The sequence below is a fragment of the Pollicipes pollicipes genome, unplaced genomic scaffold, assembly GCF_011947565.3.
Source record: "Pollicipes pollicipes isolate AB1234 unplaced genomic scaffold, Ppol_2.1 Scaffold_1600;HRSCAF=1878_pilon_pilon_pilon, whole genome shotgun sequence".
In the NCBI taxonomy this organism is placed as follows: Eukaryota; Metazoa; Arthropoda; class Thecostraca; order Pollicipedomorpha; family Pollicipedidae; genus Pollicipes; species Pollicipes pollicipes.
Genome location: NW_023595962.1, coordinates 15,275,115 through 15,328,422, shown reverse-complemented (window position 1 = coordinate 15,328,422; position 53,308 = coordinate 15,275,115). Strand labels below are relative to the sequence as shown.

The 53,308-nt window shown below is 54.1% G+C and overlaps 1 protein-coding gene across 1 annotated transcript; it reads left to right on the top strand.

Moving 5' to 3' along the window:
- The first annotated feature begins 1,690 nt into the window (after window positions 1–1,690).
- Window positions 1,691–18,566, top strand: LOC119108285 (tachykinin-like peptides receptor 99D). The gene is made up of 7 exons (XM_037231898.1): window positions 1,691–1,696; window positions 2,072–2,143; window positions 3,296–3,463; window positions 15,291–15,391; window positions 15,683–15,773; window positions 17,152–17,294; window positions 17,965–18,566. Exons 1-7 carry the CDS (start codon window positions 1,691–1,693, stop codon window positions 18,077–18,079), a joined length of 696 nt encoding a protein of 231 aa, XP_037087793.1. The 3' UTR covers window positions 18,080–18,566.
- Window positions 18,567–53,308: the final 34,742 nt, after the last annotated feature.

The following is a 53,308-nucleotide window of genomic DNA, read 5'->3' as shown; positions in this document are numbered from 1 at the left end:
CCATGCATTGCCGTATTAGCATGTGGTACCACTGGAGAAGAATACCTTGCTGCAATACGCTTTCGGTTGCCCAGTTACATGAAACCTTGTATAGAAACCTTTTCAATGGAATATTCAGGCCCATCACAGGCAGATAAGGAATACCTGTAAGAAGAGTAACACAATGGTGCACTGACGCTGGTGATAGTATTGAACTAATCTTATGCTTGCGCATCTGGTGATTATTGTCATCTTACCAGTAAATACCAATCCGAATCAAGTTACCAGTAAATACCAATCAGGTGTTTCTGGAGCGGTAAAAGGAACACTGTGGGCGGATTCTGGGGCAATGCGCAGGTGACGTCGGCTTGCAATTCGATGTATATATATATATATATATATAGAATATATATATATATATATGTAGAGAGAGAGGAGAGAGAGAGGAGAGAGAGAGAGAGAGAGAGAGAGAGAGAGAGAGAGATAGAGAGAGAGAGAGAGAGAGAGGACGAGAGAGAGAGAGTAGAGAGAGAGAGAGAGATAGAGAGAGAGAGAGAGAGAGAGAGAGAGAGAGAGAGAGAGAGAGAGAGGAGAGAGAGAGAGAGAGAGAGAGAGAGAGAGAGAGAGAGAGAGAAGAGAGAGAGAGAGAGAGAGAGAGAGAGAGAGGAGAGAGAGAGAGAGAGGAGAGAGAGAGAGAGGAGAGAGAGAAAGAGAGAGAGAGAGAGAGAGAGAGAGAGAGAGAGGAGAGAGAGAGAGAGCGAGGAGAGAGAGAGAGAGAGAGAGAGAGAGAGAGAAGAGAGAGAGAGGAGAGAGAGAGAGAGAGAGAGATGAAGATAGGAGATGAAGAGAGAGAAGACGAGATGAAGCGCCATTATCACGGAGGGACACCTGGTGAATAGAACTAATTTGAACGCCCCCTTCGGCTTTTGACCATTAAGTGACCATTAACCATTAACCATAAGTCGTTAAGCTTACTGTTGACTAACCGATGACTAACTAAGGTCACGACTGTGGGCGTCAATGCATGGCCTGTTTCCGGAAAAGAGTACCTTTCAATTCATTCCGATCTCAAAGTTGTGAGAATTATTACTAAAACTGCAAAACTCAAAATACGTTGAAATATTTTGAACATGTCAAAAAGTAGCCGTGACCCGTCACGTCATTAGCCTTACGACCTGACCCGTCACGTCATCAGCCTTGCGACCGGACCCGTCACGTCGTCAGCCTTGCGACCTGACCCGTCACGTCATCAGCCTTGCGACCTGACCCGTCACGTCGTCAGCCTTGCGACCTGACCCGTCACGTCGTCAGCCTTGCGACCTGACCCGTCACGTCGTCAGCCTTGCGACCTGACCCGTCACGTCGTCAGCCTTGCGACCTGACCCGTCACGTCGTCAGCTATGCCGATTTAGTAGCAATGGGCGGGGATGGCATGGGTTACCGTTCTCTATTTTGCTTTTTCCAAGCCGAAAATTAGATCATGGGATCACAGGCGCGGTGGAAGGAACGCTGAAACTAACCCCATCAGCGGCCGCGATGAGCCAACCGGCCCAAGCACTCAAGACGATGCCTGAGTCATGTTTAGGCATCTCGACACTTCTCCAGAGCACTGACGGCGGCGAAGAGCGTGCGAAATCAGGTAAACAACACTATTATCTCCAATCTAACGCATCAACCAGAACGACATGCTTGATGCTTCGAAATCAGCACGATGCAAGTGCGAGATGCTCATCGGACCGAATCAGCTTCCAGCAAAGATTTTAAACAAAGTTTTCTGGGCGTAAATAGGACAGATAATGGTCTTATCTATTGCGCATTGCGTATCGTGTGCTACGATGACTCATTAATCGACAAGCAGCTACCAGCGGATGGCATCGTCATCAAATACTGACGGTATCTCATAAATCACAACATACACAATTAATCTAACGGCAGCAGCTTTCCACTACAGCTTCACAGGGCGCCTCCAGGCATTGAGAACCAACCAGCCGCACGAAAAATAACGCCTCTCCGTTGTGAAATATCTCAGCTCGCCTATGCTGCAGTCATTGACGTTTCTCCTCCCAAGACTAACCGGTTATGATTGTTCCAGCGATACTGCGACTACCAGGGCGTGGACAAGACATCGCGGGACGTGTACTTCCACGCGCGGGTTGCCTGCCAGGTAAGGCAGATGGCCGCCACGGAAAACCTGTGCGGCTTCATGAAGATCACGGGATCACTGCTGATAGTGTTTGGAAGCCTGCTGGGCACGCGAACGCAGCTTTTGGAACAGGGGTTTCTATGTGGAATTGCATTACAGTGTTTCTAACGCAGTTAGAACAAACGCAGTACCAGAAAAAGAACATAACAAAACGCTTGCTGTTGTTACGCATACTTGTGGTGAGGACGTTGAAGTCACAAGGTCACTACGTTGCAGTTGCCGCTGCGCTGTATGGCGTAGCACGTGTGTCCAATGTATGAGTTAAGTAGCACATAGTTGATAACATCTTGGGTACATTTTCCTGGGTTACACATATTAGATGTGGGAGGGAAGAACAGAGCCTGACGCAGCACTGCGCTCACAGTAATCCCATGTTCATCAGCGCACCAAACTCATCGTACCGCTCCGACCAGATGCCGCTGATCATGTGCTGCTCCTGCCCGGGACAATTTCCGTCACTGTCGATCATGTGCTGCTCCTGTCCGGGACAATTTCCGTCACTGTCGATCATGTGCTGCTCCTGTCCGCATCACTTCCTGTCATTTCCGGCCATGTGGTATTCTTGGCCACGACACTTTTGTCACTGCCGGTCATATGGTACTCCTGTCTGTGAAACTGTTTGGTGCTGCTGGTCATGTCCTGTCCTGCCCGCTGTACTTTCGCCCTTCGTTGATTAATTCCTCGTCTGCCGTACCCGTTTTCAGTGACAGGTCTCATTTCAGTTCTCGGCGACGTTTCTGGCGCACTTCCTGCCGCTGCGGGTCATCTGCTGCTCCTGTCCGCAGTACTTCCTGCCGAACCTGTCGCTCCCGTCTGCAGTACCTCCTGCCTTTGCTGGTCATCTGTCGCTCCCGTCCACAGTACCTCCTGCCGTTGCTGGTCATATGTCGCTCTAGTCCGCAGTACCTCCTGCCTTTGCCGGTCATCTGTCGCGACAGTCAGCAATACCTCCTGCCCTTGCCGGTCATCTGTCGCTCCCGCCCGCAATACTTCCTGCCGCTGTTGGTCATCTGTCGCTCCCGCCCGCAATACATCCTGCCGCTGCTGGTCATCTGTCGCTGCCGCCCGCAATACTTCCTGCCGCTGCTGGTCATCTGTCGCTCCCGCCCGCAGTACTTCCTGCCGCTGCTGGTCATCTGTCGCTCCCGCCCGCAGTACTTCCTGCCGCTGCTGGTCATCTCCTGGTGCTACTGCCGGGTGGGCTGCGAGCTGTGGGGGTCACACGTGCCCGGCAACGCCGACAACCAGAGGGACGCTGTGCTGCTCCACAACAAGCGCAAGGTCAGTGACGTCCGGCGCAGGGTCGGCCCCGTCGAATGCAAACCCAGTAACGTCACCCGAAGCTCTGTGTTACGCTCGGTATAAAACGCTTAAAGGTAGTCTTAGAGTATCAATGAGATACCTGCATTGGTTTTAACTGGTGTCTCGCAGAATTCTTTCAGCTGCGTACCACGCATGTTGTCTCGGCTGTCCGCTAGTCCTGTTACTATACTACGGCTGTTGGGCCTTACATGTCGCTGTCCACGGCAATGCCTATGGGATTTGAAACCAACATAGTTTTCCTGATCACCAGATTCCGGAATTACGTTAAGCTGTGTCATAATGAAAACATGTGTTCGGGCCCGACGTGGCGAGAGGGGTGTAAAGCTCCATGACTTTTCCTTAGTTTCGCCACAGGTGCGTCGTGTCTAGACAAACATAGCTGCGCGGCCGATGAGACCTGTTCTGTTAAGTCTGCCCTTTAATAGCCCGGATTCCAAAGGGTCGTTATACAAAGTTATGGACTGAATCTTGGAGCCCAGCAGATCTTTCGACAGCTTCTTCAGATGGTTTCCAAATCCTGAAGCTGTCAGGAACTAGAATTTAAATATCAACAACGCAAAAATATACCCATGCGAAATTCCAGATGTAACGTAGTAGAATATGGACTGCAAATCTGGTTTACAGGCGATTTTTCAGCAATGTTTTTAACTAGATCCTTGATTCGGCAGGATCTGAGACATTAAAATTGATGATTCAATATATGGATCAAAGTCTGGGATCTTGGCGCACGCATAATTCTACTTACAGCTTAAACAATGCAGCCAAAAATCCCACAAAAAGCATACAAGGGCTGAACAATATCACGTTCCTAGTTACTGCTCAACTGAATTTAAAACTCTCCTCCCGAAAAAACAATAATATCGTGCTCAGGAGGCGCGCAGGACATATCGCTCACACGAGCATTCGTCCAATATGCACGAAACACCGGCCATGTAATAAGTGAGGCGTGGCCAGGATTGAACCCCTCTGCTGACGTGTGCACTCAAAGGCCTCTTGCGTGCTCAGTCACCCACAGGAAGCGAGAACATGTTGGTTTCGAGTTGCATGAGAACTCGGCGTTCACACAGAAGTGTAAAAGCGATTAAGTGTTGGATGGCGTGCTTTCCAACTCCACTGTTTGGTCATTAACCACGCAAGAGGCTAGAGATGTTGGAAGTTCGTTTTTTCAAGTAAGCTCGTGGAGAATGCAAAGGGAAAAAACAGCGCGTGCATCTGTAATTTCGCTTGAGCATGCTGCAGCATGTTACAACCACTGCTGTGTTTACTTTTTATCCTGGAAAGTATCAGATGTTTGATGACTGCTTGGGCAAGAGGCTTGTTCAAACCTTTTCTGCGGCGTATCAGCATATTCTACAGGTAGCGGAGACTCAGCGCGTGACTGAAACATTTACATTTAGTGCTTAATGGGGAATAAGGTTATCAGCCACCGCAAATTGTATTCCATCCTCACGCAGCGATTTGGTGCAGTAGCATGGAGCGTTATGTTTTAGAGAACAAATAGGCACAAAATATGGAACCAAAGGCCGAAGATTTAACGAAGTTCAACCAGACGCCCGATCATTTTCGTGCAACACTAGTTACACATCAAAAGAGACGTTGAATGGGTTTTGAGTGCTGTTTGAATCGTAGGGTGGCGGCGACAGACTTCGAAGCTGTTCGGTCGGTAAAATGTGTAAAAATTGAATAGCCCGTGGGTGAAATACATGCACACCTCTCACCCCCAGGAGTCCCCCACGGGTGCAAGTCGGCATTTAATTATCTTCCCAATGGTACCTTTCTTCACCACTGACAAGCCAGGATCCACGTACCCGTTTTTTATCGATGGATGGCGGGTTCGCTAGTGCTGCACATGTGTCTCATGCTGGGTGCCTTTTTCACAGTTCGCCGTAGTGGCCGAGCCGGCCGATTTCTGAGATTCGGCGGTCTACTCATAATGGACAACTCCCCAGACGTTCCGCTCGTATGCCGGCGCGGCACACGTCATATGCTGTTCAATCTGAAAGTTTGGGGCACTTTGACACGTCATGTCCCTCAAGGCGCATCGGCGCCGTGGCCGCCCCTGACAATCAAGGCATTCCGAGAACCATTTCGCTTAACGATGTCACCGGGCTTCCTGGTGCGAGTGCACCCGACCAATATGGCAGCCCTCTCAGCCGATATGACAGCCCTTCCCCCAACCAATATGGCAGCCCTCTTCCTCTAACCAATATAGCAGCCCTCTCCAACATGGCAGTCCTCTTTCGTGTTCGACTGCTTCTGTCCAATATGGCAGCTCTCTCGCGCAATGTTACAGCCCTCTTCTCCAGGCAATATGGCAGCCCTCTCTAGCTTTCCTGACATTCCGTTTGGCACTCGTGTAAGTCAACCACATGACTTGTCCTGTGGCAACTATTGCTGGAATGAACTGAAATCGTTTTGCCATGTAGAAATATCGCTTGGGTGGTGCCCGACGTTCAGTTTTCTTCCACTTCCTGATAAAAGTCGCTTAAACATTGTGTTTCCATTAGGCTGGTATGCTTATCGATCCATAAGGCTGCTACATACATCGCAATCACCCTTGTGATGAAGTTTAAGGCATCATGATCGGGATATATCAAGTTGAGAACTGGGCTCGGCAAGCTAGCAACGAAACCCTAACGCTGAATTACCTCAAGTATGCTGCCGAATCATTGCATTTGCACCTTTAGTTTGAGCGCCCACGGCTTTATTCGGTCCACGGAGGCCTCGGGCGAAAGTCGTCCGTCTAGGGGTCACGGCTTTATTCGGTCCACGGAGGCCTCGGGCGGAAGTCGTCCGTCCAGGGGTCACGGCTTTATTCGGTCCACGGAGGCCTCGGGCGAAAGTCGTCCGTCTAGGGGTCACGGCTTTATTCGGTCCACGGAGGCCTCGGGCGGAAGTCGTCCGTCTAGGGGTCACGGCTTTATTCGGTCCACGGAGGCCTCGGACGGAAGTCGTCCGTCTAGGGGTCACGGCTTTATTCGGTCCACGGAGGCCTCGGGCGGAAGTCGTCCGTCTAGGGGTGAGCTGGCGACCACGTGTCCGATGGTGCCATTCGCTCCGTTTCCTGACCTGCCTGTGAGCTTGTGATTAGCGTGGAGATCATAACTTGGACAAAAGAGAGCATAATTAATTGACCTAGGAATACGAAATCTCACTCCAGTCGTCAGATTTCGTCGAGACCATTCCACTGGTATCTTCAGGAAGGCTCCATCTCTCTTAGTTAAAAAGCGACAGAGAGCTGCATGCTCTTCTCCCAAAAAGAAATCGATCCACGTTAGAAAAAATGAGAATTAAATCGATGGATAAAGCGTATCATGAATTGCATTTATCATTTGTTTTCTTTACGTAAGCTTTGCGAATATCACGTTTTCTGCTCTATTTCACGAAAACAAAATTCGACGGTGTTAGCGATTTCATCTTCATTTCCGCGAGCACAGTGTGTGATCAGCTTCTGGTCGGTTTCTTTCTCCCTGTTTGGTTTAGCTAATGAGGCTATCGACTGCTGATAGGTGGCTTCCAGCTGATGAGCGCATGTCGCTGCTTCCCTCAGCTGCGATACGAGTTAAAAACATTCTTCAGTTGGACCGGTGCACTGGTCATCGGCGGATTCTTATGCTCCCTCGAAGGGCAATTAAAAGTTTTGGGACCATTTTCAACTAATTTAACAGCCAAATGGACCACCGTCACAGATTCTCACGGCGGCTGTGGCCGGCGGTACTGAAGCCGAACCGTCATTGAGCCAAGCACGCATGCTCACGATAAGGATTCCAGCGTTGCACACCGAGAACGGCGTCCTGCGTGTGACGGTTGCAAGCGACCGCCCGCGTCCCGAACCAACCAGACGCTTCCAGATGGCTCCAGATGTGCATAACCTTCCCGTGGAACTGGCTAGCAAATCACAAGTCGGTCGTCCCTGACGTGCGTTTTCCCAAAAGCCGTTCGCGATCTAGCGGCTATTTGACCGATCTAACATTTTGTAAGCGATCTAACTATTTTCGAAACATGATCTGATGATTTTGGGAACGATGCAACGATTTTCGAAACGATCCAGCGATTATGTAAGTTATACAACGATTTTTTACATGATCTGACCAGAACAGCCGAGTGGGCCATCATGCCGGGGGCGCCCTGCGCGACGTGATTTACGCGACCATCTGGCGACGCGTCACGGAGAGCGCCGGCACTCGCTCTCGAGCCGCGCCACTGTCACAAGTCACGCGCGCCAGAAGTTTGGTCTGCTCTCGAGGCGGGTCACGCGCCGGATCGGAACCGTCACCGGCACGTGCGCCTGACATTCGCGGTAAATTTACTCCGTCAGCAGATATGGCCCATTGTTCAGGCCGTCGCCGCTCACATTCCCTTGTGATCTGTATTGGCTGCGATGATGAACATTGATTGCTCATGTGCCACACCCTATTTATTGGCCTGATAATGGCCAGCGCTGTAGGAGACCAATCGGACACCGTGAGAAATAGCGTGGTGATTACATTGAATGGCGTACAATACAGTGGCCGTGCGTCATTCGGAAGTGTGGGAGAATATTTTGCAGTTGGAAGGCTTCACATGGGTTCCGACGGTCTTCGCTGACACTAATATCTATGTGTCGAACTCACGGGATCGAAAACCTGGCAGGACAAGACATTGGATTGAGCTGAAGGCAGGGGGTCGTTTTTAAAACATGTGTGCGGGGTATGTGTCTTCAAGTATGTGTGTGTGGGGGGCGGGGGGGGTGACTGAATGAAGAAAAGCGACTCGGCTTACACCGGAAGTACGCCAGCAAACTCGTTTCCTCCCGGATGTGGCCCATGACCCCCCCCCCCCCCCCCCCCGCCACCCCTATATAGAAAACTACACCCCTGGCTGAAAGATGCTGAGAGCATTTTCAAAGTAGTTGGAAAATCTGGCATTCGGGCAAGGTGACTGAAACTCAAAAGTAGGTTTTGGGAATCGCAACTACGCGTGGCTGTAGAAAAGATACCATAAATTCCGAAAGCAAATGAAAGCTAGTGATAGATGGGGACGAGACAGGGTTTGAGCATTTAAAGTGCATGAAGGCATATAAAGGGCATATGACTAAAAGCAAATATCGCCCACGGGTGTGTAAGTATGAAGTAGGAGTGAGCAACGACCAGGCTAGCAAGAACCGGTACTTTGTACTAACGCGTACAAGCCACAGCCGCCGGCTTACGACATCGGTCCGAAATAGCAGTCAGCTGAGATAGCTGACGCCCTTGTGTTATCATGCCGACAGATGTAGCTTGTCTCTCCTGACAGATGTTTTGTCTTGCCCCTGATCGAGTACGGCTGGCCGACCACACCCTGCAGAGGTGTGCAGGAAGGGGGGGGGGGCAACCGCTCCTCCCTCGACCAGGAAGCTGGCAGTGCCCCATAGTTCCCTGGCCTCACACAGTGTGAGTCATCGCCTCGCCAGCGCCTCTTCCTGGACCCCTGCCATGACCTCGCCAGCACCTCTTCCTGGACCCCTGCCGTGACCTCGCCAGCACCTCTTCCTGGACCCCTGCCGTGACCTCGCCAGCACCTCTTCCTGGACCCCTGTCATGACCTATTTTAGCCGTTTCTAGAGTATGTGCGCATTTAGGCCCGGTGCTCGGATGAATAAATAAATGAAATGCGAAATGCATTATGCATGAACTGATGGAACAAGGTAAGAGCTCTCACATAGACAACAGACACCGCCTGCGTCAACGAGACCAGCGTGCATTAGCGAGGTATTGCCCTCTTTGTGTAATGGACATTGGACATTGCTCTCCTTGTGTGATGATATTGGTAGGTAATGTATGATAAAACGCTTCCCTCGACAACTTGGCAGTTCCTAAGTAACGATGACATAATCGCGTAGGTTATGTCCATCTGGGTAAGTTTTTATCCGTGTTCTGTGCAATGTTTGCCAGACGTGCATTACCCACTGCTACCACGGTTGTCATTTTGTGAGACAGCCTTGATGCACTCTTGGCCCATGTACGCCAGGTGGACAGTGTTGCGAGCAGGAACAACAAACCCAGATAGACAGTGTCCTCTGTTGTGAGCGGGAGCGGTGAGCAGATCACCTTTGTTGATGAGCGTAAATCCACGGCGGGGTAGAGTGAGAACGTGTATATGCACACGCTAAAGCCGCTTTGCCAGATAAAGCGGCTTGGAGGGCACTCCACTTGTTATTATTCCGTATTCCAGTTGTTCCGCTGCGTCAGATTCTGGTCTTTGAGGGTATGGTGGTTGGTGCCTTAAGGGAATAATATAGAAAAAAGACAGATCACGATCTTTTGTTGTTAAAAACAGCGCGTTTGCAACAATACCTCACAGTTTCTACTGTCGCCCACAACTACCGCGGGGTGGATCACGTACTTCACCTCTTTTATGTGGTTCTTTTTAACGGTGCCTGCCACGCGAGCCGGTGGCGCGAAGCAATACACCCTCATTAAGTGCATCAGAACCTGAAGACAGGAGTGATAAGATCACTATCGGCCAAAACCCAGCGCCCAACCACATCCCACCCACGAGCTTTTGCTGATGCGATGTGCAGCGACGGTGGCAGAGCGCGCAGGGTCGTCGGCGCCTCGCCGGCGCACCAATTCTATTCGTATTTCCATTCAGTCTATTCGAATACATGATGGCAACCGCGGCACGCGGAGAGATGGAAGGCGATCTCGGCCGTGCAGCGCATTGAAGGACGTAACATCAGTAAACGTAGCAGGCGATGACACCGACAGGCAGCTCCCAGTATGCATCTGCTCCAAACAATAGCTGCTTCCAGGCTCTGACGTTCAGGGTCGATGGGGGCTGGCAGGGACTGGTTCGCTGCTTACTGAGAGTGCTCCTCATTTGTTTGGGGTTTTGACCTGAAATAGCCGTGTTTAAGATCATTCGGTACAGTTCCAGCCTAGCCTTTCGTAGAACCCAAAACCCACTAGTCTCTGAGCTACATTCCGGCAAAGATACGCAGACTGTTCCGTGCAGACTATTTTAACGTTACCCAGGCATCCACGGTGTCATGGTAGCGTCATCTGAATCCTGCCATTTCACTGGCCATGCGGCGTTCAAGGTTAAGGAAAATATGATTGTCAGCTGTCAGTTGTTGGCGGCGTTCAAGGTTAAGGAAAATATGATTGTCGAGTTGTTGACGATTGGCGATCGGGAGCGCGCTTTTCAGATAGGATAGCCGTCAGTCGGCTTTCATCCAGCGCTGGGCAAGCTGTTTAAGATTCTGATACGAACTATGTTTTGTCCTACATAATACAATAGGCTATGCGTTCTCTAAAGTGATAAGTGAACTAAGATTTGTAATCGGATGACTTAAGAATAGCACTATAACAAAGCATTGGACACAAGCTGACAACTTAAGTGCATGCATAAACGTGCAAGAACACCACGGGCAATGGCCAAAACATGAGCTCATAGCACGAGCACATAACACGAGTACATAGCGATATTTGGCTCAGCAAACACTTCCAGCCTATGCCGCCACCTCACGGGAGACTGAAGAACTGCAAGTGATTGCTGTCATACAAATGTTTTATGACGCAATTTAACGATGAGATATTGCGGAGCATATTTACAATACACAAATTGCGTTGTCTAGAGCAGTGCTTCCCACGTAAGTGCCGCAATAGCTATAGGTGAGCTACTTTCACATATGATGCTTGCTCCAATATCTTAAAATGTGGACCGTTTCTTTAACGGCCAGAGCACCGTCTCCCCCAGGAGCCAATCTGTTCTCAATATCTCCGTCTGCTGGCCTGCGATGGCATGCAGTCTGTTACCGTCATTCATTCGCAGAAATCTCCGCATCGAACACGTGTATTTTAAAATTCCGCCCCGTTGCTTCATTTCCTGAACACTTGCAGAATGGGCATCTCAACGCCCGCGCACTTAGAGCCCGGCGGCCACGCGCTCCCGATCCCTGTGCCTCATTGGCGGCTTTTCCGCGAACGCCGGCGGCGGCGGCTCGACAGGCGACACGCGCCAGACGCCGTCTGTCGCCATGGCAACCACCCGAACAGAGCGAAGCATCTTTGCCTGGCGTAGTTGCCGGGCGACGGCCAGATCCCATTAAAGCCAAGGCCCCATGGCCCCACTGAAGCAGTCGACACTTGGTGTGACACTCGTGTGACACTCAGTGTGACGGCCGCTCCTGTTCAAGTTGGCGGCAGACTGGAAGCCCCTGCGGCTTGATGTCCACTGGTCGGCGCAAAATGAGTTTTAAAATGACATGACGGTTGTGGGTATATTGCCATCATACTTCCGACACGTCCCTTTATCTGATTACCATCACTTAACGTCATGCTCATGCTCGGGTGTAGTTCCGCCAAATTAATATGTGTGGGGGTAAAGGGAGCTAAGCAGGAAAAAGTGGCCATGCATGCCTCAAAACGGGGGACAGGAGGGAGTGTGAGAGGTGGCTGCCACCATCACCAAACGTAATATTGGCCCCTTGGCGTTTCCCCGAGAGCACACTCCCCTCCCGCGCAACTTTTGGTGGGTCCAACGCCGCTCCCGGTGCCACGAGAAGCCGTGTTCCATGAGGGTCCGGCGTGCTGTGGCGGCCCAGCTCGTGAGACGCTGTGCTCGGAGGCGTCCGAGCGAGCGGGGCAGGCGTCAGGTTCGGTGCGTGATGGGCTGTCACTTGACCCGCGCTGCGGTGGCGTACACAGCTGAAACGGCGGTCTCCGCCGGCCTCCCCGACACCGGCACCGCTTCATTCTGATGCAGCCGCAGGAAATGTCGGCCCGCTTACCGTCCTGGCCTTGGAAATTTCGAACGAATCGCACGGCGTTTTGGAGCGAGAATGGTGCGCAATCTTTCAAGACATGCGATGCATCTCTAAGTTGTTCACAGGTTATCGGTTACGCTCGTGGAACGCGAAAAATCTTAATTTTGAATTTATTTAACTCATTTAAGTTATGTTTGCTTCCTTCATTCCTTATTTATTTTAATTCATTAATTGATTAGCTTAGCTGCTTGGTCCCGTATTGGAAAACGAATTCACCAGCATCATCATTTACATATGTAGGTAAGACATGTTCACGCTCGCCGCTGATGAGAAGTGGCCGACCGCACCTTGCTGAGTGCAGCATCAGCAGCCCAGACCCCGCTCCGATCTCTCCGCGGCGCTGACGCTGCTTCACGCTGTGGTGCCCGCCGTCCGGGTGCGCAGACAGCGTTTCCTCCAGGGGATCGGATATAGGGGCCTTTGCAGCCAAGGGCCCAAGGGCTCTTCGTCGTTTCGAGACCCTGTCTTAGGTTCGAGGATGAGGCCCTGCCAGGCCCAGGAGGACATGCCCCCCCCCCCCCCCAACCCTCCCTCGTGGCAAAGTCACTGTCGCCACCAGACGTGCGAACAAAGCTGTGCTGGCATCGCTGGTCACTGCCGATATCCAAAAAGCATTTGACACAGTCCGGCACTGCCTACCAGTGGAGAAGCTGGAAGGCACAATATGGGCGTCACGCGATGCCATGCTCGGCCCCCGGATCGCATGCGGACCATCCGTGGAAGATCTGGTAGCCCTGACGTCACACACGGCGTGACTCAAGGGTCTATTTGGGATCCAGCGTTGTTTTGGTCTTTATGGAGGAGTTCACTCAGCGCCTGCCACTTGGATCGGCTATATCATGGGTGTTTCTGGCGTCCATTTGTTTAGCTCTATTATCCCCTGCATTATTCCTGAGCGAAGTAGGAGCGTCCCGACAAAGTTAGCCACGGCTGAAAAGCATCTTACCCAAAAAGGCTGAACACAAATCCTGGAAACCGGGCTGTCCGCCAGTGGCGCAACTGGAGGAGGGAAGGTGAAAGGTGGTTCGCATTAAACATGCGGGCCTTATACTCACCGTTTTAGCATCATCGATGGCTTCTGACAGAAAATGAAAAAAAATCGGCGTGCTGCGCTATCACCGAACTACCCCGGGATGAAAAATCCTGGCTACGCCACTGTTGTCCGCCGTTAAATGAAGCTTACCAAACACGGATTGCATTTTGCCGTCTGTTCGAAACCACTGTCTCTTTCAAACGAAACCCCCAAAACGTGGAGATCCCGGGTGTCGCCATTTGCTGTAGCCTCATATTTGAAAGCCTCCGTTATCGAGCGACGTGATCATAGGACACGACTGTCGATTTTGCGCCATACTCCTCCAAGCGCAATCTCTCGATGTCACCTCTCCTGACCGCTCATCGAGTCACCGATTTCCCTCCGCAGTACAGTGCCGACTTTCCCTCTGGTCACGCAAAGACTCAGGCTGCAGCTCGCACATCACTTGGGGTGGGAGGAGGGGGGGTGGGTGGGGGGAGGACATCATCGATGCCCTGAGGCCGCGCGGTCGGGTGACGCCGGCCCGGTCAGATCCAACATGGCCGACCGCTGGTGATGTAGCGCCAACCGTGGCGATGCAACCGTGAGGAGGACAATCTCGTGAGTCATCGCACCCGAAGCACCCCGCGGCCGCCTCGCCAGCCGCGCTCCGCGCAGGCGAGGCGGTGTGCTCCGGCTGAGCAGCAGCCGGCGGCAGCTGCAGCTGCCGCCGAGGTAGCGATGGGCGGTCAGTTACAGCTGCCGCGTGAGAGGCTGAGCCAGCGAGGCGTCCAATTCGACTTGGTTTTGTTCGAATTAGTTGATTGGATGGATTTTTGGGATCAGAGCCCGGGGCAAGCAGTGCCTACAGTCTCACGGAATGGTTGAGACAAGGCAATAGCATCGTGGATGGCCAAGCCGTAGGAAAGACACGCCCACCGTTACCTAGTTACACCCTCCGCTACCTCGGCAGCGGCTGCAGCAGCGAAATATTGTGACGAAAGTTTAACGTGCCGTTATACTCGACACGCTCGGTCACCTTGACCTCTGACGTCACCTGACCTTTCGCGCGGCCGCTGTCATCGGCCGCAGGTCATTCCGGTCAGGGGCAGATGCGAGCGCTTCATGCGACTCGAACCCCCCTGGCCACGGTTAGGGGTGGGTAATCCGAAGAAAGGCGCTCTAACAGACTAAACCACCGGACGGAATCGATGCGATTTGCGCGGCCGAGTCAACTCGACTGGCCGATCTTGCTCCGCCGCTGGATGTGCAGTTACCGGCGGCTCATCGGTCTGAAGCAGCGTGATGGTTGTACAGATTATTTGTTTTGGGGGGCCGGGAGCCTTTTGTTCTTGTCAATATTGTTTCTCTGCTGCGCTGTTTCAAATCATCATCGCCTGCATGTGTGACGGGATAACCATAAAAGGTACAGAATGGAAGTTATGAAAAACGTGTCTTCCGACCGATCGATCCACAGCCAACGGTCGGCAAGCCCACCACGGTAGTTAACTCAGTATGTTTTGGGTCGATGGGCGCTGGCTCGCACCCCGCGCTGCGGAAATGCCCGCTGACTCCACCGTGACAGCGGACGTTTGTCGTATGTGCAGGCCATTTACATGCGTCGCTGCCCCACCGGCACTGTTGTTGAGTCGTCACACAGCAATGTCACAATCGCTTTAGCGAGAAGTCAGATCCACTATCGAATGGCAGTATGAGGAGAGCAGGATGGTCGGTAGGTAGGAGGATAGGTCCGAAATGCGATGCCATTTGCTCGAACCACATCCTGAACAAAGAAACGTCATGCTGTTTCGCTGGCCGGAAGAGGAGGGATGGGGGGGGGGGGGGATGCAATGAGTGCGTCGTTCATTCCATTAAGTTACATTGCATCACATTATCACATTCCATGTTTCCCTTTCGTCCATGCCGGTGCTGCAGCCCGGTCGGAAGGAGACCGTGGAGACGATGAGAACCAACTGTGCTGGCAGGTGCTGAAGATGCTGGTGATTGTGGTGGTCTTGTTCATCATCTGCTGGCTGCCGTATCAGCTCTACTACGTGTTGCAGTCCATCTTCCCCGTCATCAGCCAGTGAGTGGCGTGCCAAGCGAAGAATGTCGTCATGGACGGCGATGACGTCATCGAACGGCAACATGGCCTACCGGCTTACCAGCGCCCGCGCCTTTTCTGCGCCTTTCATCCGTCGTGTTGTGTTGTGGGAGCCGAGGGCGGAAACCGTCATGAAATATCTGGCGCTACGGCTTAGTCTCGTCACTCCGGCAGCGAAATATTTGAGCAGTGTGCGGTATTCGAACTCAATCCTCGTGGTCCGAAGGCTGACACATCGACTATCCCGTCATTTACGTCTCTTGCGTGTCGCAGGTTCCGCTACATCAATGTCATCTTCTTCTGCTTCCACTGGCTCGCCATGGCGAACAGCTGCTGCAACCCGTTCATCTACGGCATCTACAATGTAAGGCCCTGGCGTGCGCTGACGACGACCAGCCACGGATGCTGTTTTCCTGATGCCAACACGTGTTGCTATAGCGGCCCCTAGCCGTGCTGTTACCGTGGCACGGGTTCACACTGTTACTAACGCCCAACGTTACGACAGTGATCTGTCCAAGCCGTTATACCAGTTTACTGCGATTATGCATATGGGATACATTGCCATCACTTTTATACCAGCCTACTGTTTTGCACAGGTACTGCGATAGTGTTATAGGAGCATGCTGTGTCGACCATCATTCCTTCCCAATGCTATAAACGGCCCATTACGAAGGCGATTTGTGATACGATGTGCCCCAGTGCATAATAATGATAACAATGTGCCACATTGTTATCATTATCATGCCTTCACAATGCAAGTGGTAAGCGGTCAGCTGTTACGTGTGCTGTGGCGACAGATAACCATGTAGATAGTTAAAAGGGGACTTAGATGACTACAATACTTATATGCGTGATATTCGTTAAGTAAGTTGTATATTTAGGGAATTTTTGCGCACGGACCTTGCTCACAGAATCAAGAAGTTAAGATTTTTGGACTTACGATTTATTCGAACTGACAATTTTAAATTTTTGATCTTTCGATTCAGAGTTTTCAAAGATACAAAAAGTTTAAATATTAGAACTTCTCGATTACGTGAACAAGGTGCGTGACCAAAGTTCATTAAAAATGAAACTTACTTAAGGGATATCACGTATTTGTTATTGTAAGAAGGTCACCTTGATTCCCTTTGATACTCACCCTGGCTCACATGGCACACACACTGCACCACCTTAAATAACCATGGGGTTATACTGGCCAGCTGCGTGGTACGTTATGCAGGAATGCTGGTCGCCTGCACACCGCCACACCGTCACACCGTCACGCCGTTACTCTTTCACACCTTAACACCATCGCACCGTCACACCGCCGCTCCTTTACTCCTTCACACCGTGACACCGTCACACCGTCACGCTGTTACTCCTACACACCATGACACCATCGCATCGTCACACCGTCACACCGTTACTCTTTCACACCGTGTCACCGTCACACCGTCACACCGTTATGCTGTTGCTCCCACACACGACACCGTCACACCGTCGCACCATTTCTCCTTCGCACCATTACACCGTCACACTGACACACCACCACACCATCAGTATTACACCACCACGTTACATCATCACATCATCACACCGTTGTGCCATCACACGCATACACCATCACATCGTCACACCATCACGTTATCACACCATCGCATCGTCACAGCGTCACGCCATCGCATAGTGAAACTGTCACACGGGCACACCATCACACCTTCACACGATGGCTGTCACACCTTCACACGACGGTCGTGTTACAGGAGAAGTTCAAGCGTGAGTTCCGAATCCGGTTCACGAGGAGCCTGTGCTCTGGCCCGCACGAATCGTACGACATGGACAACGCCTCCGAGGAGTCAAGGTCCCGCTTCTCACTGCAAAGATCGCTGCGCGGCCGGCTCTTCGGGTCAGTCGCGCCTGTGACGTCACTGATACACAGCGGCAGACGCTGCCACGTTCTGTACCATCAGCTGTCATCTCGCTTTTCCAGAATGCCTCATATTTTCCGATCAAGAGCATTAAGTCGATCCGTAGCTCCTCTTTAAAACTGATTGCTTGCCAGATGTGCCTCGCTATCTTCTTAATTAGCTCTGCCGAAGTCTTTTCCGTGAAATACGCCTTTGTGGAATTCAAACAATCAACGTTGGCCACGCCGCCGAGAGCGGGCCCCTATGTAAAGCATGCAACTGGCCGCGATTGATCAGAGGAGGTGTGGCTTATTCATGTGGCTGAAGCATGCTGGTCATCTGGGATCATTTTAAACTCTGTCTGGGATCTGTGAACCATACGGGTTTTCACCCTCCATCTTTGACTTTCCTGAAGTGTTAACCGAACGATATTTGAGATTTGATCTCTCGTTTTATACGTCAGATTGATACGATTCTAAAGCAAGACATTGCTTCAGTAACTAAGTCATGGAGTCTAAACAATAAACGTGTGCTTCGAATGGCTTATCCCCCACCCTCGCTAGGTCTGAGACTAAGCATGTAAAGCTTCGTACTGGGCAGGGGCTAGATGCTGTGGTATGACATCATTGATCACTCGTTGACTGAGTGATATGCATCCGTTTTCCACAGAGGATCCACGCAAACAACCGCGGATCGGATAAACTCCATTCGACTGAAGCAGATGGAGCCACTCCAACAGAGGAGCGGCGCGCTCGCGACAGATGGCGCTCCTCACCCGGTCTGAGAACATTCCTCACACGGCCTGAGAATATTCCCCGACCTGTCTGAGACCATTAATCAGTCGGTCTGAAAACGTTCGTCAGACAACCTGAGGACATTTCTCACCCGGTCTGAGAGCATTCCTCACGCGGTCTGAGAGCGTCTTTTTAAGACTGTCTGAAGACATTCCTTTCCCGATGTGAGGACAGTATTCGGGCGGCCTTGAGACGATGTCCGTTCATCACGAAGACTGCGAGCCTCATCTAGTCTGAGAAGATACTCCTCACCGGGACTGAGAGGACAATTTTCCCCGGGGGCTGGGAAGATAATACTTACGGAGTACCAGGTCATTCTCATCAGGTCCAGAGACGCCCGGTCGTTACCTGGTCTTGGAGGACGTTTGGAACAAACTCTGAGAACAATTCTGTCCAGGCCTGCAAGCGAGTCAAAAGAGATCAGTTCAGAATTTGAACGATGATCTTTCGTTACGTGGAAAACTAATCCCGAAACGCCACGAGAAGTAGCTTCTGAGGAATCCGACAGACTACGTCCAAGACACTGCCAAAGTAGTGGGTATCTGAAAAGATCTTAGGCTGCCTGTCAGCCAACACTACGCCATGAGGCGAGGTCACGTGACAAAATGACGTCATTGTGATAGGGCAACATCGTTCACACGCGTCATTCACTTGAAAAGGCAATACCACGCCATCAGGCAATGTTACATGGTCAGTGATGCGATCACGTTTCGTGACGTGACCTGACAATGCACGTGATCGAGGCAGTCTGCCATGCCCAGGTGGGGTCAGGTGACCAGGGGAGGGTCATCTGACCTCGCAGCGTGCTCAAGCACCGGCGACGCACAGCATTGCGGGCTCTTTCGGTGGCGCCGCTTAGTGGCGGTTCCGATTTCTGGCGCCAACTTGGACTGTGACCATTCCCGTGCGTGGCGGACACGGGGTGGACTGCTAGCCGGTGCGGCTGCTGCTCGGCGGCGTTTCACATTGTTTGCGACGTCGGAAATGTGTAACCTCCAGAGCCGGGGGGGGGGGGGGGGGGGGCGGCCGTTCCCCCCCATGCACAGAGCGCTGAGTGACGGGGAGTGGTGTGGTAAGTGGTTGTGTTGCACAGTAGCTTGATAGCATTGGAGAAATCGTAAGACAGAGAGAGAAGAAACACAGTTCTTTGCGTCTGGAAGATGGACATCGTCACCACATGAAGGAACTGAATAAAATGATGGCGTTCATTTTAGTACAAGTAGCAGTGAAAAGGCACCTTCTCCTCAAAGATGGAGTTTGAGTTAATATAAGAAAGGAAAAATTTCGAATGAGCCGGAAATGAACAGAAGCACCCAATTTGCTGGTAGGATGGATGGTAATACCAAAGCAGGTACCACAGTTCCACATTTCATGGCATATATAGTGTGTCAGGCTGAAGTTCAGTTAAAAGGTAAAATAGAAAATAAAGGTGAAGTTGAAAGCTTTCCCATGAGCCCTCTTATCGAACGCTCCGTCAGCACGCATGACGTCATGAATTCCAGCTGACAATCGTGCTGAGGGTAGATCGAGCAGGTCATATGTACGCTCACTCGGCAGGTCCGCCAGTCCGATGCCGTGGCGGGTTTCAGTGTCAATAATCTGCCTTATAACGCTGCTGAACGTGAAGATATAGGCTGTTTGAGATCAGAACTGTGCTAGCGCAGCGTAATTAATGATGATAAATCGATGGTGACGTGAGTTGCTTGGTACAGCTGCGAGGAACATTACACGCACGTAAGAGAGTATTAATGGCCTTATTCCTCGCTGAACAACTAGAAGAAAAGGGAGAGATGTATGGCATTTTTCGGCTACAAGCCTTTGTCAACACAGCTAGGAGCAGTAAACTCAAAACAGTTTTGCATTGTCTGCTCAGAATTGTTTTAACAAAGACTTGTAGGTAAAATATCAATGTAACTCTCCATTCTGTTTCCTAGATATTAAACAAGGATTAAAGTCATTAATTCTGTCTCACATATCGGTAAAGGATAATGGTCTTTCCGTGCCGATTCAATGAAGAAAAAGACAGCATAATATCGACATCTTCCTGCGAGTGGTGCTGTCTCCGCCAGCAATGTCACTTCATTCAAACTGCGTGGAAATAAAAACTACAGGCCGGCCAACTCATAACCAGCGGCACGGGCCGGCGAACTGACAACCGGTGGCATAGACCGGCGAACTCATAACCGGTGGCACAAGCCGGCGAACTCATAACCAGGGGCACAGACCAGCGGACCCATAACAGAGCCATCACCCCTTGTTCCCGCTGTGGTCTGTGGACGGGTCTTGTTCTCGCTGTAGACGGATCTTGTTCCCGCCGTGGCCTGTGGGCGGGTCTCGTGCCCGCTGTGGTCTAAAGATGGCTCCCTGTTCCTGCTGTGACCTGTGGACAGTTCTTGTGCCCGATATGTCCTGTGGAGGGGTCCTTGTGTCCAACGTGGCCTGGGGACGAGTCTTGTGCCTGCTGTGGCCTGTGGACGGGTCTTGTGCTCGCTGTGGACGGGCCTTTGTGCCCGCTGTGGACAGGTCCTGTGCCCGCTGTGGTATGTGGACGGTTCCTCGTTCCCGCTGTGGCGTGTGAACGGCTCCCGATGTGGTCTGTGGACGGGTCTTGTGCTCGCTGTGGCCTATGGACGGATTTTGTTCCAGTCTTAGCCTGTGGACGGGTCTTGTGTCCGCTGCAGACAGGTCATTGTGCCCGCTGTGGCCTGTGGACGGGTCTTGTGTCCGCTACAGACAGGTCATTGTGCCCGCTGTGGCCTGTGGACGGCTCCATGTTCCCGCTGTGGCCTAAGGACAGGTCTTGTGTCCGCTGTGGGGGGTGTTGTGCCCGCTGTGGCCTGTGGACGGGTCCTTGTACCGCTGCACACGAACCTTGCGCTGCGGGTTAACACCGACGGAAACGCGTCTCATGACTGGACCCTGTGCTGGTTATTCTGGCGCCAGCTGGACGCGTCACGCGGCCACCCGGGAAGCACTCAGGTGAGAGCGCGCGGTGTGGGTGAAGTCGCCCTGCTGAATGCTCTGCGACGTCTTTTTTGTTGTCTGTGATGTACCCGAGCGAAGCGGAGTCGGGCGGCGTTCGTGGAAATGAAGCGACAACATGATTTTAGCGGGCCGCTTGAGGACCACGAGGGTGAAGACAGCGCCCTGCGAGACAGCGTCAAATGACTGGCGACAATATGGTGTATCTGTTCATGCGTTGCTCCAGATCTGCATCGGGAAATGCGTAGCAATAAATCTTGTTGATCAGAGCAAGGGGCTAGAGGCAAAAGTCCCCCGGGGTTGGGTAGACCCGCTGCCACCCACTTGGAACGGGTGACGAGCTCGGTCAGGTAGATTTGATATAAAGACAATTACAACTCCGTCTGTGGGGACAGTACGCCTGTGGGTACGGGTGTGGGCAAATAATCAAAAAACTGCTGCTGAAAATACCAAAAACTGTGGTTGATTCTGCGCACGCCTTAAGTAGCCGCATGTACGTCACGTTTCTGCTTGTTACTGTGACCTACTGAATCTAGGCGTAAAACTTGCGAAATGACTTTGATATTTAAATGGAAGTCATGGACAATGGCGGACAATCTACTGGATTAGATTAGGAGTGAACGGCTATGGATATAACGCCCCACAGCCGACGAACCATGCGTAAGATGGATAAAATATCCCCACACTAGGTGGTTTGTGCGTATTTTTGTATCACTGCCGCTCGGAAAGTGAACGTATAGGAGAGAGCTCTTTCGTGACGTCACCTGTCGTGCTTTCTTCTTTACCGCACTGCTCTGTCCTGCTCTCTCTCTCTCTCTCTCTCTCTCTCTCTCTCTCTCTCTCTCCGTCCGTTTTGCGCATGCGTACTTGTTAGCCTGTCTCTATGATGTTTGTCTTAACTGATGTGCCGTACGCCATGCCACGCTCTATTGAAATCCAGTGGTTGGTCTATCTAGAACTGAAATTCCCGTTTCTTGTATATGTGGATTCTCTTGCACTTTTGGAGACTTCTGATGAGCTTCCGTGTGCTAAAAGCAGATAGGTAGTGTGCTGGGTACTAAGCACTGCACGTGACAACCAGCGTCCACCACCGGAACCGTGTTCGTGTGTCATGCTCACCATGAAAAGTAGCCGGCGGCTCCTCACCTGCCGGCCCCCTGCGCCGGCGGCTCCTCACCTGCCGGCCCCCTGCGCTGGCTGGGCAGACCCGTGTCGTAGAGGATAGCGGGCGGTGGGACCCGAGAGCCGACAATCAAGGCCCGAGACAGTTCAGGGACATGAAGGCTGTTTGCAGTATGCGCGCGGCGGTATACCCTGCGCTGTTTGACGACTGGTGGCGGTATATCCTGCGTTATTTGACGACTGGTGGCGGTATATCCTGCGTTGTTTGACGACTGGCGGCGGTAAATCCTGCGCGGTTGGTGACTGGCGACGGTATATCCTGCGCTGTTTGGTGACTGGCGACGGTATATCCCTGCGCTGTTTGATGACTGGCGGCGGTATATCCTGCGCTGTTTGATGACTGGCGACGGTATATCCCTGCCTTGTTTGATGACTGGCGGCGGTAAATCCTGCGCTGTTTGACGACTGGCGGCGGTATATCCTGCGTTGGTTTGACGACTGGTGTCTGTGTATCCGTTGCTTTTTTCGATGACTGGTGGCTGTATATCCTGCGTTTTTTGGTGGCGGTATGCTCATGGTGGTATGTCCTGACTGCTGGCTGATCCATTTGTTTCCGAGGGCTATTTGGGCGTCCGCGAGGCACGGTGGCGAATGCCCAACGCGGTCGGCGACTCAGCAATGCGTCGCGCGTCCGACGGAGAGGAAGCCAACGAGAGTGGGTGCGAGATCTCTGGTTTTCCGCTGAGTGGCATTTGTTATCAACGTCGTGTGCAATGTCAGTGTAATAAACCCATCAAATCCATCGAGGTCCACGTCACGAGCAAGACATGCGCCTTTTATCATACGCGTGTTTCTTGTAAGGCAGGACATGCGTCGTGGCTGTCGTGACCCGCTCCGCTGCCAAGGGTTTGAACGGGATCGCAGGCTTCACTGCATTGCCACTTGCGCCATACGCATCTGACGGTAAATAATACAGATAGTAACAACTTCATGCACGTCGCTTAAACATTACGCTATTGCACTCGCACTGCACGATGCACGTGCTTTACCAGTACCCTCGCCAATGAGCAGATGCCACACGGCCAAACGCCGACCAGTGACGGACACAGACCTCTACGTCAGCCTCTTCCGCATTCACATCCAGCGCCGGGCGACATCGAGACACAGCAGACACGAGACACGCACGATACATAATAAACACGATACACAGCAGACAACGATATACAGCAGACGCGATACCCATCAGGGAGGACACACAGCAGACACGAAACACAGCAGATACGAGACGCAGCGAGGCCCCAGCGCAGGGCCCGTCGCCGTCAGCTCAGGGCTGGCGGTGCAGGCCCGTAACGCTCTGCCCTCGAGACATGCAGTGGACCGCGTGACCCCGTGATGCTCGCTCTGCCCTCGAGACATGCAGTGACCGCGTGGCCCCGTGATGCTAGTCCGCAAGGGTACGCGTGTCTGGGCAATAGAGGACGCTTTTCACGCAGGGAAGGCGAGGTGTGTCTTCACGCGCGCAGTTGCGTGCACATCAGCGCGCAGGAGACGCGGATCGACCGGGATTCGAACCCGGGTCCCCACGTGGGAGCCCGTGGTGCTAGCCAATGGGCTATCGGCGCTCCAACGTACAGCGCATGCGGTCACCGCCGAACGACCCACCAGGGGCCACAGCCGACAGCAGATGAAAGGAGATTGCCCGCTGTAAGCCAGCATTACACGGCCAAGCACACTTGCGTCACAGGCAAGCAGCGTCACGGAGCCAGCGGTGGCATATTGCGGGTAGTCCTTCGCCCCCGCAGCGTTCGACCAGTGCCGGTCGGCTTTAAGGATAACGGCGGATCTGCTGATATCACATGTTAAATAGCGCAGACACGCAATGCAGATAAACCGATAACGCTTCGAGAGCGCCTGCCTAGATGAGAGCGCTTGCAGTGCCGAAGACGCCGAGAGCAGCTGAGGCCTCCGCCAGTCTACCGCAAGGCTAACGTGCTCCGGGATATACATTGCCGCTCGTCGCAGGCAGAATACACGCGTCAGAGCACGCCACACGGAAGACGCTTCACTTGGGGTCGTGTTCGGATGAACTTCCAACGAAACGAACCTCAGAGCACGTCGACGTTTACGCCTGATCCGTACACCAAAAGCCGAGTTGAACTCACTCGAGCTGGATCGCAGAGTTACTGATGATCTGCGTCTCTCTCCGCTTGCTGAAGGGAGTTTTCACTCCGATGCACACTCCGAGCAGCAACCCGGTGACCCAGCAGCACCGCATCTGATATCCGTGGGCTCACGCTACCACTAACTTGCGCACTACCCACGTGGTGTCGACCCAATCAGCATGTGAAACTTGGGAAACCATTGGTATAACGCGAGCACCGCACTATAATACGTATTTTGTTAACTATCGCTTCACTCTGTGGTCACTAGATGACAGCACATGCCTACCGCGGAGCGCCGCTTTGATGGGCTGCACAGTGTGGGAACAGCTGACGACACAGCTCCTCTGTTGGAGGGCGAGACATCTGATGACAGAGGTCGGCGAAGCTGCCCTCGTACAGGTACGTCGAGAAGAACCACCGCGGTGGGTCCCTGCAACACGAGAACGGTCTCGTCAGTGGTCACCACAGGCGGACAAGGGCGTCTCCAGACTAGGGGACATGAACTCCGTTTCCGGTGACAGCAGGGGTGTACTTTCCTGTTGAGTTGGCTTTTAGGCTTTACACACCAAACATTGGCTTCAGCCCGCTGCCCCGCCCCCAGCTTTGAGAAGAAAGTCAGCCAAAGCTGTGCAGAAACATGCTTTACGGTGTAATTTTGGGGTAGGCTTCAGCCCGCTGCCCCGCCCCCAGCTTTGAGAAGAAAGTCAGCCCAAGCTGTGCAGAAACATGCTTTATGGTGTAATTTTTGGGTAGGTTTCGCTGTTTTTGATGTCTAGATCCTCTCTCCAAAGCATCCTTTTACGAAGCTATGCTGCTGAATGGCTGTGAGAACTGACGGGGCTCAGCTGAGAACTGACGGGGCTCAGCTGAGAAGTTACTGGGCACCATTGCAGCTGCGGAACGAGCAATAAATCAACGAACACACGTCCTAATGACAATACACGCCAAGAACTGCAGCGTATCTATAGCTGGCATGTAGTTGGGCCCATCCGCCTAAAGTTGGATTAACTTTGGTTCAACATCGCTGAACAGTGGCTCAAACGCAATCACTGAACTAAAGATCAAAGTAACAGCGACAGTCAAGAAGTTGTATGAGAATGGAATGGAATGGAATGGCATTGTGCCTGAATGGGCTCACCGCTCTGTTCTCCATTCCAAACCCTCGTGGGGGAAACATTTCAGACGACATCGGGGAGCAGAGTTGGAGCGGCTACTTGGCCGGGAAAGCCTGCCCCATCAGTGACGCTGGTGCACAGGCTGGCCGTATTGCGGCGGAATCAGACCGCACACAAACGTAATCACCTAGCGTACTGACTTCTCATCATTCTCTGTTTGCACTGGCGCAGCTGTACCATCACGATGAGGCATGCCGGGATTTTACCTTGGTGGTTCCATGCCTCGATGATATCCCCCAGATTGCGGTTGCGCATGTGAGACGCGTTACGCTGGGGGTTCTGACTATTTCACAGTTATGGTTCCGCATGGCCGTAGCAACTGGAAACTGTCCTCCCAGAGCGTCACAGTGAATGGGGAGGGGGGGGGGGGGGGGGGCAAGAGGCTACTGCAAGTATGGCCTTGCTGACAATCTCAGATTAACACGGAAGGAAGAATACTTTCACCGGTCCAGAAGCAAACTACGCAGCGAAGCACAGTAGCGCTAGTCCTTTTCATCGGTGGTGCTTCCCTCATCCATTCAACCCGCTCGCGAACCAGAGAGTCGTGCGCTTCGCGTTAAACTTGCACGAAAGGTGAAAAGGTAACTGCCCCACCCCCCTACGTCAATGTGTTCTGCGCAGAACTGCGGGTGACAAACCACGCATCTCATATGGTAGCACGAGCACGAGCGATACTTGACTTCCGACACTCGGTGTGGTGTATTCCTCGCTCGCTGCGCGCTCTGTGTAGTGTATTCCACGGCGCGCTGCACTCGCGGCGCACCCGCCCAATAAATAGGGCGTGGGACTCTGCGACGTAGGGGTGCTCCCACACCCTGTCATCTGGGCAGCAATTTATTTCGGCTGCCACAAAGGACGAAGGCAGCAGAGCTGGTGACACGAGGGAATCGGACGGCCTGCCCAGAGAATTCCGTCCACCGTCGCTGGTACGCACTATTGTTGTCGTCACTCTTATGGACCCCCAATAGTGGAACAGTCTCTCTGCTGGAACGGCCAACCTACAATGCGAAACTTTCCATCTGAATCAATATATCATCCATCAAAAGGATGTGGTGGCAGTAACCCACAACAGGCTATATGTTTTGGAACCGCAAGACAGCCTTCATTTCAAACAATCATGGAGTGCAACAGGACTGGGCCTACACCAAAAAAAATTATTGTTGTGCTTAGTTTTCTTCGAGTGAGCCGGACATTTCAACTTCCAAACACTGTTTCAATCTTGTGGCCTAGGTTGAACAGCTGAAATATTGGTTATTTTTTGCCCCGCCTTGGGTTACACACTGCAGACGAGATGCTATCACAGCTGAAGATATTATGGTCGGGCGCTTCCTCCCTTCAGTGTCCACGACAGAAACCAAGACAAAACATTGTGGAAGAAGCACGGTGCATGAAGATACTCCTGAACAAAATTATGAACTAACGGAGAGAATATGCAGAAAATTTGTATAAGTTTAACTTAACGACGTGTTTTCTTCAGGTAGGACCCATTTGAAGTGGTTCAATCCCCGAGAGGTAGCCGTGGCGGTGCTGAGTGTTTGCTGAATCAAACATCGTGATGCGCTCGTGTTTCGGCCCTTTCTCGTGGTGATCTTACAAGTTGTCCATGAGTTTAATGTATTTTCTCGTGTTCATATGCTTGGTTATGGCGCGGTTCTTAAGCTATCCAGTTACAAATCGTGTTCTGAGATAACCAGCAACATGTCCAACTTCTTATATGCGTAGCATAAAACGTGATTCGTGACTGAAACTTGCACAGACCGCACAACATGGACTGAGGGCTAATGGACGCATGCTGTTTAGTGTATTATCCATTATATCTGAAAATCGTGCTCACGAACGCCAGGTATAAACGGCTCTCGACGGTTATATTCTTCTTGGCCTTGAACGCCGCAGGGGCTCTGAGATGGGAGGATTTCGATGACGTTATTGTGGAGTCATGAATGCATGTGTGCCCTTGAAATAGTCTTCCCGAAATAGTCTACGTATCTTCGCGCGTTTAGCCCAGACTCTAGTGGGTTTTAGGCCTCAAGAAGGGCAAGAATTTGAACTGCATCGAATGAACTTCAAATGGCTCTTTCAGATTCGGAACACCATACAGATATGGAACGCTCTTAATATTATGCATTTTTGTAAACCAATCTTTTTTAAGTTTTCGATCTTTTCATATGGACCAGACATCAGTGATTTTGTGCATGGTGCGTCCAGAAGTCTCGAGTGTCAGCTGTCGGCGATGGGATTAAGCCCATTGTCACAAGAAAATGACGTTCACTGGTTCTCGAGTAATACGGTGCATTAGCAAGCAAGGCGGGGCGTTGGAAAATTATGGGAAGGTGAGCGACATATTTTCCGGGCAAAATATCTTGTATTTTCAAATGGTCGGTTTAGTTCTCTCCCGTTGTTCAGCGAGGCATTGATGCGCCCTACTCTCACCCTGGAGGCTGACGCAAATCACACAACTGGGTGGGTTAGTGGGGAGTCATCTGGTGAATGACAGTGACCACTGACCCGCAACAAATCGATGTTCGCAAAAATGCACATCACTTGACCTCATCTGACCTCGAATTCACACGCGACCCTGCAGAGCAACATCTGCACTGAGCCCATCCGAGCGATCAGCCAATCGGAGGCCAGCGCTGCTGCCCGATCCGCCAATCAGTCGCGCTGGCCTCACCGATCGACCGCGAATGTTTGGCCAGCCACGTGCCAGCTGTCCGCCGCTGTCCGGCCGGCGGACAATTTCACGCTGATTGGTGCCGGCGGTCGTCAGCTGGCGGCCCGACGAGCGGGCTGCCGCCGCCCGTCACCGGATCGGATCGGGTGGGATCGAGCCGGGGCGCGTGAACTCACATGGGATCTGATCGGATCAGGTGGTATCAGACCCTAGCGCGTGCACTGAAATAGAATCAGATGGGATAGGACTGACTGAGCCGGAGCGCGTGAGCTCAGATGGGATCGGGTGGGATCGGGTGGGGCCGATAGGATCGGGAAGGACCGTCAGGGAACTGTGGAGAATCAGGCAAGATGGGACAGTTTCGAGCAGGATTGAACAGCATCAAGTGGGACCAGGTACTATCGGGTGGGATCATGTAGGACCGTGAGAGATTGGGCTCACATTGAGCAGGTCTGAAACGCCTGACAGCGCCTGCTCCGAACACGGAGACCATGTTGTTGACATAGCGCGTAAGCATGGGGCAATAAGAACTGATTCCCTCAACGTTCACGAGGGGTCCCGGGCCGGTAAGGGCAGGGACGTAGCCGAAGAGGAGGGCCAGGGGAGTCATACCCCTGCCTCTCACCTGAATGAAAAAGTTACACCAGAGGCTGGGCGTTTTTGCAGGAATTTGGTTAAAATCCGCAGGAACTGGGAGAGCATTTGACGTTTCTCCCATCCATGAGGAATATTTTGACTGCATGCCTAAGAAAGTATCATTCTACCTGGTGGAATAAAGAACAAGAACGAAACGAGTATGCATACACATGTGCGTAAATTATGTGCATACATTTAGGCACAATGTATTCATGAATGCAACTTGCATCATATGCAAGGGCAAATGTACATGTTATTAGTTCCCTAATATTCTTGAGGCCAGCAGCTTAATGAGTCTGAGGAACAGGTCCGTAATGCATTCGGACCAAGCCCCCCCCCCCCACGATCATCAGCGAGCTAATGGCCTCAGACGTGCACAGACGTGCAGCACGCCTTTATGGAAACAGTAGCAGAGGCCTTCTGATGTTGTTTCGACTACGGCATGTTGGCCGGATTATCAACCCAACTATACCTCCATTCTCCTGGTTTTTTCTCCGAGGAATAAGGCTGATACTACTGTCTTATCTGTCAGTAATATTCCTCGCTAATGCACTGAACAACTTACTTAAGCTGTTTGTTTAAATCAGGCATTCTTTCCCTGACGGGGATGGCTTTGAGAACCTGCAAACGTCTTTTGTTTGGACATCATTTTGGAAACAGTGCGCTTTGAGTGAGGTAAGAGCGTAGTTCTCGATTGCGGGTTTTGCGCGTATGCTGGTCTGGCACTCCCTGCCGCAGGTGCATAGCAGATAGAGGTGAGGCCATTCCAGTAACAGGTCGAGTTACGGAACCGGCAGCGTTCGTAAGGACATTCAAATTCATACATGATATTGCTGGTATAATCGATGGCTTGCTTCTGCCGCAGAGAACCTCACGCGCAGTTCCGTAATACATTTGCACTGAACAACATCCCGCCGCGTTCGTTAGCGCGTTAATGACCTCCGACGTGCATACGTGACACGACGCGCCAGCACGCTGCTGACCCAGCTTTCAGCGTTGACAATCGGCCTGCTATTCCCACCGACAGGAGCTACAAAGCCAGCGCGGCAAATGCGGAACGAGTGTGGCGGGCACGGTCCCGGCAGCATGACCCAGAGGCCGCGCCCGTGCACGGCAGCTGCGCCCCGGAGCTCATGCTACTGGCAGTGACCAGCTGTCGGGCGGGCCGCTGCACCGGCGAGGAGCGGTCGTCCGTATGGCGCCCATGGCTCATCTCATTCCGCCCGTTAGCCTGCCGTGGGCGGGCGCCGGACGGGCGGGTTGCACTACTTCTTCGCTGGCGGGCGCGCGCGCCGGCCGCCGGCACTTCAGATGTGGAGCGCCCGGGTCAGCGGGTCAGACGGCCGGGTCACAAGTCAGCGCCGCTCGACGGCGGCCGCACGAGTCGGCCGCGGGCGAAGCGAGGGAAACGCGCAGCCAGCCACGAGGTGGATCGGATGTTGGACACAATGTCACGGGACACAGTGACGCGATGACGCGATGATGCGGTGACGTGCACGTTAAGCTTTGGCCCTGTTATCGTAGGATGACAAAACTGGGCAGCCGAATACAACTGAAGGGTGGTGCAAGTGAGGTGGTGCTGGTGTTGAAAGGGGGGGGGGGGGTAAAAGGGTCGCGCCAAATTCGGTGCCACAAAGAGAGAAGCACCGGGAAGCTCCATCCACGAGAAGCAAGACAGACGCCCCACAGTGCCTGTCAAGAGTTGTTTTCAGGTGCTACCACCGCCAGTCTGCAAGGACATAGGGCCATAGCCTATGCAATAGCCTATATAGTATAGCACAATGCGCGGCACAGATATTCCAAACCCCTGTGGTCAGCGAGAGTAACGCAACGATTCTCCACGTGATGTTCGCAGAGTCCGGTCGAGTCACAACCGAGTCGGGGGTCAAGGGCACTCACAGCAGCTCGCACCGACCTCATCGTTGCATCGACGTCTGCGCTTGCAGGTGTGTATCGCATGCCTAAAGGGAGGCCGCAACGTTAATGGGGTTTTGAATTGAAGTGAAGCACTGAATTTCATGCGCTTAAACGCAGTTGATCTTGGCTCATTTTATTTTGAATTTAATTGACGCAAACCCTTGTCTTTAGAAAGGTTTGATCATCGATAGTGTTAGCAGCAATGTGGGGGAACTGCTATCGCACTTAGTCGATTGTTCACATTAAACAACTTCCGCACCAACCTCAACAAGTCCTTGGGCCACAACGTCTCCGTCATTCGCTCCCATCCAGCGAGAGGCCCGCGATGCCAATCCTGCTGTGCCACTGGGTTATCGTCGCCATTTGTTGCTGGGGGGTTCAGGTGCGCGGGGCGGGGTGTGGGGGCGGAGTAAGCGCGCCTCTCCCAAGATGGCGAAAAACGCCAGAACTGTCCCCGTCCAGGCTTGGTTTTAATGTAAAAGGCGCTTCGTTAGCACGTTTAGACCCCAGATATCAAGCTGGAATCCCTTACGTGACACCGCTCCGCCAATGACGGCTCGCCGGTCACTGCCCGCGAGCACGTGTAGCATGGCGAGGTGAGGCGGTGACACAGAGCGCGCTGACCACACCCGTAGCGATGGGCCATTCGTAATGCCGAGAAAGCACGCGGTGCTATCACCAACTCACATCAGCTCATTACATATCACACCAGCTCATTAAATATCATGCTAGCTCACTACATCTCACACCAGCTCACTGTACGTCACACCAGCTCTACGTATGTCACTATAGTCACGCCAGCTCACAATAAATTACACCAGCTCACAATATACCACACCAGCTCACTGTACGTCACACCAGCTCTATGTGTGTCACTATATGCCACGCCAGCTCACAATAAATCACACCAGCTCACAATGTACCACACCAGCTCCCGGCCGGCCGCCGGACGGGCCGAGCTCTTGGCGTCCAGCCGGAGGTCGGGGAGTCGGGTCAGTGCGAGGTGTCACCGGGAACACGCCTCTGGTGTCGGGAGGCAACGCGCCACAAGCGTTGGCAATGCATCCGTGACGTCACGAAACAAAACACCACGGGTGCGTCGGGGAAACACGCACAATGTCGGGGGGCACTCCTCTGCGTCCGAAACGCAAACATGCATCGGACACTCGCACCGTTGAGGGCAGGATCGAGGGCAGTGTTTACTAGCCTCTTATCTTTATCTAGATTCGAATATCAACGTATGGAAGTTAGCAGGGTCTTAACAAGTATTTTGACGTCTATAAGGTCTTCACAGAACTGTCCAGACCGTAAGCAGTGAGAATCCAACCAATCTCTGCTTTCCATCCAATCCACCCAACTGTCCAGCAAAATCCAACCACTTACAGTCTCGTGGCTTTTAAAAACATGTCACGGAGCGCCGCGTCGCGTTTGGCGCAAACGCTACAGTATCACTGCGGGCGCACTCGTGCCACCGCAGAAGTGCCCGCAGAATTGATGTGAACAACCGCAGATACTGGGAGTGAACCGCAAAATGAGGCGAAATGGGTGCAGACCAAACCTGAAGACAAGCCGCAGCGATTTGGGGGTGGCATGGCTCGCTGCAGCGATACACTCTAGCGCTGATGTGAAGCGGGGTAGAAGATTAAATGGGGCTGAAAGGTGAACACAAGCGTATTGGTTTGAGACCGCTTGCTGAATGCCAATGCGTAATGACATGATTGCGACAATTCGGGACCAATCAAAAGTAAATCTGATGGAAATGACGCTGACGTAGGGCTCATAAGTCGGCGGTGCTGGGCACAGGTCGCAGAGGGGGGTGCATGGTTTGGCAGTGCTGGACACAAATCGCAGAGCGGGTGCATGGTTTAGCGGTACTGGCACAAGTCGCAGAGCGAATGCATTGTTTGGCGTGCTGGGCACAAGTCGCAGAGCGGGTGCGTTGTTTGGCCCGATTGACATGGAGAGATTAGTCGCCCGCTGGCCAAAGGGAACCAGTCTGGCCGCGGTCGGCCGTGTCGTAAAAGCGCGCGGCACCAGCGATCCGCATCCGACAATCGTCACTGCATCCGCCATCTGCTGCTGCAGCCGACACCCGTCGGCCGTCACCTCAGCCGACATCCGTCAGCGGCGCCGGCCGGGCGTGACGGCCCGTCACGGCTGGCCGTCACTCCCGGCCGTCACGCGGCGTGAAGCAACGTGAGGGCCGGCTGACCCAGCTCCGGCGGTCGTTAGCGGCGCCTCGGGCCGCGGCGTGACGGGGCTCGGCGGCGGCCGAGCGAGTCACGCACAGCGGACGCCAGAGGCGCGCCCAGGCAAGGCAGCAGGGGCGCAGCACTCGTGACTTAGGGTCGTCGGTCGTGTGGTGGTGGGTTTGGTGTCGTGTATGTGGATGCGAACCGAGTAGGTGAATGCGAACCGTAAATATGAATGTGAGCGGTGTGTGTGTATGTGTGTGTAAATGTGAACCACGTATGTGTATGCGTGTGGGAATATGGACCGTGTATGGTATATTCCATGTCCCCACGTCTTGAGGTAGTATCTCACCCCCATTTTGTATTGCTGAGCGCGCCCCTGACATTCCTGAACGTCAAACGTTCATAGCGAGGGCGGGGCGCACCGGATCGCATAGGCACGCTCGTAGCAGCACGTGCTGACAAACGGACGACACCAATGTGCACGTGTGGTGACAGTAGCGAGGTCACGTGATTCAGCGGCAGGCGCCGGAGAACAGGGCTGAGGAATGCGAAGCGCTCGTGTACGCGCCTATTGTTGTCCGTTCGCCGTTACAAGTATGTGCCATTGTGTTCTGCCGTGCTGTCGGAGGAAGATGGCTGAAATAGGAGGGAAGGGAGCAGCAGTCTTTGTGACGGTACCAGCTGAACGGGTAGTACCCAGTTGGTCAGTCTCCGGCTAGCGTAATCCTCAACCCGACCAACACGACTTGGCTTGTTCTTGCCTTTTGATTATTATTATTTTTAATAAGCCGAGCCTTTTGAATTGATGGATTCTGGGATCAGAGCTCGCGCTAAACAGTGTGTGTTGTGTCAGACTTGACCCCTACCATCCGATTGTGAAATTCCAAGTCGACGGAGAATTTCGTGGCGGAAAGAAAAGGTGCCGTAATGCTTTGCACGGTCCAGCCCGTCTTTTGGCGTATCGTAACTTTAAGCGCGGCCGTAGGCGAAACCTTCTCAAGGGCAGGGTGCTATGCGTCCTGCCCGCCAGCCCACCCGCCACGGGTGGGTGGATTGGTGCCATGCTTTCTGACCAAATGAGTTATCGGGAATCGACCCATGGTGTGCCTTGGCGGCTCATGCGGAAAGGAAAGAGAGAGAGAGGAGAGAGAGAGAGAGAGAGAGAGAGAGGAGAGAGAGAGAGAGAGAGAGAGAGAGAGAGAGAGAGAGAGAGAGAGAGAGAGAGAGAGAGAGAGAGAGAGAGAGAGAGAGAGAGAGAGAGAGAGAGAGAGAGAGAGAGAGAGAGAGAGAGAGAGAGAGAGAAGAGAGAGAGAGAGCAGAGAGAGAGAGAGAGAGAGAGAGAGAGAGAGAGAGAGAGAGAGAGAGAGAGAGAGAGAGAGAGGAGAGAGAGAGAGAGAGAGAGAGAGAGAGAGAGAGAGAGAGAGGAGAGAGAGAAGAGAGAGAGAGAGAGAGAGAGAGACATATGCATAAATGTATATAGGCACATAAGGGAGGGGAGGCAGAGAACGAATGTGGAAAGAGGAAGAAATGAACGATATAGCGATAGAGCGAGGCGAGGGAAAACGACGAGACTAGATTTATCGTCGGCCGCCAGCGTCCATTTATCGCACCACACAAGCCACCGCCTCCAAATCCTTGCGGACAAAGGGTCCAAGGCGGCAGACGGTGGCCAGCTGACCAGTCATCCGCACCACGTGACCGTTCGGCGGTCATTACCACGCGCCACGTGACTCTACAGAGGAGTCGGCCTGCGCCTGATGGGACGGAACAAGCCTCCAGCCGTCCAACATCCTGGTTCCACTCCGAAGAGGACAGGACACTCCGGATTGTACCTATACTTCGAAACGGACCTGCTCTCCTGAGTAGACCCACTCTCCCAGCGGACCTACACTCCAGAGTGGGCGTACGCTCTGGAGTGGGACAAAACTCTGGAGCGGATTTGCAACTGCGAAGTGGCATACGCTCCCGGTAATTAAGTGAACGCTTAACTCTGGAGTAAGCTTACACTCCGGAGTGTACGCACCACACACCAGGGACTCGAGGCGGACGGCGAGGAGTGCCCGTGCCCGGACTGCCTCGACGCGGTGTCCTCCATCCTTCTGGCCGATACGATCCGCGGGTTGCAAATGGTGGCGAGTCATAGTGGTGCAAAGGCCGATCATGTGTTCGGGTGTAGGATTGTTCGAGTGGTGGATTGCTCGAGTGTAGGGTTGTCCGAGCGTAGGGTTGTTCGAGTGTAGGGTTGTTCGAGTGTTGGACTGTCCCAGTGTCGCATAATCCCATTGCGCGACCGGACAGGTCAGGAGGCGGGGTCATGGAGTCGTTATCCCATTTATCGCGCGTTATAACACCCTGCTCCCGATTTACCCCTGATCCCCCCCCCCCTCCCCCCGATTACCGACTTGATTTCACAGGGACGGCGAAACGCAGCGTCCGTTACAGAGCACGAACGGCCCGCCACCACCAAGCCACCGCAATTCTCTCAGCAAGGCTGTAGCGAACACTTCCGCGTCGCCCGCGGCGATTCCCAAGCCTTAGCGAGACGGATTTCGAAGGCAGCATTCGTGACGTCACTCTGGCGCCAGCTGAGTACCGAGCATAACCAGCCGTGATGAATGCCTTTCCCAGCATTCCTCCGCCGGAACGCGGCGGCTCGACAAACCGTTGTGCTGGGATGAGTCATGTCAGCCGACAGTGTTCGATCTGCAGGAGGCCGCGGTTCAGAATATTTGTGTCGGGAGCTGTTCAGGCGAAGCGGCTTCTGATCGATCGCTGTGCCATGTGACGTCAGTCGTCCCGAATCACTATTTGATTGGAGGCATTTAGGGCGGTGAGATACGAGACGAGGTATCTGTCGATCAAGCTGTACGGCAAGCTGCAGCAAATGGAAAATTCGCTGCCCTGTGTTCCAAGTTCTGTTCGTAATATATCCTGCTTGCCAGACAATGTAAAGCCGTAGGCCACCGTCTGTTTCTTCCTGAACGCAAAGTAACTGTTTTCGGAGTCCAAAACAGCGAAGACTACACGCGTCCGGTTCCGTCCAGGATCTCTTCCTGTTCAGTATCTAATTCGCTTGGCCATGACGCCACCATGCGCGAGACCCGACCCAGCAGCTCGGGTCCGCCGAGCCAGCGGAAGGCGGACAGGGCGGACCCACACCAGCAGCTCCCCACCTGGCGGTCCTGATAGCCGAAGTAGAACGGCCGGTGATGGCAGTGTGCGTGTGCTTGCGCTCGGCGGGGGATCCAGCCAGGGACGTGTCGTGGGGAGGAGGCGGTGGCTGCGGAACGGGCGAGGGAGAAGGAGCGAACTGGTGCAGGATGGGAAATGAGTTATGATGTTGAAGAGGGGGATGAGGAGGAGGAAGAGGAAGAGATGACATGGATGGGGAGAAGCGCAATATTCCGCTCCTCGGGCCGGAGACGGAGATCGAATGATGTAACTATTTTCACAATAAATGTAAGCAAGACACGTTTAAACAACATGCATGACGAATATGGAGTGTGACGTGACTAAAGAAATATAGAGTGACGTCACTAAAGATGACGTCACCCAAATTCCGGCAACGGCATCACACAGCAAAGGACAACCACCGAATTGTACTTCATAAGGGTCGATGAAATCATGCGTATAACAAAAAATAACACAGCGTCGCTGGTTGCTTGTTTTCGTTGCACTTCCGAAACCAAGGTAGTTTATCTGACGACCTAATGGCAAATGGCCAAGTGGTTATGCAAAGATAAGGCTTTAACCAACGAGCAGAAATGCGATTTCTATCGTAGCGACTGACGTTGCTCCGCAGCGACACATTGGCGGGGGGCGGTACAGAGATGCTAGGCAGTGTCTGTCTCATCCTTGGAGAAGCACGAGTTGATTTTATGCTAATAAGAGGTGAGTCATCAGTCATCACGGACGGAGGAACGTAAATGATCTCACTCGATTACTGTACTAGGCACGTCTGTCATAGTTATATACATAGCAGCCAATGATCATTCGTCGGGGAGTGCTGTCTGCAAAACCTTACCTGCATATTAACAATACCCCTCAAAAGATACTGACTCAGCTGTTGGTTGATAGGTGCGTGCTCTACCAAAAGGGCGCAATAGCTACCACCAAAATATGCGTGCGGATGACACGCCCAGAAAAACAGTAATCTGCACCAATTTTATCCTGCCATAGGCGGCATCCAGAGTTGCGTTCACGATACCACCAAGAGAAGGCGAATCCCTTTCGGAGTGACGTCCCAAAGATGCCTGCTGCGTTGTTCGAGTTATACTGCGACTGAAAGGTATTCTTGTCTTGTTTTCATACATTATTGATGTTTTAGTTCGTTCATCATAGAAACATCACCAAGCCTGATTATGCACGGTGGATCGGACCATAGACGTCTGAAATACAGCCGTGTATGCATACCTCCAGATATTTGCAATTGGAAGTATGTTGTCATATCCAGAAACGAACTTATGCTCATGCTGATAGGGGAAGGGTTGGAATTCATTGAAGCACATGAGGAAAAAACATACCGGACCACTCCATGCCATCAATGCTTATTCTCCCGTCATGTTAATGTACCACTCGTGCGATGCTCAACGAATTATCCCATGCGAAGCGTGTCACAGCGAGGGCGGAGCTAGCAGCGCGGCCAGGCTGTTCCCAAAACGGCCGGTCATAAAACAAACTGCGCCCGGTGTCGTCCGGAATGGTTCCGCTTCGTGTGCCCGGGGCGCATGCTCGCCACGGCTGGCCGGGTCAGAGCCGTCTCCGGCGGCTCCACGCGGAGACGCACGATTTATCAGCTCGCCTGCGGACCACAAGCGAGACAGGGTCCAGAAGCGCGTCCAGGCAACACCCGTGGGCGTCACTTGACTCCGAAAACGAGCGTCAAATGGCGCGTCACGCGACACAACAAAAGAGCATCAAAATTGCGACGGTCGCTCGAGAACACGACGGCGCAAGGGCGACGGTCGCTCTATCGAAGCAAAATAACTGGGCAATGTCACACCCCATCCCCGCCTCCGTGGACATCTCCCTGGCGCCGCCCGTGCTAGGCGATCATGCGAGGACCGTTCTCGCCGGAGAGCAGTCTCCGGCGGATAACAACCGGGGTTTTGCCGGGCCCGTGGGAGCCTGTACCCAGCAGGCGGATAATGACGGGTTACAGACGGTCACGCTGTTACCGTAAACGGCGATGGGGCGTTTGGTTTACAACGGTCACTGCAAGCGTACCCGCCGTGCACGGGTGGCCTCGGTGATTGTGTGTGCACGGTGAGCACGTGTGCACGCCGTGCACGGGCGGCCCCGGTGATTGTGTGTGCACGGTGGGCACGTGTGCACGCGGCGCACTGGTAGCCTCGGTGAGTGTGTGTGTAAGGCGACGGGAAATCGTCAAGTCGGAATTTCTCACGGTGCTTCGCGAAAGAACGTTTCTTAATGAATCCATGCTTGAATGTTGATTCGAAGGTTGATTTATTGCATCGAAGCAACATTTTCAGGCCACGGAGGCACTTAAGTGTCGCATCGAAGAAACCTGGAGAGGTGTGCAGTTAGGCTAACTACGCTACTAAATACTGAGTTCTCACTAAGTTAAGCGTGATGGATTGCTCTGGTCGGAAAATCCATTTTTAAAATGAAGATTGTCGCATGCATCACTATCACCATTCTGATGATATGGCGCTCAGCATGATTGGCTGAGCTCACAGTGAGATGCACATGAAGCGAACTCGGGCCCCAACACCATGTCTAGAGCCCATTGCCGTCCAGGGCGTTGCATTTCCCCTAGAAGAAGGTGAAGTGCGACAAGTTTATGTATAAGTGCGGATGCGCAAATATCCACTGTAGAAACGAGTAGAAATCTGTACTGTACGTAGAAATCTGGAATCTGGAACTTCGTAAGAAAGATGTGGTTTCAAAATATCGCGCCTGACGGATGGGCGTTATTCGCCACCATCGTGCGCTGGAGTCGGCTCAGGTGTACTGTGATGGCGTGCCAAGCAGGAGTACGCAGGTGCCATGGTGTGATGCGCAGCGCAGTTGTACCATAATGAGTGTTGCGCAAAAGTACGCAGATGTGGTGCGCAGGGGTACTCGTGAGCACATGTTGCCCACACGCAGGGCGGCGAGCAGCCTGTGTTTGGTTTGGAACTGAAAGAAGCGCATTTCGCTTTTCCAAAGTCTGCAGAAAGCAAAAATGTAATTATGGCCATTCCCCATGTACATGTAGACATCAGCAGACCCAAAATCATCTCAAGAATGCTACCCATCGGGTAACATAGGTATGACGATAGTGCCGATACAGGTGACCTGATGCCGTGCAAACCATTCTGAAGTCAATACTTACAGTTTGATGCGTACTCAAGGAAGTTAGCAAACGCTAAATGATCGTAACCTCCGTGATACAGACGAAAATATAGGTGACACCTGCCGAGGGTGGGCCACCGCCAACACCTGACGAGGGTGGGCCACCGCCGACACCTGCCGAGGGTGGGCCACCGCCGACACCTGCCGAGGGTGGGCCACCGCCAACACCTGACGAGGGTGGGCCACCGCCGACGCCTGACGAGGGTGGGTCACCGCCGACACCACGTTTGCCGGATATTGAATGAGACAAACGACTGGATTCGACTGAGTGCCAAAGTGCCATGCATCAGAACAATGTTGGGGAAGGAGGGCAGAGAACAAATGACAAGTAGTCAGCATCGATAGCACTTCAGATTGCTTCGCGTTCGAACGGGACCGTTCAAAATCTGACGATCAGTTGGTAATTTGTCGTTCGCAGCAAATGATTACTCCCTCAACAACTTTTTTGAGAAAGCTTATTACGCCTCACCAGCCGTTTTAGCGGCCACATATGCCAGCCAGCACGTCAAACAGCGCAAAACTCAGCCATGTTTTCCACAACCCCACCGTTAATACCGCAGTAACACCGCGAGTCGGCCGCACGCTACTTTGACCACACGAGCGGGGCGCACATTGAGCTCTTGGTGAGAGTTTGCTCAGTGGCGAAGCTTCTTCCGACAGAAGGCGATGCCGCGCCGGTCGTGGGTCAGTCGGCCGACCGCAGACGTGGTTCGGGCGAGTAAACGTGCGGCCGCACACAGCCATAGGTGTTCATCGTGCGAACACGACGTAATAAGTGCGGCAGATTATTACGGATGCTACAGCATTGCGGATTGCGGAGAGTTTCGTTCTCCGAGTGGCTTGCGTAGATAGTCTTGGGTTCAGCGTGTTGGCTAAGCAAGGATCGTAACGCGTGCCTCAAACCAGCCACGCAAACTGTGCCCTCCAGTGCAACAGATGATATTGCTTCCACTCTTTCGCAGGGCAGGACTGCGGGAAGGTTTACATGCCGCACAGTGCTACGGCACGGCCGCCCCGGTCCTGGGTTGATCCCTATTGGCAAGTTGCCAGCTAACCTTCCCAGGTCAGCCGTGTAAAAAATGCACCCCTCCGGGACTCGTGCCCAATGCCGCTGCATGGCGACTCCGGCAGCTTTTCTCAGAACACGTAGGCGGCAAAATCGAACTTAATGCGCCTGCGCACCGACAGCGCGGTGTTGATTTTGGGTGAGCATATACATCTTTAGCTATTCGGCATGATACTCATTGTCAGCCATCGCCAAGCCAAGTCGTAATGTGAGCACGCCAAATGGACCGACCGCAGTGATATCATGTTTTATCTATCGCACATTTTCTCGCACTGTTTGATACCAGTAACACGTGGCGTGCAACGGTTTGTTTTTTACCTGTGCACCTATGAATGCATACTCCATAACCAATGCTTACCTTTTGTTTGTCTCCGGAGTTCTTGAGTGAAGAATGCAGAGCTTGAAGTTGTGGCAATCCGTCACATCCACTCCAAAGTTCTCCCCTAACACCCCGCTCGTGGAATCTGGATCCACGGGCTTCGTGGGAGTACCTGGAATTATGGTCCTGCCATCACTCTCACTGGAGCCGGAACAGCTGTTATTACGGCAGTATGCGCCTCTGGAATAATGCAGGGCGCTTTTTTGTGTTTGAGGCGTCATCAATGAAGTCACCGCTGAATGAGCATTGTTTCCATAAGCTAGATTGTGCATCTAATAAATCATCACAAGCTTTTGCGGCATCTGAAATTGTACCCATGAACAAATAGTCACTACGATGATATCAATGATAACAGTCACTTCGATGAAGGCATTGTTACCGATCAAAGCCTTTGAAGATCGCTGGAAATGATTGGTGTACACGTCTTGTGGTGACAAATCGCGATGGCACGCACGACAGACACCCGGGCAAAACGTGGATTATGTAGCTGTTCAAACACAACCGGGTATCTAATTCGGTTGTTGACTGTTCTCGTCTAACAGCAGACACATTTTTATATTATCTCTCAGAGCTTCCTACCAACCAAAACTGAAAAAGCGGCAACAACACAATAACAGGGCGGTGCTTAGCAATAGAAGACAGACAGTAACGGCGTGGATGCATGTTGCTGAATAACCATACGATTTAAAAGAGACCCCCCCCCCCACACACACAAACACAAACACAAACACACACACTGTGCGGCTAGGGTAGGAACAGCACGCACCTGGCTTGTCGTGGAAGTGGCCAGGTGGTCCCTGCGGAGCGGTGGGCGCCTCGGCAGTCTCGCTGTCCTCGAAGCCGTCCTCGGGGAAGAAGAAACCGTCATCCTGCTGTTGGTCATCGTACTCTTCCTCCTCCTCCTCCAGCTCGACCGCACCAAACTGTGGATCTGAGCAGGTGGCTGTCTGAGGAACTGCGCACGGGGCGTCTGGGAAGTCGGTGCTTCCGGGCATCGCATCATAATGCCCAATCAAAATGAAAGGAAACACACTAAGAGATCTCCCGCGGCACACGACTTTTCACCAAAAACAAAAACAAAAACGCTGTACATTGAGAAGCGTTTTCCCCGAAAGTATGTGTTGAGTACCGACAGGAGCAGAAGCGGTTTTTTCAAGTGACTGACTCTCGTCGTGGATGTCTGGCAATCGGCGTCCTTATTTTAGACATCGTTCATAGACTGAAAGGTTGCGGTGAAGTGATCCTGGGAAGACAATGCCCTCTGATGCGACTGGCCTGCGAAATTCCGCGTAGCGGAAAGCAGCGGGGATTAATGAGATTGGTGGGAAATGCTCAATACTACTAGACCTCATGCTCGACCTGAACCTACCCGTGTCGGAACAGTTGTAGGTCATGCCGTTGCCAAGCTAGGTCAGCTGGACAATTGCGCAAGTCTAGCGCTGAACGAATTTTTTGGATCCTTGGCCAATGCTGGAATCGTAATTAGCTGCACCTAGGAAATATGTGGTTAAGAATACGGAGAGTGAAGGAGAAAACGTAACGCAAATGTGATACCAGCGCGATAACGCATGGCTAGCAGTGGCATACGCTTCTCCTGACAACAGATGTGCGTAATCGTTGACAGGCATGCGACTGTCGTACTGGCAAAGGTTTTACGTAGAAAGGTACGTGGCATGTCTAGAAAATAACATTTGGCCCAACGTGACCTTACAGGTCACGACAGTAAACAGGTCAGGAGGGTTGACTTGTAACGTTTGAGGCGGCAAAGAGATGAGCTTGACATGACGCCACATAATTGGTACTTATGCGGGTGAGCTACATCAAATCAATCAAATTAAAGACAGTAAAGGCAGAATTTCAATCGAAGACAGCATTGCAAATAGTGCTAAGGTTTTTTTACACAACACGCATGAACAAGTGGCCAGGGGTGTTTGTAATGTTGTCATCCTCCACGGCACTGATAATCGTAACAAAACAGCCATCCCATGAACTGAACAAACGAAGCTGTGGTATTCCCTACTCAAAAATGACAAAATTTATATGCAGGGTACGCAAGCGCAACGGAAAAGGGTGCGCGATTTCCTGGACAGCGGGGACAATATGTTAAGATATAAGTAGAAGCTAAAGGACTGTGACCAGTATCAAGCATGAAAGTAACAGGTCATCAACCAAAGACGTTTAAGTGCTGCAAAGCAACGTTGGGTAACACTACAGGGTGTAAAGGGCGAAGAAAAGACCTGAACCTAGCTTCATGAAACGAAAATAAAAGTAAACGTATGGATTCCAATCAACAAGAAAAAAACGAGTTGGTGATTTCAAGTGGTTCCGCAAGCAGTCCCTGCAGGTGACCCTATCAGTTTGAAGCCTTTCACTTTCTCAGTCCCTGGCTCTCCGTGAACCTTCAACTTACTCAGTCCTCCGCTCTCCGTAAACCTTCAACTTACTCAGTCCTCCGCTCTCCGTAAACCTTCAACTTACTCAGTCCTCCGCTCTCCGTAAACTTTCAACTTACTCAGTCCTTCGCTCTCCGTAAACCTTCAACTTACTCAGTCCTCCGCTCTCCGTAAACCTTCAATTTACTCAGTCTTCCGCTCTCCGTAAACCTTCAACTTACTCGGTCCTCCGCTCTCCGTAAAACTTATCTTTTAACTTGAAGTCCATTCAGCCGCTTCACTCAGCGACTGAAAACTACCCAAAACTTTTAGGTGGCGCTTGGCAAGGAATCGGTTGCTGCAAAATACTGCCATATTAATCTTCTTGATGGACGGGTGGGCCAGAAGCGCTGCAGAAGTTGAGTGTGCATAACAAACTTTGTTCGAACACTGGAGAAGCATCGCGTTTACACATTGATCCCCGCTAAAACAAAAGCCTGTACAATATTCGTGTCTAAAGCACTCAGCAATACTTTCAACCTACATTGTCTTAGTCCAGCGACTCCTGCGACGAAAGTGAGATAAAAGGCATCGAGAATGGGCCTCCGGGATGGCTGATCAAGCGTCAATTTCGCTGCCCTTCGCTCCGCTCCGCAGCGCGCGCAGAAGATCAGTTGCAGAGTCCTGAGTGGTTCCGATGGCACCAGCAGCTCGTGGTGCGGTAGCCCTGAGTGGTTCCGATGGCACCAGCAGCTCGTGGTGCGGTAGGATGGTGTGTGCAGCAAAGCGCGAAGATATGCAGCGGGATAGACGTTTGAATGAAGTGAAGGCACCTGCGCAGAGCTAATAAAACTGCGTACTCGGCTGAACAGGTTATTATCTGCAGCAAGCCTGGTGCATGACAATGCTGTGGCTGTGGCCGACTGATCTTGACAGGAGTGTTGTGGCCCCCTGACCCATTGAAACATCTAATGGGGGGCGCTGAAGTTGACCTCTATGACCTCGGTCACGCAGTTCGTGACTCATCAGAGAGATTTAATCTTTAACGCAGCGTGCTAAAGAGAGGTCAGGGAATCAATTTTTCCAACAAGAGGTTAATATCTACGGCAGTTTGTGGCGTGACTTAAGATGTCGTGACGTTAAAACATAACCATCGTGAGATCATGATGCATAATAGATATGCGTATATCAGCAACAGTCTGAAGGGCGTGTTGTAAACAACACACAGATTCGGAAAAGAAATGCTCCAATGAAATGAGGAGGTCAAGTCATAACATTATTCTCAAGTAATCCCAAACCGGTTTTTCATTGGGCCAGCGGATACTACCCAGAAAAAAGCAGATAAAGAAATATTTTAAGTCACAGCATTACAACGTCATGAAGGAACTAAAAGACCCAAAATTGGTAATATTTTCGCTGAACGACATTTCCTGTCACTTCAAATTTGCTTTTGAGAGCACAAGCTTTGCCTTTTCGCAATGTGAAGGAAACTCAAAACTCGCATCGATTTTACCCTGTTTTGATGTCGCAAATGTTCATTGCCGGCCATGCAGTGGGTGGCAAGCGCGTCTAATATAACGGAACAAGGCACACAGGTCTTCAAGGACATTTTCGAAATGCAAGTTTGTGGTTAGAACAAGTAATTTGCTTAAGCACAACTTCCGAGCTATAACACCGGAGCACGCAGGAGTACATGCGTGGTAGATCTAAAGTTTTTGCTTCATATACATGACAGATCAGCGATTGAAACCTGTTGCAGTCTTTGGTGTTCTGCATGCTGAGGTTCAAGCACTTGGAGAAAATGAATGTTTGGTACGACGAGGAGATTTATACAGGTCATTAAAACCTTCACTCTTCTCCTTGCTTATATGCCTGAAACTGTTCCTCTAACTTGGCGTATCCGCTCCTGAAACAGTTGCGTTATGCTGCAATGTCGTAGTCACCGCTGTCCAAAAAATGGCTGTCCAAAAATCGGTGCGATTTCGAACGGCCTGTCACGTGTTGAAACATAAGACACCGTTCCCAACCATTGGATCCGTCTCTGCAATTTTAACATAGAATCAGTGGTCGGCAGTACAAATTACAGCGATCACATTAGCAAGTAATGACCGCTAGTTGGTTTGGTTTGGTTTGTCTGTCAAAGGATTCGCATGCATAGGAAGACGTACAATATAAATATTGGCGAGCCTTAAACACTATGCCGGTGTTGAATGGCCAGCCGTTCGTAATGTTTGCTAAAAAAAAAAACAGGTTGAGGCCTGTTAACGCTATCGCGTTTTGTCCCGCTGCTATTATTTTAGACTAAACAACATCCCACCAGTTGTTACCAGCCCTGCCTTAACTCTCGCGCAACGAGGGGGGGGGGAGAGGCACCATTAAGGACTTTTTAAAATCAATTCGCAACCATTGGTTGTCGCCCTACAGGGCCATTTTTACCCCTTCGCCGGACAACGAAGGTCACGAAGGAAATCCAAGTCCAAAAGTATACTTGGAGCAAGGGGCACTCCCTAAACCATCAGCGGTTTCGACAAACATACCTAACGGTGGTGCGGGCGAAGGTGCTCCTGATACCTCGTCGTCAGAGGCGCCCGGCAGCGGCGCTGGGGCTCCTGACGCATCGTCGCCAGAGGCGCCCGGCGGCGGCGCTGGGGCTCCTGACGCATCGTCGCCAGATGCTCCCGGCTGGCGCTGGGGCTCCTGGCTGGTCCTGACGGAGGCAGAGCTCCCTGGAGGTCCTGACGGAGGCAGAGCTCCTGGAGGTCCTGTAGGTACGGGAGGCGCCGGCGGCTGCACCTCGTCCGGTAGCACCACAAATGGCACGGGCGGCACCACAGGCACCGGGTCGAACAGCACCAGACCCGGAATCCCCGATGAGCCGGACGAGCTCGAACTGCTGGACGAGCTGGACGCGCTGGACGAGCCGGACGAGGCCAGCGAGGCTACAAGCAGTGCGTACACGGGCAGTGTGAGGGCGGCAAGACCGCCGACACTGCCGAGGATGCCCACCGTGCCCAGCCAACACTCGGTGACGCAGCGACCCGAGAACTGCCGTCGCTGCGCGCGGCGCCGAAATTGGCCGCGGAAGCTGCGTGCCGCCGCCTCCGCCGCCCGCGCGTCGTCCGGTGCCGCATGCAGACTGCGCCCCACACTAGCCAGAAGCTCCGCAGTGGTGTCAGAAGCGGGATCGTTCGTCGAGCGCTCGCTGCGCCCACGACGACCGCCGAGGGGACGACGCTTGAAGCCGAAAGGTCGTGTGCCCAGGTGCAGTCGGTCCGGATGAAAGTCCTGGTTGATGTACGATATCTTGGACGGAGTGCCAGGCGGGCTCGACGGTTGCGGCGCCGGTGTGGTCTTCCGGTACTTCTGCTTGAGCTTCTGTAGGACGCTGTGGTACGGCCGTTTCTCAGGCTTCCAGAAGCCGTATTTGTTGAACTGAGGTATGGCGGGTGGACGCGCGAAGGATAAGGACGGACGCGTTGTTTCAGATGTTGATGCTGATGATGGCGCGGAAGCGGAAGAAGCGGAAGCGAAAGCAGTCGCTGCGTATCCCGAAGTCACATACGTGGGCGGTGTGCTCGCCTCCGAGCTGCTGGCGAACGTCAAACCTGGCGCGGTCACCGGCGCCTGCGCCGGCCCCGTGGTGCCCTCACCCGCCGGCTTCGTCGCGCCCGACTCGTCCTTTGCGGTGGTCATGACCGGTCCGATGATGTACCACGGTCGGGCGGCGGAGTCCGCCGGCGGCCCGGTCGTCGGCGGCGCGGCCTCGTCCTCAGCCACGCTCAGGCTCGCGAACAGCGTGCCGAGCAGGCCGGGCAGCGACTCCTGCGAGACGGTGCTCATCGTGGCAGGCGGGCCGATCCAGCCCGGCTGGGGCTTCGGAGATACGCCGCTGAACGCCGGCGAGATCCAGACCGGCTCTGGCTCGGGCGATGCAGCACCGATCGCGGACGCCGGTGAGATCCAGACGGGCTCACGCTCCGTTGGTAGCCGACCAAGCTCACTGGCGGAGACGGTGGGCTGTTGGTTGTTGTCTGGTGCGGGAGAGGCTGTTGTCTGGTATTTGTGCTTTAGCTTATTAAACGCAATCGGTCGCCTAGTGGGTTTCCAAAATCCGAGAGAGTTGAACACGATGGGAGCGGGGCGTGGCTTTGGACTCGTGGATGGCTTTGATTTTGGTGGCGTTCTTGTGCTTCCCATGTATGGTTCGACGTGGTTTGGCAGCAAAGTTGTGGAATCAAGCCAGGTAGACAGCTTTTCTGGATCTGTCGTCAAGGTCGGCGGCGTTAACAATGTGCTTAGCACGTTGACGGCGACCAGATCTTCCGCTGGCTCACGGTCGCCACCTTCTCCTGCTGTGTCCTCCGGCGAGCTGGCAGTTGATGTCAATGGGCCCTGATTAACAGACTGCCCCTGATCAGAGCCCTGCCATGATTCGGCAGTCACGTCCCCATTCTGTCCAGCTTCGTCAGACGCTATCGTAGCACCTCCAGGGATTAACGTCGGGACCTGCTGTCCATTCGAGTTGAGCCCAACAGCCAAGGATGACGTCCATGTGGCATTCCCCGCGGTGGACGAAGGCGCTGCCCCTTCAGCGGTCACAATGACAACCTCTGTCGCCGGCTCACCTGTGGTCGGCATGCCGGTGGTGCTGGAGACCTCCGAACCCAGTTCTGCAATAACGACGAAAGGTGAGGTCGTCGACTCCGTCTCATTGAACTCGGCGCCAACCGATGATGTCAGATCATCTCCATGTGTCGAAAAGTCCTGTGCTAATGGACCCTGACTTGCTGGATGTTCAGAAGTTGGGTCCTGAGTCTCCGAGTCCTCAGCCGCCGCAGTCCTAGTCGGCGGATCTCGTGTGGGAACAGCTGGTGGCGATGGAGACGGTGGCGGTGACGACGGCAGCGTTGACGACGGCAGCGGTGACGACGGCAGCGGTGACGACGGCGGCAGTGATGATGGCGGCGGTGGCGGCGGCAGCGGTGATGATGGCGGCGGTGGCGACGGCCGTCCTGGCACGGACGTCGCCAGGGACGGCTTGGTCGGGTCCGGCACTGCCTCTGAAATCCCGGACGCCGCTGTTGCGCCTGCTGCGGCGGTCTTCTGCGGGGAGATGGAGATGATTGGCGAGTCGGTGAAGTTAAGCGGCGCCGGCATCATCATCATCGGCGCGTTTGGATCGATCTGCTGGATGCTGACAATGGCTTCGACGCCGGAGGGCGTCGGCGGTTGTCGCGTCCCAGCGCTCAGCTGCTCGAACAAGCTGCTGATCTCCACCTCCTTTGGCGGGCCCATGAAGACGATGTCGCTCTCCTGTTGTTCGGCCACTGCCGGCGATCCGCCCACTGCCTGCACAAACGATCCCGGCTGGTTAACGCCAAACAGCGAACTCGTGAAGCTGTCGCTGCCGCCGGGCGGCCACCCAAGGCCGGGCTTCAGCGACAGCAGCTCGGCCGGCCTCTTCGTCGGCGGCTTCCAGAAGCCGAGGTTGTTGAAGGTGAAGAGCTGGCTCCAGGCGTTGTCGGCCGTGGCGCCGGCGGTGGTCGGGGGCGACTGTCGGCGGCGGCGGCGTCCGCTGCTCGAGCGTCGACGGCGGTATCGGCTCCGTGGGCCTGATGTCGAGCCCGAACGTGCCGTCCGGGTAGGGCACCGCGTCGTGCTGCTCCACCGTGCCCAGCGTGGACAGGATCTCCACAGTGGACGCGACATCCTCGCCGTCCGGGTTGGTGGCCTCGAACCACGTGCCGAGGCCGACCTGGGACGTGGTCATCTCCTCGCCCCCACCCAGGCCCATGCCACCTGTCACCACCACTGGCGCCAAGGTAAGGGGCGTTGGCGGCGACGTCACCAGATCTGGAGATGACGTCACCAGATCTGGAGATGATGTCACAAGGCTCGCTGGCGGCGTCACTTTGTCCTTTGGCGGCGGCGTTGGCTCTGAAGAGGTGCTCTCCGTCGCCGGGGATGGCGGCGCCGGCATTGCGGATGACGACGCAGGCGGTTTTGATGCTGTGATCAAGTCAGACTGTGACGTTGCCGAAGCCGTCACTGATGCAGTAGGACCTGGCGGTGCGCCTGATTCCGATGGGATCACCCCAGGAGCGGCTGACGACGTCACAGAAAGCAAAAGACATGTTTGCTGGTAAACCGACGCCACCATCGCTAGTAACGGTGGTGTTTCCGCCAACCATGCCAGAGATGATGGAGGTGATGCTTCCCATGATGCTCTCTACGACTGATGCCGCGCCGCCTGACGATTCTGATGGCGTCACCGGTCGCAATGTTACCGGCGCAGCCGTGAAGCTCTCGAAAGTGATGAGCTCTTCACCGAGCGCAGGCTGGCCTGTGACTTGTGTGGCACCTGCACTTGCAGTAGATGGGTTCTGCGCACCGTCCAGTGTTCCGACGTCAGTACCGTCAGGGATCCCTGACGTGGCGTGAGCTGTTGTTGTATCGGTAGTGTCCGTCTGGCCCTTATCTCCGCTGTGTGTGATGTCCGTCGTTACACTGACAAAGCTCTGCGTCGTTTCGGTGTCGAGCAAGTTCAGGCCTCCTCCAAGCTCCTCAGCGCTGCTTTCCACGTCATTATCGATGTCGGAGACTGCCAGCAGACTCTGCAGCAGGCTGTCCACATCCTGTGTCGTCTGAGGCCTGTTCCCCGCCGCAGGGAGCTGACTCTCGATCGGCGTGGGGCCCGCGATACTCTGCGGTCTACTGGCGGTGATGATGGTCTGGTTCTGGATCAGGTATATGGACGTGCCGCCGCCGCTGGTGACGTTCAGGGCAGCCGAGGGCCGTCCCGAGTCCAGGATGGCGGCACCGGCAGCGGCAGGGGCGCCCGGTGGGCGCGCCACGGCGATAGGCGCCGGAGGTTGCGGTCCGTTGGCGTTCTCAGACACAGCAGCTTCTCCGGGATCTACGACACCCGGAGGCCGCGTCTGCTGGCTGGAGACGACGAGCTCGGCCGGCAGCGGCGGCGCAAAGCTGGAGAGCGTGACGAGGCCGGCCGGCAGCGCGGTCACCACCGGCTTCGGCAGACTCGCGATCTCCTCGCCGCCAGGCGGCAGCGTCACGTTGTTTCGGATCGGAAAGACGCCATGCACCGTCTCGATGCAGAGGCCCTGGCAGAGCTGAGCGGAGGCGGGCGAGACCGACGACGGTCTCTTCGTCGTGACCGTGATGGTCGGAGACGAACCAGGACCCGTCGTCTCCTCGCCGGCGTCGGGTCGATTTTCGCCCGGTGCAGTGGGCTTCGCAGGTCGTTCGGTGACGGTGCTGGTGGGCTGCATGCCTCCCGTCACGGGCTTTGCCGTCGTCCCTTCGACAGCAGAGCCCGCCTCAGCCAGAGCTTCTTCAGAGGTCGGCGTCTCGACGACAAAGCCCCCGGGAGGTGCCGAGCCGCCCTGCGCGTCGCCCGATGCTTCTCCGTTATCACCATCGGCCGCCGCTGCTCCACCGAGCGTCACCGTCGCACCGGACGATGCCACCTCGCCTCCGTCGGTCTGCCCCACCGCCGCACCCCCGTGATCGACGTAGATACTGCCAGACGTCTGCACACCGCCATCGCCGAAGAGCTCGGCGATGGTGACAGTACCCGTCAGGTTGTGGCCCGCCGGGCCGCCGGGCGCTGGCAGGAAGTTGCCGTGGCCGGTCATGTCCGGCTCGGTGAAGCCCATCAGGTCGCAGGCGAACCGTAGGGCCTGGTGCGAGATCTCGGGACTCAGCGGCGGCAGCGCGTTAGCCGGCGCCTCGCGCGAGCCCGGCAAACCGCGCCCCAGGCCGCCGCCGTTGGCGATGGCCAGCAACACGAACAGCACGGCGTTGAGGACCAGCGTAGTCGTGCCGGCCACCGCGCCGATGTTGTTGTACGTGCTGCACCGGCAGCCGGCGGCGGGGCCCTGTCGTATGTGGGTGGGGCGGTGCGGCGCGAGGGGATGGGGCCGCGCGAGCCCTGACCAGGCGGGCGCCGCGCCCGACGTAGGGGCGCCGTAGTGCGAAGAGGGACGCGCCGCCGGGTAGCCACCCTTTGGGCTCTCGCCGTAGTGGGACGGGGCACCGGCGGCAGGGTACTTCCCCTTCGGCTTCTCACCGTAGTGCGAGGGCGCACCGGCGGCGGGGTACCCGCCCTCATCCTTTCGCTCCCCGACGATGCTAGTGACACCCCCTGCCGCCACCGTATGCTCGCTGTCCTCCTCCCGCTCGATGCCAATGTCTTCTGCGACAAACGGCTTCCAGTTCACGCTGCTGGTACCGGTTGTCTGCTGGGTCCAGCGGTCCGTCCTGAGCACCTCCTCCACTATGCTCAGTGCGTCCTCAGTCGTGCCCAGGCTGCTGCCGTCGGTCCTCATGCCGCTCATGTCGTACACCTGAGGCGGCTGGTCGTGCGCGTGGCCGCGCGTGGCCGCGTGTCGGTTGAGATTGAGCTTGTCGGCGCGCTGCTGCTGCCGCTGCTGCTGTTCGCGCTGCTTCTCCAGGCGCAGCATGCTGCTGACGTCCTGCAGGAGGACGCTCTGCTGGGCCGGGTCCAGCGTCAGGTGGCTGACGGCGGGCCGGCGCCGCTGCGGTCGCCGCCGCCGCGGCCCGGCTGACGGTCGCCATCCCGATGACGGTTGCCATCCGGACGCGCCGTTCGGAGAGGGTCGCCATTCGTGTAACGAAGAGGAGGACGACGCCGAGGAGGCGACCGCGCCGTAGTGGACGATCGGCGGCGGGCCGTACTGCACCTCGACCGGCAGGATCGCGCGCGCCTCCAGCGTCGGCTGCCGCATGGTCGGCTACTGCTGCGGACCGCGGCTGAACGGCATCGCGCTGCTGGAGACGAGGGTGACTGCAACCTCGCGGGAGCGAGCGAAGATTCGCACTGTCGGACGGCGAGCTCTGCCCGATGCTGACGTCCACCGTGACCTGGATCGGAGCTCAGAATGTCCCAGATGCCACCCGGCGCGCCAGACGTACTGATGATCCTCGCGCTCCCGCGCGTCAAGTGTGACTACGGCAGCGGTCCAGCTGTGTGACGGACGACTTCATAGCTGTACCTTTTGTTCACCGCGTCGACGGGCCGGCCGGCGGCGCGCGCGCTGTTCACGGTCGTGGCGTGCGTGCGCCGCCTGACCCAGTGACTCCGCGGGGTCGGCCGACCACGACAGGTTCACTTTCGCTGCGAGCCCGTCCAACCACGCTATCAGCTGCGCACAGGAGCCAGGATGCAAAGCACGTGCTTGCGTGTTTCGTGCGTGATTTAATTCCCGTTAATATATTGCTTGTTCAACTCGGCCGCTGTGCGTGATATGTGCGGCAGATGTCTCAACGCGTTTGCATTGAAACCGAGTGGTGATGCTGATGCTTGTAGATCCGTCTCGTAGGAAAGCGACGCTCAATGACGCAGCTGCTTGTGGGACGACGCGTTGAGCCGTGGAGAACTGTCAAATCGCCGCCACCCGCCGCCGCCCCGGCTCCGATGAGCCGTCTACACCTTTGTAACGGTCGACGGCGCTAACTTAACCGCAGTGGACAGTCCAGTTCACACGAATGGGAAAATCAGGACAGTCACTAGTGACCCAGTGCCTGTGCGTGCTTCCGTTCAAGGTTCACTGGGGCTCACCGTCCACGGTGTATGGACACTTGTAACGACAAATTAAAATTGTTCACTTTGTAATTGAAACTACAAATCCGCAAGTATCAAGCACTTATTCGGGCGCGCCCGTTATCTCGGAGAACACACCTATTCAATGGCAGCGTTTGTGCCTGCCAACTCGCCCGCTTCAAGCCCGCTCTGCATCCCCAGCGACCCGTCCCCGCACTTCCTGTCCACTCCGCCAATCCCTCCAGCACTCCACTCCCGACGACCCGGCAGCGAGGCCCGCGCGCTCCAGGCTGTCCACCGCTCACTGTCCACCGCGGCCACGTCTCTCCACGGTCCACCTCGCCCAGCGTCCACTGCTGGCGGCGCGGCCCGGCGGAGCCAACTGAAGCCGAGGCCGGCCTCCGCGGAGGCTTGCCGGCGCCCGTTCCGTCTCAATGAGCACGGCGGTGGCCAGGTAACGGACGGCGCGGGCGGCGGCGCACCCCGACAGCCCACGAGCCGTATGCCGGACCGGCGCCCCGCGCGCCTGAGTCGGCATCCGGACCAGGGCGTCTGTAGGATATATAGTTTTAAGGAAGGACATCCAAGTTTCAGCGAGGTGA

Bases quoted from the DNA above. Each gene is read 5' to 3' on its own strand.
- LOC119108285 (XM_037231898.1), top strand. The intron at 2,144-3,295 runs GTAAGGCAGATG...TCCCGCCCGCAG, and splicing joins ACGCGCGGGTTGCCTGCCAG to TACTTCCTGCCGCTGCTGGT. The intron at 15,774-17,151 runs GTAAGGCCCTGG...GTCGTGTTACAG, and splicing joins TCATCTACGGCATCTACAAT to GAGAAGTTCAAGCGTGAGTT.